This window comes from Pseudochaenichthys georgianus, chromosome 4 (genome assembly GCF_902827115.2).
Source record: "Pseudochaenichthys georgianus chromosome 4, fPseGeo1.2, whole genome shotgun sequence".
In the NCBI taxonomy this organism is placed as follows: domain Eukaryota; kingdom Metazoa; phylum Chordata; class Actinopteri; order Perciformes; family Channichthyidae; genus Pseudochaenichthys; species Pseudochaenichthys georgianus.
Genome location: NC_047506.1, coordinates 40,948,707 through 41,009,066, shown reverse-complemented (window position 1 = coordinate 41,009,066; position 60,360 = coordinate 40,948,707). Strand labels below are relative to the sequence as shown.

The following is a 60,360-nucleotide window of genomic DNA, read 5'->3' as shown; positions in this document are numbered from 1 at the left end:
GTGTTACAGCTTTTGGCATGGAATTCTGTAAGAAGTCTTCTTTTGAGTCACATTTTTGAAATCCATTGTCGTTTACTCTTACGTGTTTTGTATACCCTCGTGATGCATTTTGTACCTTCGTGGCAAAAATGTACACGCCCATAATAACTGCTATTAAATCATCATACATGAATATTTCTTTCTACTTTTTTTTACAGAAATCACTTAAACAGCTTATAACGTACTCAAAACTACCAAATATTCGATATTTTTCAGGATGTTAACCCATTAAATGCCTGTTTCATTATTTGAATTATCTCATTATTTATTAAAAAAGAACACAAAAAATTAAAAATGTTCGATATAATAATTAGTAGAGGGATGGAACTTTGGTGGTTATTAGAGTCTTGGTTGAGTCAAAGATTAGCAACAGATTTGACTGCATTATTATTTTTTACGTAATGTCAGCATTTCGGGGGCCCAACAGTGTGTGTGTGTGTGTGTGTGTGTGTGTGTGTGTGTGTGTGTGTGTGTGTGTGTGTGTGTGTGTGTGTGTGTGTGTGTGTGTGTGTGTGTGTGTGTGTGTGTGTGTGTGTGTATCTGTAAACATGCACTGATCATTTCAGGGTAAAGAAAAGGGCATCTTTTTATGGGCTCAGAACAGTCTCATAATACACACATGCACACAGAAGGATTCAAACTTGTATTTCCGGATCCATACTTGTGTTTTTCAATACACACACAAATGTATTCCGTTTCATATACATGTAAATAAAATCCAAATACAGAAAAAAGTTTTACATATGTATTTTTGATCCTCACTTATTAGTTTCCCGTTGAAATCCCCTGAACCTGCAAACACAAACAGCGTTCTGTGCACGGATCGCTTTGCTTCGCTTTGTGTGGGTTTTTTGAGACTCCCCTGACGGTCAGCCGATTCGTACTTGTAATTTTTTCTATCTATAGCCAATCAGATGTCTCCTTCATTCTAAACCAATCACACGAGCGCGACCCCACGAGGGTAAAATTACTTCATATACGCATTTTGCGCAGTCCGGTCAGCTCGCTAAACAGAGGGAGGAGCATCAGGCTCATGCAGAGCAGCGTGTCTCCATCAGACTCAGCAGCTGATCTGATCTCTCTCTCGCGTCCGGTTATACTTCACTCGCGTTTATGTCCATATCGATCAGATCCAGCTCTCCTGATCGGCCTTTATAGTGAGCACCGATCAACCTATTAAGAGTGAATATCGGCCGATAATGACCGGCGGGGCTCCCCCCGTTAACAGGTTACTGTCTAGCACTGGCTTCGTAGTGCACTGATCGATTAGGCTAAGCTAACCTGTAGCTGCTCCCTCCACACTCACAACAACTTCATACAGACATAAATAAAGCAGCTGTATTCGCCATACAGGAAACACACATTTAAAACGGTTTTGCCTGCCGTTTTTGTGTACACAAGCATTCATCAATGGTTTGGAAAGTGGCGCTGTACCTTAATAATATAAAGGCTTGTATTTTCGTGCATTTCCTGTTCGGAAAGTGGCGCTGTACTGAGAGTGGAGGTGTCCTGAGATTAGGCTCCATGGACCTGTGAGCTCCGGACTGCGCAAAATGCGTACATGACATGAAGCACTACATCATGAACGCAAGAAATCTACCCTCGTGGGGGCGCGCTCATGTGATTGGCTTAGAATTGAGGAGACATCTGATTGGCTATAGATAGAAATAATTACAAGTACGAATCGGCTGACCGTCAGGGGAGTCTCAAAAAACCCACACACGAATGCACAGCGATCCGTGCACAGAAAGCTGTTTGTGTTTGCAGGTGCAGAGGATTTAAACGGAAAACAAATATGTGAGGATCAAAAATACACATGTAAAACTTTTTTCTGTATTTGGATTTTATTTACATGTATATGAAACGGAATACATTTGTGTGTGCATTGAAAAACACAAGTGTGGATCCGGAAATACAAGTTTGAAACCTTTTGCAGATCATGAAATACAAGTGTGAATCCTTCTGTGCGCATGTGTGTATTATGAGACTGTTCTGAGCCCATATATTTTGATCTTTTGAAAAATGCATTTCATGTCTTTGAAGAGTTGCTCAAGTAATTAAAAAACAAAAAACAACTGTTAGTTTGTTTACGCACCTGGCTGCTTTCACAGCCAAATGTTAACATGCAGTTTGGCTGAGGGGTTATTTCATGAGTGAGCAGAGAAGGAGAAAGTCATGCAGCCTTCATCTGCAAGCGATGACTCTTCTTCTGAAGAAACAAGCTCCAAGTCTGACATTGAATTATCTCTGGAATCCTTCACAACTGAGAGTGCTTCTGAATGTTTGTCTGAAAGTGGGAAGGACACTGAGGATCTAGCCCATCCTAGCAGTGAGTGGACAGGGGAAAATGGGCAAGTCTGGTCTCCATCTCATGCCGAGACGCTGCGCTACATTCAGGCACCCACCGGCATGATTCCAGGGCCCACAAGATATGCCATATCAAGAATTTATGATATGGCATCCTCTTTTGACCTTTTCTTCACTCCCGACATGATTCAGCTAATTTTACAGATGACAAATCCCTATGGGAGGCGTTCAGTGTCAGGATGGAACGATGTGGATGCTGAAGAGATTCGGGCTTACATGGGACTTCTCATCCTGGCGGGTGTGTACCGGTCCAAAGGGGAATCTACCCGCAGCCTGTGGGTTGACCAGAGTGGGAGACCAATCTTCAGGGCCACCCTGTCCCACAAACGCTTTGAAATGATAAGCGCCAGCCTCCGATTCGATGACCGACTCACCCGTCCTGCTCGATACAAGAAGGACAAGCTTACAGCTTTCCGAAATATGTGGGACAAGTGGACAGAGCGCCTCCCACTCTTGTTCAATCCAGGGGAAGACATCTGTGTCGATGAGCAGCTCGTAGCCTTCAGAGGCCGCTGCAAATTCCGGCAGTACATCCCCAGCAAGCCAGCGAAGTACAGGCTGAACATCTGGATCACCGCAGATGTCGCCACATCATATGCCTGGAGGTGCCAGGTATACTGGAGAAGCCGCTGGTGAATCTCCGGAGAAGGGCCAGGGAAAGCGAGTCATCCTGGACATGACTGTAATGACACTTACATGTGACCATTTTTTCACTTCCTACTCACTTGCCCAGGAGCTTCTGAAGGAGGAAGTGGCCCTGCTAGGGACCGTCAGGGCAAACAAGCCTGAGCTTCCCCCCAAACTGAAGCAGACTAAGCAGAGAGCTCCAGGTCCCATGCTGCAGGACTTGCTGGTCTGCTGCTGGAAATGAGCTGAGCTAAACTGAACACACACACACACACACACACACACACACACACACACACACACACACACACACACACACACACACACACACACACACACACACACACACACACACACACACACACACACACACACACACACACACACACACACACACACACACACACACACACACACACACACACACACACACACACACACACGTTTTCAAAGTTGTTGCAGTTTGCCCAATAAATGTTCACATCGATGACTCAGACATTGATTTGCAAATTATTTCACATGCACAAATCACTGTTGGCCCCCCTGGTAGTCACACGGCTCGATATTATAAACATAATTTCACGGATCGGCCTACAGTGGGAAATTGGTTGAATCTTGTGGAATACAGTAAAAATGTCAAATATAACAACTTTTCTTCTAGATGAAATGCTGACATTACAAAATGCATGGTTTTATACTGCAATGGCAGTGAGATCAAAAAAGGTGCTTTGAATGGCAGTCAATGAGGCATTTTTTGCCACGAAGGTGTCCAGAGGTAGTATCTGACACTACGTAAAAATAATAATGCAGTCAAATCAATTTTGTTGCTAATATTTGACTCAACCAAGACTCTAACAACCACCAAAGTTCCATCCCTCTACTAATTATTATATCGATTTTTTTTCATTGTTTGGGTTTTTTCGTAATGAATAATGAAATAATTCAAATAATTAAACAGGCATTTAAAGGGTTAAAATCCTGATAATTATTGAATGTTTGGTAGTTTTGAGTACGTTAGAAGTTGTTTATGTGATTCATGAAAAAAAAGTAGAAAAAGATATTGATGTATGATGATTTAATAGCAGTTATTATGGGCGTGTACATTTTTGCCACAAAGGGGTCGAAAGGTTGAACATTCGAGGAGGGCACACGGGTTAAAAAAAGTAGAACATATTGCAGTTTTTCAGGTAATTTGCTGACTGTTTACCAAACTGTTTATTAAATATAGCCTATATATTTTTCATTATGCATACACATGTTCTGTGTTCCTGTTTACAGGCCGTTAATACATTTGTAGTATTGTCTAACACAAATAGGCTATCACTTCATTTTACATTTCATTTCATTTCATTTCAAACCTTTATTTATCCAGATTGGTCCCATTGAGATCATAGATCTCTTTTTCAAGGGAGACCTGCATTTGATTTATAAATGTTCATATTTTAGCCCTGTATTTGAAATTACACAAGTTTATATTTTTCTTATTTTTAATTAACTTGCATGATCTTGTTTTTAAAATGCATATAGGCATTGTTGGATTGTCTTAAAAATAAGATTTTCAAAGCACTGGGAGAGGAGGAGCAAGAGGAAGAAGAGCGCACATTTTAGTGGACTTATATTTAAGTGATGTTGTTTTATTAAATGTGCCAAGTGCTAGGACTGTCTTAGGGAAGAAAGCTTTTAGATGTGCAGCTCCACTAACTTGGAACAGTCTGCAGACCTGTTTGAAACTGAGCGCTTTGGTTCCCCTGCATCACTCTGAAACTCGGCTGAGTGCCATGCTGTCTGATACTCATGGTACCTGTCTCTGTGAATAGAGTTTTGTAAACTGTACCCTGTACATTATGTTGTATGTCATCCTTATTGTTGTTCTGTTGTTTTCATGTTACATGTGTAACTAATGTACTGCAGGTCACCCTGTAGAAGAGATCTGTTGATCTCAAGGGGCTTTCATCTGGTTAAATAAAGACTACAAACAAACAAACAAACAAATCTGCAAAGTAATTGTAACTAAAGGTTATTGTTGTAGCTTATCCAGGTGTCATATTTTTATTTTGCGAATGGACATTTGATATATTACTTCACATATGAGCTTTAGAATGTATCCCTTGGGACAACAACATCTTATTGCAAAAATATATAATACATGTTTTATTTATCTCTGTCTGTCCTACGGTTACACTGGTCAACATACACATTATGTATGCTCCAGTGAGTTTCCATCCCTCTGTACATGATGCTGAGGAACAGCGCCTCTGGTGGATAAGTAGGTCACAACACTTCGACCTCCAAGTTGTCCCCGCTGACTTGGAATCAGTTCCATCTTGCTCCACTGACGGAAAACCCCCTCAAACTGACCGGAGAGCAGCTCCATCTAACACCGACTCATCGCTGTATCTTCTACCGGCAACGTGGCAGCACTCAGCTCTGCAAAGTTTCCCTTTCCCACATGACACCTAGTACCACTACCTACTATCCGAGGATCCGTTAGTCATGTGGACATAAAGCAGAAACAAGGATGTGTTTTCTGTCTCAGTGATCCTGAACATGGATCTCCTCTCCAGCAGCCGTCAGCTGTCAGCCTGCTCAGGGCGGGATCCCGTGTTTACTGTGCGGACATGAAGCGTTCTGCACACCCTTTCTCTGAGTGCTGTGTTTGGAAAGGTACGTTTTGTATTCACGTGGTTGGGATACTTTATACTTGTTCGCACTGGCTCCTGTGTAGTAACACTCACGGCAGAGGTGACAGAAGTATTCAGATGCTTTACTTGAGTAAAAGTTCTAATACATGATGTCAAAAATATTTCCTTACAAGTAGTCTTGCGTTCAAAATAGTACTTAAAAGTACAACAGCCAGCAAAATGTACTTAAAGTATAACAAATAAAATAAATCATTGTGCAGAAAAATTGTCTTTGTGTCTCCATAGTGACATTCATATGAGATTTCTAGATGATATTGTTGCATCAGTAGCATTTTACTGTTGTAAACAAACAAAGTTCTGATTGACTTTTTGTAAAATATTTAAATAATTTGACTCTTTTTTGACTTAAAGAGCTAGTCCACTTTTTAGAGATGCATTTTGTTAAAAGTAGCTGAGGCTGTTAAATAATGTGGTGGAGTAAAATTACATTATTTCCCTTTTAAATGTAGTGGAGTATAAGTACTGTATAAAGTAGCATAAAATGGAAGAACTCAAGTAAAGTAGCTAAATATGGTACTTGAGTAAAGTATTTAGTTACTTCCCACCTCTGGCTCACGGTATGTGTGACCTTTATCCTCTTGTTATCATGCTCACGTGTTATCAGCTCATGTTGTGACTTTCAGTCAAACGATGTGGCAGTAGCTTCTGTACTTTGACTGCATCTGCGTGTGTGGGCTGAAAACATAATCTTTTGTGGATTCACCTTTCAAATTCAGGATTTCCTCCACCTCCCATTATCCCCCTCAGTTGTTAGGCTGATCCTGTGAGGAGGGGGTCATCATGGATCACAGAGGCCCCCCCCGGAATGACTCTGGCCGTCACTCCCAAACATCCAAAGACAGGGAGGACTACAGATACCCGCAGCAGGACAGGGAGCAGAGCCGCACCCCAGCCCCCCTCCCCAGAGAGAGGGACCGGCACTGGGCTCAGGACCCCCGCTACAGGGCTCAGTTCAGCAGCCCTCCTGCCAGAGCGGAGCCGCATCCTCACAACAACCAGCAGTATCCTTATGGCTACACTCTTCCGGAACACCAGAGAGCCCAGTCCAGGTGAGTGCAGTGACAGTGGACCTCTCTGAACCTGGGGGGAACGTTTTGATTGATAAAGACTTTCCCTTATTAAAGAGTGTGCAAAAGTGACTGCTACTAGGAAGACATTAAAGAAATAGTTTGGATTGTTGGAAGTTGGGTTGTATGAGGTAGCCTTCTTACCAATAGTCAGTTTTTTACTACAGTAGATAGCTGTCGGCATGTCCGAGGATGTATAAAGAGAACTGGATAGAGCGTTGGAGGCGTGGCCTGTTCATTCCTATGAAAGTGGCGCATTTTACAACTTTTAGAACCTACAGTAATGATTTAAATAAGGCTTATTCAAGTGTTAGTACAGGGAAGTTAATGCAGCTACACAAATAAATATCCACTGATTTACAGACATCTCTTTCCCAATGTAAGTCAATAGTCAAAAGTATTTTTGGGACCAATGACCTCACAACCTGACACTGAAGTTGTAGTACATTGTGTTGCCATTGGCTTAACAGCCCAGTGCAACTCCTGGGGGCTTGTGCACACCCCCGCTTTGGAGAAACAGACAGAAGTATTTTACTGCTACTTATTTTTGACAATCTAAAAAAAAATCAACATCAGTCAAAGCATACGCTCTATGTAGAACATTGCCAGCACTCTACCAGATTACCAGACAGCCCGTTCAGAACTGAAGCTGCTTACTGGGCTTTCGTTTGGGGTTAAATGGGTTTAAGATACCGAGCTTACTTTGGATTCAACCAAGTCACACAATAAAACAAACACATTGACTGACCAACATGTGTTCTGGAAGGTATTGTCAATGAAGTCTGGTATCTTTGAACAGAGCCACATATCAGCTGTCTGTAAACTTAAACAGATATTGACTTGTTTGTGTCTAGTATGTCTTGTGCTGCCCCTGCCCATAGCGGTACATTGCTTAGCTTCTGTGCTGCTGTGTGTTTCTCCAAACCGACAGCGACTGTAGGTCATACACTAAATCAGAATAACTACCTCGTACAACTTGAACGACCTCAGACAATCTGAACTATCCCTTTAATAATCAATTCATTGTATGCATGCATGCAATATAAGACAAACACATACTATAAGTATGAAGCATCAATTTGGGGACATAGATCTGGTGATAAAGGCGTTGGGGTTTGTGCCAGTGCATGCTGGGATACGCCTGTCACCCCAAGCATGGTTCAATGAAGAAGGATGCAGCTCTGAATATAATAATGTTTTCAGCACCAGATTCTTTACATGAAGAAAGTGAATGAATGCACTGACTGAACTAGAGTTCATTTTATTTTCAGGCATGGGTATGACTACCCCCCCCACGGCCACTGGGACTACAGAGATCACTATGGTTACTATGAGCAGGACTACTACAGAGGACAGCAGGGACCACAAGGTACAGAAGACGACACACTTTGATCTGCTACACTCTGTGCCCTGGTGAAAGATGATACATGTGTCTTCTCATTTAGATGCTGGACAGTGGGGGCCCCAAGACCCCTGGAGAACCGGCCCTTCTCAGGACAGAACATACAAGCAGGAACCCTCAGGGAGCACCTACAGCGAGGAGCAGAGGTGCGTCTCAGATCTGAACTCAACCCTTTATTGATGTATGCGTGTCAGTAGAAACCTGATCCGTTCGCAGTTTGGAAACAGTGCAGATGTGTTGCAGCCTTTGCTGGATTGCTTTCGCACCACAAAGACAATTATACTCAGATGATGCAATTTGTGCATTTTGTTACTTTAATGTTTTCTATAAAAATTGCTTTGTTATTAGTATAATACTGTTTTTGTGATTAAAAAAAACTAAGTATATTCTGTTTATACTTTAATTTTGAATACTGATGTTTTTGGAATACTTAACCCTCCTGTTGTCTTCGGGTCAAATCTGACCGATTTACCACTTTCATAACTTCTTTGTTTTACATTCGGTTGCATTCAGGCTTCATGATATCCTTCACAGCAGACATTTGAACACACACACACACACACACACACACACACACACACACACACACACACACACACACACACACACACACACACACACACACACACACACACACACACACACACACACACACACACACACACACACACACACACACACACACACACACACACACACACACACACACACACACACACACACACACACTCTAGATGTGTCCTCCCGCTCTTATGTGCCCAATCCCCCCATGTGAATCACATCTGGCACACACACAAAAACACACACACAGAACAATTTGACACATTTCCCGCTCTTATGTGCCCATCCCCCCACATGGATCCCACCTGGCACAGCAACACATGTCCAGTGTCTATTCTTTGTGTATTGACTGCAGTTGTTCATGTGTACCAGCACTCTGATACAATATGTACAGTTTGAAAGGGTGTGAAATGAAATGTGGTGATGATGAATGGTTTTTGTGTTAATGTGATAGCAGTTAAAACAGGACCGGTCACATTTGACCGTGAACACCAAAGTAAGGGGGGGGGGAGTGAAGACAATAGGAGGGTTAAAGGTCGTTTTCACCGCTAAATGATCATTTGTTTATGAATGACTCAACCCATGTTACCTCAAATTCTTGCAGAATTGTATTTCTCGCATGCCTTGAAGAGTCCAAAAACTGAAAAGTATCTTAATGGATTAAAGTAAATGAAGGCTGTCTAACAATAGCAACTCATATACAAATCTGTTAAAAACCATTATGGAATGCTCATTACACTTACCAAACACCTGGCTGTTCACTTAAGAGTTGTGTGAGATGTGTGGAATACAGGAGTTTCGCTCTCGTTAAATGTTCACTTCAATTCATCATAAATATTCCCAGTGTTGGGATTCTTTGTTGCCACCGTGGAGGCATGTTTCTTTTCTCAAAGAATTCAAGGTTTCAAAGAATCAGATATTTATAAACACATAATCATTTTGTGGGTGAAGTATTCCTTGGAGACATATGCTTGTTTGTGTAATGTAATCTGTAATCTTAATGTGTGCATACGAGGTTGTATCCTGGGAAGACAGAGCTGCTTTAAAGTTTAGTAAACGCGCATATCTCATGACTTGAGGCATAATAATGATGTGTTGTAGCATCAGTAGCAAGCTGAATATTTCTATATAAATAAAAGATATTGTTGCATTTATTCTCTCAGGCATGACCACGGCAGAGACAACGTCCAGCATCACCTCAATGACTACGAGGATAACAATCCCTCCAAAGACAACGAAGAGCTTTCCTCTTATTACCAGGGGACGTTGGAGAGCTCCAAACACTCCGGCCTATCCTCCAGCAGCTACGAGCTGAGTCAGTACATCAACGGAGCGGACCCCAGGGAGGCGGCCCCTCAGTCCCTCCTCACAGCTGGTCACTCAGGTGAGCATCAACCACAGCTGCTCCGTTACTTCACTCTCAGGTACGGAAGCATACTGCTGCCACAGCCAATTCAAAATGTGAATCAATATCAAGTTAAAACATCATGAGTTTATTGTTATATCATTAAACATGTTTTGTTTTGGTGTAAGAAATAATTGCTACACACAAACATATCACATTATAACTTTCATTGGTATTAAGTTGTCAAGATCAATATGGACCTTTATTGATCCCTGTAGGTCCATTCAGATGTGAAAGCAGCAACAGAGTACGAGCGAGATACAGGCAGTCGTTCACATACATACAGAGTTGGGTGTTACAAAGTAACGCGTTACTTTTATAATTCAGTAATCACACTACAGTTACTAACATTGCCCCGACACGCGTTACTTTGTTACTTTTATAAAATCAGTCATAATATAATAATCACACTGACAGACAAGAGGGGTTTCCGCCGCAGGTTTATATGTACGTAATCTCCGCGACTTGCGCGTCCACATCTCCGTGTGCAGTGCTGCATAAACATGGCTGAGTCAGAGATAACTCTCGAGCGGTGGAGGTCTGCCCATTACTTTGAGTTGGTCCGAAGAATAGACAGGAATGTGACGGGTGAGGTGCAAACTGTGTCCAGGCCAGAAGCTGTTATCCACTGCTGTGAACACCACGTCACACCTCAACACACACCTGCAAAGAACACATGCTAAGGTGAAGCTAACAGCTAAGGACCCCCGCACCCAGAGTGAGGATGTTGTGAGTGCGCCGCCGCCGACCCCGAAGCAGCAACAATTCGAATTTGGAGGACCGGTAACCAAAGCAGAGATGGACAGGCTTGTAGCATCCTTCATAGTAGAGGAAATGTTGCCCATTTGTACAGTGGAACCACCATCGTTCAGAGATATACTGCGCAACATACAGATAGCAGGAGACAGAGGACGGCCACGGTCAGATAGGAAAACATTCAGGATCTGGATCAGTCTTATGCGACAATGGAAACTGAACTAAAGAGAACATTTGAAACTTTAGCAGTCTGCGTGATCTGCCTGTAGGGAGGGGCGGGTCGGCCCTGCGAGTAAAGTAACAAGTAAAGGTCGAGTTACTTTATGTAGAGAGTAACGAAGTAGTGTAATATATTACCTTTTTTTAAAGTAATATGTAATATATTACTTTTTTTTAGTAACAACCCCATCTCTGTTCACATAACGTTGGTCAGTTGAATGAACATACAGTATATACATATTTGAGTTTACATGTAAGTATGCAGATGTGAGTGCAGGTCAGAGTCATCTGTACAAACAGTGCAGTTCTTATGTACTGTACATACAGTACGGGTCACTTTTAATGGGGACATGGTTAACCCATGATTATGCAGCCCGAGGCGCTTAGTGGTGTGCCTATAGGACGGATGACTCTGTGGCTGAACTATATAACTATAACATGTACTATAATCACTTACATTTCAAGTAACAAGTACATTTTCATGTAATAACAATATGTGTTTTATTACAACATACAGTACACACATATCACAATGTAACACACTACATTTCTTGTTGTAATGATATACTAACTGTATTTTGTTGTCATATTGTATAAAAAATGTATAGTTATGACAAGATGTTTTTCATAAAATAACAAGGTATTCAACTTTATAACACATACCTATCATGTTATATGTAAAGCAAGAAACATTTATTCTTACAGCAATATTTTATTTATCTGAATGTAACGTTAATGTTTGACTAAATTCATTATTGATTACTCAGCATGTTGTTATAACGTGAGGGGGAAATGTCAGAACAATTTGATTTAATTCTACTTCATGTCTGGAAAAATCCCGCTTTTATTGAGCAAGGTGGATGTCAATATATACATACACGACCTGTGTGTTTCTACTCTGCACCGTGACAGATGGCCGCATTGTCTTTTGGCTCCTCACCAACTTTGCCCTCTTTCGTATTTTTTTCAGTGTTTATTTACTTTTTGCCGTCTGCTTTTAACATGGTTCGCAACATGCAAGCCGACCGCACCCACTCTGCTATACAATATAGCAGAGAAGAACTTCTTCACATCAGAAACGTTGTGGACAATAGCCCACCGATAGACAATGGAGATTTGCCATGGCTACCTGTTGTCCTACCTGAGAGACGCAGGAGGAAGACCAAGCGGGGGACCGCGCCGGGCTGCTGGTCAGACTGAGGAAACGAGAAAACCGACCCCCTCTTCCGAGTATTCTTCTGGCTAACGTTCAATCCATTGAAAATAAGCTGGAAGAACTCAGAAGTCGGATTGCTTTTCAACGGGACATTAAGAACTGTAACGTGTTCATTCTCACTGAGACTTGGCTCAACCCCGATATCCCGGACTCCGCCATTGTTCCTGATGTATTCACTATTTTTCACCAGGACAGGACAGTTAACTCGGGGAAAAGTAAGGGAGGCGGTGTGTGTGTCTCTTGATAAATAAGAACTGGTGCACAGATGTGAGGATTATTTCTTCGGACTGTTCCGCTCATTTAGAGCACCTCATGATCACATGCCGGGCTTTTCACCTGCCGAGAGAATTTACATCTGTTGTGATCACAGCAGTGTATATTCCGCCGCTAGCCGACAACAACATGGCACTCGATCAGCTGTTTGGGATTATTATTGACAGTAGGGAGACTTCACGGGAAATCCTTTAAAAGGGTTAACCCACACCAGGCTCCTGGACCTGATGGCATCCCTGGCCGTGTTCTCAGAGTGTGTGCAGTTCAGCTGGCAGAGGTGTTCACAGACATCTTCAACAGGTCCCTGCTGCAGTCTGTAGTCCCATCCATCCATCTTCTCCCGCTTATCCGTGGTCGGGTCGCGGGGGTAGCAGTTCCAGCAGAGAGCCCCAAACTTTCCTTTCCCCTCATCAACCAGCTCTGACTGGGGGGTCCCAAGGCGCTCCCAGGCCAGAGAAGAGATATAATCCCTCCACCTGGTCCTAGGTCTACCCCTTGGTCTCTTCCCAGCTGGATGTGCCTGGAACACCTCCCTAGGGAGGCGCCCAGGTGGCATCCTAACTAGGTGCCCGAACCATGTTGTCCCCACATGCTTTAAACACTCCACCAGCGTTCCTGCCCCCAAAAAGACAAAAATCACCAGCCTCAACGACTACCGCCCAGTAGCACTCACCTCCATCATCATGAAGTGCTTTGAGCGGTTAGTCAAACCCTCATCACCTCCTCCCTCCCTGACTCTCTGGACCCCCTGCAGTTTGCCTACAGAGCAAACAGGTCCACAGACGACGCCATAGCCCCCCCATCCACACTGCCCTCTCACACCTGGACCAGAGGAACACATATGTGAGAATGCTGTTCATTGATTACAGTTCAGCCTTCAATACCATTGTGCCCTCCAAGCTGGTCATCAAGCTCAGAGACCTCGAGGGCTCAACAGCGCCCTCTGTGACTGGATCCTGAACTTCCTGACAGGCAGACCCCAGGCAGTGCGGGTGGGAAACATCACATCCTCCACCCTGACCCTCAATACCGGAGCCCCTCAAGGCTGCGTGCTCAGCCCTCTCCTCTACTCCCTGTTCACACACGACTGCGTGGCCACACACAGCTCCAACACCATCGGGAAGTTTGCTGACGACACAATCGTCATCGGCCTGATCACCGACGGCGACGAGACGGCGTACAGAGAGGAGGTCGAAAACCTGATATCTTGGTGCCAGGATAACAACCTCCATCTCAACGTCAGCAAAACAAAGGAGCTGCTTGTGGATTACAGGAAGCAGCAGGGAGAGGGACACGCCCCCATCACCATCAATGGGACTACGGTGGAGAGAGTCAGCAGCTTCAGGTTCCTCTGTGTCCACATCAATGAGGACCTGACATGGACTCTTCACACTACCACCATCACCAAAAAAGCTTGACAGCGGCTCTTCTTCATCCGCAGGCTGAGGAGGTTCAACATGGACTCCAGGATACTCTGCCACTTCTACAGGTGTGAGAGTATCCTGACTGGCTGCATCACGGCTTGGTACGGCAGCTGCACCGCCCTCAACCGTAAGGCTTTACAGAGGGTGGTGAAAACTGCACAGAACATCACCAGGACGGAGCTGCCATCCATGGAGGACCTTTACTCCCAGCGGCTCAGGAAGAAATCCCTCCGGATTCTAAAAGACCCCCATCACCCCAACTGTTCTGTCTGCTGCCGTCTGGCAGGCGTTACCGCAGCATCCGGACTAAAACCACCAGATTCAGGGACAGTTTCATCCCACAGGCAATAAGACTGTTAAATACCTGAACTGTTGAAGCAAAATCTATTAAACACCTGAACAGTTGAAACAACATCCCTAATATTCATCTGACTGCTACGTAAAAATTATTTTAAAAGTATTTATCTATTTACCTATATATCCTATTTCAATATAGACTCTTATTGCACTATTTCACTTTTTTAAAACTATTTTTCTTTTTGTATTACTATTTAATATTTACTTGCACTATATTTTTTCTGTTTATCTGTGTTTTGTGTTGCACTGTTGGAGAAGCCTGTGACACAAGATTTTCATCGGCATAACTACACTGTAGCTATGTTCGTATGACAAGTAAAGAACCTTGAGTCAAAAATGTGGACACACCTTCAAATTAGAATTTTTTTTTCTTTCTACAAAGATGTAGAAAGAATACTGAAGACATCAAAACTATGAAAGAACAAATGGAATTATCTAGTTAACAAAAAAGTGTTAAAAAATCCATAATATGATTCATATTTTAGATTCTTCAAAGTAGCCCCCTTTTGCCTTGATGACAGCTTTCCACACTCTGGGCATCTCTCAGTCAGCTTCACGAGGTCGTCACCTGGAATGGTTTTCAATCACGTGCACCTTGTCAAGAGTCAATGTGTGGAACGACTTGCCTTCTGGATGTGTTTGAGACCATCAGTTGTGTTGTGCAGAGGTAGGGTTAGTGCTCAGTGGAAAGCCCTATTTGACTACTGCTGTAATCTATATTATGGCAAGAACCATTCAACTCAGTAAAGAGAAACGACCGTCCATCATTGCTTTAAGAAATGAAGGCCAGTCGATCCGGAAAATGTCAGGAACTTTGAATGTATCCTCAAGTGCAGCCGCGAAAACCATCGAACGCTATGATGGAACTGGCTCTCATGAGGACCCCCCGGGAAAGGAAGAGCAAGAGTGACCTCTGCTGCAGAGGATAAATACATCAGAGTTACCAGCCTCAGAAAGCACACATGAAAGCACCTCAGATTAGAGCCCACATAAATGATCACAGAGCTCAAGTAGCAGACACATCTCAACGTCCACTGTTCAGAGGAGACTGCGTGAATCAGGCCTTCATGGTCCAATTGCTCCAAAGATCCACTCCTGAGGATGAACAACAGCAAGAAGAGAATTGTTTGGGCCAAGAAACACAAGGATTGGACATTAGACAGTGGAAATCTGTACTTTGGTCTGATTAGTCCAAATTTGAGATTTTTGGTTCCAACCTCCGTGTCTTTGTGAGACGCAGAGAAGGTGAGCGGATGGCTTCTGCATGTGTGGTCCATTGTGAAGCATGGAGGAGGACGTGTGATGGTGTGGGGGGGCTTGCTGGTGACACTGTCGGTGATTTATTCAGAATGCAGGAACCCTTAACCAGCATGGCTACCGCAGCCTTCTGCAGCCTTTTTTGTTTACTAGATAATTCCATTATGTTCTTTTATAGTTTCGATGTCTTCAGTATAAATCTACAATGTAGAACAAATTTAAATAAATAAATTCGAATTTGAAGGTGTGTCCAAACTTTTGACTGGTACTGTATATATATATATATATATATATCAGTGGCGAATTGTCAGGGCCTTCAAGGTATTCAGAGAATAACCTGGAACACTCAGATAAAACAAACAAAAAAATCGATTTAATTATATAAACAAAATGTAATCAAATGTATATAAAAGGAATAAATGAGAATCGTATCTGTGTTGTTGATCTGTAATATTACAGTGTTACGTTGATTTGTTTGTCCTTCTCTTACCATGCACTACGCATTTTAGTGGTTTTGTGTTGGAAAAGAAAGCAACCAATCAGATCTTGTTCTGGGTCTCTGGGTAGAATATCAGTAACGCGGCGGTGTGTGTGTGTGTGTGTGTCTACAGAAGGTCCAGTTGTGATAGACACGGTTCACCACTGATATATATATATAACAAAGATTTTTTAAATTGCTTGAGCAATGATTTCACATTATGATCAAATAAAGAGTTTATTGTTAAAACAAGAAAAGCTTATTTAAAATGTGAGTTTTTTGTAGTTTATTGTGTTGCATAAATGTAAAATATCTTGTTATCATCGGAAAATGATCTTGTTATAACAATACACTTTTAGTCTTTTAACTTGATACTGATTCATACAGTATTTCTATAAACTGTTGTCATCCTGACACATGCTCTGTCTCTCACATCTCCTCAGACCATGTTCTGGGGCCCCAGGTTTCGGCTCCTCTGAAGTTCTCCCTCCCTCATGTGGTGGTCAGCTTTGGGCCGGCGGGTCAGCTGATCCGGGTCACTCCGGGCCTCTCCACCCAGAAGACCGTCAGCCAGCTGGAGATACACAGTCTGGAGGTACGCTCAGCCTGTGCTGATAACATCGTCTTCTTAACATTGTACTGTAGACTGAAAGAGATTATTTTTGTGTGCATGTCTGCATAGGTCATTCTGGGTGAGACCGAGGAACAGCAGGACATGAGGAACTTCCCAGGGCCTTTATCCAGGTATTGCAATTTATTTTAGCACAAAATACAACAACAGCAGTACAGTCTTTTAATTTCACTGCCCATTTTCAACAGATATAAATGAGTAAATAAAGCATACAATTCACCTTAAAAGAGAAAATTGAACCATTTTATTGTTTTTTTTATTTTGGTGTGCAAATCTGAATCTGACGATTCTCACCATTAAATGTAACACACCCCTTCAGAATACATTGAATGTCAAACCTAAAAGCGTTATTAGTCCTGTCTGTGAGATTATGTTTAAATTCAAAATACGATATTGTATGTACTTGTTTTATTCATGTTTTTGAAGGGAAGACCTGCACAAAGTGGATGCGATGGAGTTTGCCCAGCAGAGGGCGGCTGCCTGTCTGAGTGGCGGGGGGCTGCAGGACCGGAGCTCTGCTGCCCTCCTGTGGAACCTGCTCATCCTGCTCTGCAGACAGAATGGAGTAGGTTGACCATGTCTTGTTATCGGCATATTACACATAGAATAATGTTTATTCTGATGCAATCATCACTCAATGTGCATTGTTTCAGCAAATAGTTGGCTCAGATATTGCCGAGCTGCTGGTGCAGGGCTCAAATTCAGACGGCAGCTGCAAGACTGACACCCCCACCCTCATCGACTTCAGTGAGGGCACGGGTCCAGCTGAAGCCCCTTCCCTCTCCGGAGACGACCTGCTCACCGGAGGCAGCAGCAGCCGGAGCTCTGAGGGCTGTGGGGGGGCTCTGCAGGGCTACACCCAGCTGCTGCTGGCCGGGAGGAAGAAGGTGTTAGTATAGCTCTCCATTCATCCCAGGGTTATCCTGCATTGTGTTACTTTACTATAGTTAAAGTACCAATGTCACAATGTAAAAATATTCCATTCAAATCCCATTTGTAAATGTACTTAAAGTATTAAAAGTAAAAGTACTTATTCAGCAAAAAATGTAATTCAAATTGCAGCTGTTTAAGCAGCATGCTAATGTTGTACCCTGTCAGGGTAGAACATATTAGTTTAGCATATGTTATATACACTTAGGAAGCAGGGCTGAGTGATTTGGCAAAAAAACTTTGCAATTATTCGTAACTGATATTGTATTTCTGATATGAGTATATAATATTCTCACTTTCATTGAAACATTTAATAAAATACACAGCTTAACCTGTTAAGCCCCAAGCCTGTTTTTCAGGCCTCAGACTCGAAAATGACATTCCCAGAACAAATGACCATAACTTCACTTCTAAAGGGGGAAAATTAATAATATTTTTTCTCAAAGTAATGATAAACCTGTGAGTTGGATGTAGAAAAGTCAGAATCAATATAGAATTGTTTCATTTTTAAGTAAATTCAGATTGAACATAGTAAACAAATTTAAATTATAGTGTCTGTCCAAAAAAAAACATTACTTGAAAACCGCCCTTGAATGATGGGATAGTAGACTAAAAGCTTTAGGAATCCAAACTATAACATATAATAAGTACCCTGTATCAAGATTGATGCAAAACAAGTGACATTTGATTTGACCTTTTTAGAGAGGTTTAGCAACAAAAAAACCCACCTTAGGGGTCATAGAGTGGCGAAGTCCCTCCCCTTCCGGGGGAGCTCCATGGGACCTTATTTCGAAAAAATTATGTATTGAAGTCAATGGAGAGAGAAAGATTATCTTTCGATCCCGTTTGAATTGTGCCACGAATTACACATATGATGTTTGTCAATTTAAAAGATAATTTTGCAAGTCAAAAAAAAAAAAAATGTGTCGTAAAACTGTGAAGTAACACATTTGTTTGTGTGAAACGGTCAATGAACTACATCTCTGGTCTTGCAGAACAACACGCGTCACCAAGATGGCCGTCACTACTGTCTTGTCAACAAAACGATTGACTACCCTATCACCACAATGAAACACGTCCAGAAGAATGTCATGCAAAGCTGCCTGTCTGCCTTCCTTTGATTCTCTCTGAACTGCCTGGTCTTTTTAATGTTTAATGTCAACCATTTGTGCAGATAGCATGAAGTATAAAAGATTGGCGATCGCCGATGCTAGCGTTAGCATTTCTCCCCCGGGCTTAAATTGTGTATTATAGAATGATCACACCGGTGACAGTACTCTTCAAAGGGTTCACGAAATATGACTACTACTCTTACTGTTTAACATTTTTGGCTTACTTAATGTTACTTCATATTAAGGCTAATCAAAATGACAAGGCTGTAATGCTAACTAACGTGCTAGCTACTAGCTAGGTAGCTAACTTGATCCAGCCACTCCTGGTCCTTTCATCAGACGGGAAGCGAAATGAGCAAGAACCATTGCTGGTATGATAACAACCTGGTACTAAGCACACAGGCATCTTGTTAAAGTTATCTTATCTTAGCCAACGCCATATAGATAGATTATATCTATATGGCGCTGATCTTAGCTATCTCTTAGTGGAGGAAAACAATTGTGACATCACTTACGCGACTGGGATTTGTAGTCTTTCTAGTTGCATATTTTTCATAGTCATATATTTCAACAGTTTCACGACAAACTGTGACTTTTTTGACATGGAAATTATTTTTTAAGATTGACAAACATTATGTGTAATTCATGGCACAATTCAAACGGGATCGAAAGATAAGTTTTCTCTCTCCATTGACTTCAATACATTATTTTTCCGAGATAAGGTCCCATGGACCGGAAGTAGATGGGCGTGACTTCGCCACTCTATTTGGGTGTATTTGCCATTTCTCTGGAACCCATTGGTCGATGTTGGTGATTGACACCTCTTTTGAACCATTTGGACCAATATAATCGAAGGGGAAATTCCACATACACGTTACCATTGACCATTGAGGAGTGAGAGTTACGTGCATCAAGACGAAAGCTATGTTATGCTCTGAAAACTGAAAACTGGAACCTAGGCTCAAACTAGTAAATATGAAGATGGATTATCAGTAATCATTTCAAAGTGACACAGACACATTGGATTAACCATTGTATTAACCTTCAGCAGCGTTTTTATCATTTTAATGCCATTGAACACAACTTTTGATCAGAACAACAGCTAATCTCTCCGTGTTTCCTCCCTGACACTACGTGCTGTGATGTCTGTTTTCGCTTCCCCTGTCACGAGTTCGGATCGCTCAGTGGTGATACTAATATGTCTGGAATCTGTGGAATCTCAGCTTGCTAATCGATATCTTGTTTGTGCAGATACGATAAGTAATAAGGGTATTTAAGCCGTGAGTTTGGTGCTAAGTACGATAGCATTTTTTCGCTTAGGGCTCATTTAGACGCTTCTTGTGAGACTTGTGTTTTGTTTCGGTAAAAATAGTTAGTATCATCAGTTAGCTGAGTTTCTTCCCGTTAAATGAGTATGGAACATTAATAGTTTCATAAATGTTAAGAAGCCCTGTTTAAGGTTCAAGTATCTAATTATTGTCCCATGTGTTTCCAGGAGGCCCTGGAGTCAGCTATGGGCACCGGCCTGTGGGGACACGCTCTGTTTCTGGCCAGCAAAATGGACAGCAGGTCTTACACCATGGTGCTGAACAGGTGAGGAGAGTCATCTGAGACATTACAGCTGAAGAAAACTGTCCACCTCCTCACACAAGCGTCAATTAGTGAAGAAATACTCCCTCTCACTACATTTAGATCTGCTTTACACTCAGTCACAGCTACACTATTTCTGTCACTTATTTCTCCTCAGCTTCCTGTGTCTGTGTTAGCAAAGCTGAATAAATCACTTTAGCCGAAAACAGATACTGTAATAATGCGTGTCAATCTGGTTCATTGTTGCATAGATTACATAAAAAAACTTTTCAATTGGTATCACACAATATATTTTTTATAATAAATATGGTAATGGTCTGCTGTCTGCCAATCAATACCTATAACAACTTTGGTGATTCCCTGATTTTGCATAAAGTCTCACCATTTTGTAAAAATAAAAATAATCTTGGTTTATGACCAAATTCTGAAAATGGTAAACATTACACTTGCTAGGATGTTAGCATTTTGACGATAGCAATAACCCCAAAGTTCCAAATTCCTTTGTGGAACTTAACATCTAAAAAATATATATTTTATGGGAGCGCGCCTCCATTGGACTCCTTTGTTTACTTCCAGAACATAGTGACATCACTATGTAATAATTGCACTTCTATTGGCCTTAGACTGTATATATAAATGGACGTAGGGTCCGTGACGTCACCCATAGGATTCTGCAGAGTTGCCGAGAAGCCCTTAGTAGGCGGAGTCGGCCACTAATGGCTCGACAGTGAGGTCGATTTTAACTCCCGTCTGCTCCAGCCTGCTCCAAATAAGGGCAAAGAGGCGGAGCCGAGGCGGGACAGGGCGGGACCTGCTGACAATGGATGTGAAATTACAGACCTAGCTCAGGCTAAGAAGCTAAGCTAATAAGCTCCCAGTATTAAGCTAACAACCCAGTCAACCCCGGTCATTAATGAAGGAAAAATCCGAAGCTACGAGAAGCTAGCGTCAGGCTTTCTTCAACAATGACTTGCTGCACACTACCCCCTACTTAACATATTAACAGGTTATACAGTCTATGGTTTGCACCCGTAAATAATATCTAATTAGTACACAAACATATAAGAACAATTGTGGCGTACATAATTCCTTTGGCTGCCACTACCACGTTACCTCCCTGCGAACAGCCCGCCGCAGTTATAGCTCCGAAGACCTATAGCTCTCCCGTCGGAGCTCTGTCCAACCCGTTAGCATGATTAGCAGGTGTATAACAGTGAATTAGCCGCGGTTGGTAGAGCTATGGCTCCGACAGTCGGTAGACCTACCGACCGGAGCTATAACGGCCACCGGAGCCATAGCGGCTAATTTGCTGTTTAACGAGCTAAGCTAGACACTTACACCTGCTAATCAATGCTAACGGGTTGGACATATGTATATATATATAAAATATTACAATTATACTCACCGAAAAAAGTGCAAAAGAGACTTCTTGGAATGTCGGTTAGTATAATCAACCGCACAACAAGACATTTTAATTGTCTTATACTTAACAAAAGACACAAAATCCACGGACACGTCTGTTGGGTCAAGTTCGGTAAATACAACTAGCAAAGCCTAGCCTATGATCCTACAGAGCTGACAAATTGCTGTTAGCCGACAGTGAGGCTCGTACCTGTCACTCAAAGTGACCACGCCATAATGTATGCATAACTTTAAGACTGAATATTAATTAAACAGATGAGTTGAGAAAAAATTCACTCCAGGATCCATAGACAGGAAGGGGGAATCTAACTATACTGAGAATAAAATGTTTTGAAACCACGATGTAAACATGTTTATTTCTGCTGTAAAGTTGGGCATTTTAACATTGGGGTCTATGGAAATTGCTCCCTTTTGCAGACTGCTCCTACTGGCCACTAGATGAACTGCAGTTTGAGGCACTTCCTGATTCGCATCCCGGAAGTGGCCCAGAGTTTGCCGCTTGCTATTGGCTAGCGCTCCAACACATTGTACTTGATAGGCTAAGGCGGGACATCTATTAGTGGTTGACCAATCACAAAAGAGCCGGCCAGCTAACCAATCAGAGCAGACTGGGCTCTGGTTTCAGACAGAGGGTGAAAAGAGGTGCTGCAGCACAGGCAGTATGAGAAAAATAAAGACCTTTTTGAACATTAAAGCTGTCCCAGGAGAGGCCCCTTTAATATAAACTCTACCAATGAAGCAATAATAATGTATTATTTCTGTGGGATCACAATATTTATTTCTGCCTTGTTTTTCAGAGTTCATCTCTGCCTGTTATTTATACTTTACAGAGGGGTTGGGCAGTATACACCCATAAACACCTTCCTGCAGACTGTAAATCCTCTTGCTTAACAGCCAATAGGATCATAGGAACTCCTGGGGGGGGCTGACTGTATGTTCACTACTGTCATAGGCGGCGCGTGAGGCTCAGGTTTGGGAAGGCTAAATAACTTGTTTTACCTGACGCTGCCCGCCTCCGGCATGTATAGAAAAGAGATCAACTCAGTGACCAATCAGAGCTCAGTGTGCGGAGTTTAAATCTATCAAGTCATATTACAGGATAAAGGAAATACAGTTTAAACTGCCGTATGCAGAGAAGACGCCGATGTGTCGCACTTATCATTCATATTACATCATCAATCAGATCATCGATCATATAATATCATAATATATCATATATTTCCTTATCTGAGTCAGCTTCTCGAGCCGTATCTGGCCGTGCAACACTTACATTGTCACATAGCCTACTGTATGCAGAAGTATTATTTTAAGCAACACATTAGGCTGACGGAACACTCAACTCAAATGTAGTCAGATCCACTCGTGTCTTAGATGGGGCAGTATCATAAAACTGTTATACGCTTTCAAACACGCGGTAGTTTATTTATTTTTCAACCAGTTCTGTATTCACCTTGCAGGTGCAACTATGTGGCTTGTATCCTGGATTATATGTTTAAGTCATGGATGTTTAAAGTTCATATTTGTCGAATATTAGTGAATATTAATGAAGTATGACGCTGCGCTGTCAGTACACTTGTCCCTGTTTGTGATTGGTCAAATGTTGCTAACCCCGCCCCTTTCACGTGAACACGCTCTCAGCTGGTGAGAGAAACCCTGGCTTGATTTACCGAGTTGATAACCAGCGTCGTAGGACCGCTTAGCGAGATCTCGTTTGTTAGGGTTAGTTAAGATAACTCAAACATATCCAGGGCATGTTGAACTGGCTTCGTAGTACAGGGCACAGGTAGCTGCATAGCAGCGCGAGTCAAAGACACAAACATTATTATATTTTTATTTTACCAGGATGCAGCAGTGGTGAGCCGTGACTTTTATACCGAGGCCCTCTGACCCAGCGAGAAAATCATCGATCTCTTGGTTTGATATGTTTTCTCCCCCAGACAACATGGACATGAGAACATTTTTTTCAAAGAAGAGGAAAGTAAGTCATCAGCTGGTAGCAATTAATCAGTTAACAGTGATGGCGGCGGTGGCGGCAAAAGCGTCTCACTTCTGGAGAGGAGTTTCGTCTTTATGTCATGATAGAGAGACACAAATACTGAATAGTTTAGATGAGAAAAGGCATCGAAATGCCAGGTTACTAGTATTTATCATGTAAACAGGGAACATGAATAACCCCATCTCTCTGTGCTCATGTAAACACCATGATGTCCATGTAGAGACGCAGTCAGTGTGTTTTTACTGGAGCCTCAGTTCGATAAGAGATTATTTTCTGAGTTCTTTAACTTCGGTACTCTCTCTCAAAATGGTAATGTGCATTATGTTTTAATTATACTTCTTATCATTCAGAAGCTTGTTGTGTGTGTTTATGTTTTACTGAGTGCTTATAGGCCATTTCCATCCCAGTATTCAGTTAACTATTTATTTTCTGTGCACATTACATAGACTAGCTAATATTCTACCTACTGCTTGGGACTTTGAGTCTTCAAAATGTCCAATGTCATAGACTGGGACTTACTTTAGAGTCAGTTGTATTTACATTCAGTATGACTTGTTATGATTCAATGTGAAAGAGTAGATTGCTCAATAAATAGTGGTCACTTCACCACCTCTCTTGACATCTAGGCGCTTGAGAGCGAGTCAGAGGCAGAACACAGGGACAGTGGAGAGAGGTCCGTTGCTGAGGTGAGTGATGAAAGGGAAATTACAGTGTAGAGTCAATTGTGATGTGGACTCTCATCCCAGAATGTTAAGGAAATCAGTGGGGATATTGAACAGGACATATTTCAGTCAAGGGGCATCATATGGCCAATATAGACAGAAGAGCAACCTTTATTTGAACATTTAAAGGTGGGGTAGGTAAGTTTCAGAAACCGGCTGGAGTGCACTAAAATTTGAAAGTACACAGCCGAAAAGAATCCGCCCCTTCCTTCAGACTTCCTTACAGAGCACCTTCTCCAACACACATGAACGCGCACATGACATCAGCAGACTGGTGAAAGTGGCCGCCTGTTGCTGGCGAGTCATTGAAGTACTGCTGCAATGCACGCCCAATGAGGGCACGAGATACATTTGTGCGTGCACGAGATGGAAGGCTGACAGACAGGGCGGCAATCCAATCCGTTTAGCCGGCCCGGCACTAAAAGTGTATCTCGAGCCGGTTTCTCAAACTTACCTACCCCACCTGATACCATACCACCTGATACCACCTGATACCCCACCTGATACCATTCCTAGGTGAACTTAATATCTGTATGGAGGAGTCAGATATTATTAATAAATTAATTATTAATAAATGCTCATTTATATATAAATGACTCTCCACAACAATATCACTCAATGCACTCACAAATATTTATTGTTGTATATAAATGTACAAAAAATGGGCATTTAAACTGCTTTTTATTAATTCAAAGACGGCTCTGAATTAATAATCAAATATGTTTCCTTTCTTTACTACTGGATGAAATTACAAAATGTACCCATCATTTTCCTCATGCTAGTATAGCCACATAAAAGTCAAATCAAATCAAACCACCTGTTAAAATGCACCACAATACAGGAAATCTATTTTTATTTTTTTTTAAATGTCCCCCCCCCCCACACTTCATACGCCCATGCATCTATCGATCATAAATCTATCGATTCGATTTATGATTCGAAAATGATAAAAGTAGGGTAGACATGTGGATATTATCCGGCTGAACAAAACTTGCATTTATCTAACAGGTTCGTTTTCCACAGACCTTATTTCAAGCTATTTTCCAAAATTCTATGGAGAAATCCCACTGCTTTCTGTCGAGGGAATCCGAGCGAAGCTTACTTCCGGGTTCCACTTGCATAGACCTCACAGCGGGCGGAACTTGTCATAAAGTCCGCGAAAATAAAGCCCGCCCATTTAGAGGGAAGATATGATTGGTCAATTGTACTTTCATTGGACATTACTCTCTCATTGAGTTACTCTGTGTGTAGAGAGGGACCAACAAGCTCTCCCGTCTTCACACAACTCGCAGAGACGGCATTTAACCCTTCACATTCCAACAGAAACTGAACAGGCAGATTCGAAGGATTTATTTCTTTGGAAATATTATTTTAAATACAATTAAATCAAGTTATTTTGGTAAAACTAATGAAAAATGTAACAACAAAAAAATATATATTAAAAAAAGGTTTGTTTTTTTAATGTTTAGAATATTTTAGGCCCTCACAGAGGGCCTAGAGGGCCCTGACGGCTTGCCGCTGGGATGCAGTGACAAAAATACTTTAGCCTACAGTACCCGCCGCCGCTGACTACTGTCCCTATAGACCAGTGCTTCTCAAAGTGTGGTCCGCGAGCGCTCCCTAGTGGTCCGCGAGTATATTGGTAACATTTCACATTTGAAATAAATAAATAAATGTAAGTTGTCCGCACTCTCGCGGGAATATCTCCGCAATGGAGCGCGCTAAAGTTTCACTTTCGATTGCATGATATAGCCCAACGCAACACCTTCATCCCACTTGCTGCCACTTGTTTATACCATTTTCAGGCGATTTGTAATCTGTTCTAGAAAAACGATGCGATTTTGGATATTGGTCCTTGGTGTGAAAAAGTTTGAGAAACACTGCTATAGACTCTCTCTCATGTAACACAATCCATTTTACAGACTATTTTGGCAGCAGCCCTTTCTCTCTCAGCAGCACATACTAGAGTAATGTTGGGGGGCAGGGTGATTTAATACAAATCAGCATAGTGTATCCCTTTATATATGCTCTTTATCTGTGATGGCTATTGTTTAAGTATGGAAGGGTGAAGAAACTGAAGTTAAAATGTTTGTTTCCTTTCTTCTCTGAGGCCAAAAGAAAACTTTGTGAATGTGCTGGACTGTACTGTAGCTATGTTATTGACATGCATGCATCCTCAAAATACCTACACACAATGGACACTGTTTGTTGGGCCAATTGAGATGTATCACAAATTTCAGCCGTTACTGAGCATGTGTCTCTGTATGAACATGTTGGATGGTCTGTCTTCTGACCAGTGTTTATATTCTTATTTACTGTACAAGGCTGTTCTTGGAGTGATTCTTTCTTACCTAGGGAACCCCACCATACCAAAAAGGACAGGAGGTTATTGTCCTTCCTCCCAGGACTCATTCCTACTAAAACAACATCTGCACTGGGAAAAGGCATTTGAGTACGCAGCTCACACAGCCTAGAATCATTTTAATCTTTAGGAGGTGGATGCAATTAAAGTGATTCTAATCTAATAAGAAGCAGGCCCATCAGAATCAGAAGTCCTTCATTCATCCCACGCCGGGGAAATTAACAATATTACAGCAAAGGGACAGTTACAAGGCAAAAAGGGAATAATTCAATAGAGAGGCAAGCACACGTTAATAAAGAAAATCAAATAAGAACACATCCATGGAACATAAATAAGTAGCAGCATTCTAAAAAGTAAGTGAACAAACATATAAAGTACAGCAGGTGATAACTTTAATAGTGTACAACAATAGTGTACATCTGACTGTAATGTTGAAAAATGAAACAACACTTTTGAATTTTTTGTCCTGTATAAATAAAGGTGAAATAAAGTATCTCTGCTCTTCCGGCAGGTTCACAGGCCAGCTGACGGCCAGCGACCCCCTGCAGACCCTCTTCCACCTGCTGACTGGGAGGGTCCCGGCCGCTGCCCTGGTAACACACCCAGCATGAACTCTACCCCCATCCCAGCGTTCACTTCTGTTATTATATGACTTAGAAACGTCGGTCTGTAACTATTGTGTCTTCTTGGCAAGATACATTTATAAATTGATTAAAGATTTGGTTAACTTTGAGAAAGAGACAAAAACTTCTGAGAGCAATGTGTTTTACTTTGGAGATATAACCAACATTAGCCCTTCCTTAAACTTATAAAGGCACTGATCTTACATGCATTGGTATTTCCTGTTATTTACTGCTTAGTCAGTGTATCACTTAACTTCTCAGATATTACATAAAGGTTATTTACCTGTGCTCTTTCACTATCTGCAGCTGGTATTTGATCAGGTTCTTGAATCTCTTAGAATTGAAGCCAATAAGATAGATATGATCAGCCAATAAGAGTGGTGATACTGATGCTCTGCGTGCAGTGCTGTGGAAATGAGAAATGGGGGGACTGGAGGCCCCACCTGGCTGTCCTGCTGTCCAATGAGACGGGAGATCCTGCCGTCCAGCAGAAGGCCATCGTCACTATGGGAGACACCCTCGGTACGTACATATACGCTGACTGATATACACGTTTCTGCTCAGGTATATGAGCTGGCTGTTCTGTGTTTCACTCCCCCTGCAGCCTCCAAAGGCCTGACACATGCGGCTCATGTGTGCTACTTGACTGCCGGGGTCTCCTTCGGGGCCTTCCCTCAGAAGGCGGAGAGGCTAGTGTTGCTAGGCAGCAGCCACAGGTGAGAGGGCCTTCGTGCTATTCATCAGTCTGTCAGCCAGGTAGTCATATTGCAATTTCTATAAAAATGAAGGCAATACCAACGAAGCAAGACAGGTAGATGTCATATAATCTTCTTAATTTAGTTTTAGAGTCTTTGTGGATACTACATTATGACTTTTAGTGTGACATACTAAACTATATCATTTTTTATTATATTTTGATGCCAAAGAATACGATACAAATGTTAATGTCTAATGCCATTTTTGTTAGACTTTCTTTAGTATTACTTTTTAATAATAATATTAATTGTAATACACTGCGCCATCATTCTTTTTAATTTATGTTTAATGATATATTTAATTGCATACAATACTATGATTGTTTTATGGATAACTATATTAGGACTTATTGTAACATCCTATTCTACGATTTTCTTAGAATTTTACATTGCATAATATACAATGACATATTATACAGCTCTTTCTTGCATAATATAGGTTGATCTTTTCAACTGATTACTGTTTTATGACATTTTTATGAATATGACAAATATATCCTTTTTATGACGTTTTCTTTGCATAATAAACTGAAATGTTGTCAATGGAATCATATACGATGACATCCTTTATTTAAAATATAAGATACTATTCTGTAATGTTTTTGATGATATATTTTTCTGAATAATATGCTACGACATTTTTTATGGAATACTATACAATGACATGTTTTGGGATATATGTGTATGGCTCACTATGTTATGACATTCTTAAGGCTTACTTTACTATGACATTTTATAGGACATTTGTAATGGCTTACTGTTAGTGTCTCCTGATATGATGTTACTTATTTGTGTCCTGTCTCCTCTGCTCTCCTTCAGGCAGTCCTTTGAACTATTTGCCACCGACCTGGCCATCCAGTGCACTGAACTGTACGAGTACTGCCAGACCCTGGGGGGCAAAGGCCTCTCAATAGCATCCTTTCAGGTCGCTCCTACTCACAACACACTGAGAAAAATGAAACGTTATTGTATTTTGTCAACAGATAAAACATGCAGTAATTGTATAAGATTAGTTGAAAGCAATAATATTACATTTAAATAAATGATTATTTTATTGCTTTCAGCTAACCTAATACAGTTATGTGAAGTTTGTTGACATAATACATTTAATAAAGGGGTCCCTATTTCAGTGTATTCAGTGCACATCTATAGAAAGTACCTCTAAACAGTATATTCTCTCTTATCATTGTGTTCAGGTGTATAAGTTCCTGTATGCGGCCCGCCTGCTGGACTGCGGGCTCTCCTCTCAGGCCTTCCATTACTGTGAGGTGGTGGGCCGGGCCCTGCTCAGGCAGCGGGAGTCTTACTCTGTGCTGACTGGGGAAGTTATCAAGGTATTCACACATCCTCCTATAAACAAACCTATTCAATTCGAAATAGATGTACTATCAGTATGTGTCCTCTGTCCTGCAGCTGTCCGACAGGCTGAGGCACTCTGAGGGACACTTCAACGACACAGGGGTCAGCGGGGCGGGGCAGGAACCTGATTGGCTCAAACTGCTCCGTGCTCGCCACCACAGTTTACAGGTGAGCCTCTTCAAAGCTTTCATTTCAGAAAAGCATGTATTCGTAAGTAATAGGAATGAGTTTTGGCTGCGAGGAATTAGGGGAAGGTTAAGCGGCTGGCCAATATGAGTTGGACTGCCTTCAGATCATTTGTACAATTCTTAATATATTACATTTAGCCGTACATTTATGGCAAACTTGCACATGGTTCCTGCTAGGGCTGCACGATTTGGGGAAATAATCTAATTGCGATTTTTCTGACAGATATTGCCATTGCGATTTGCGATATTTGTTTTTAAGCGACCCACGGAAGTTTATTGTAAAATGCGGCCATATCTCCGGCTAGGGAGGTCGTATCAACGTGCTCCCGTCTCTAGCACCCCCACAGCCCGAGCTACGAGTGAAAGAACTAAACTTACATGAAACTTCCGGTGCGTTCCGTTGGTCAAGCTTCAGTTTAAGATTCACTTGTTAATATATTTTCAAAAATATATAATATTAATATATTTCAGTTAGCAATATATTATAACTATATTTTACTTTATTTTAAGCTTACTGTAAACTAACTTTAAGGTACTTCATGTTACAGCTGACTTCATTTATCTATTGTTTTTTTTCCTAATAAAAAGGTTGTTTTTTTTTCAAATGAGTTGCGCAATAAGAAGGTTAAAATGTGGTTAGGTTTCTGTTGGAAAATGGATTTAGCTTTCAAATGCCTTTCTTCTATATATTATTTTAGCATTTTGTTCAAAGCACTGCTGCTTCTCATGACGTCCTCACAAAGTAGCTCTTGTGTGTCATGTTTACAATACATCTAAAATGTGATTGTCTTCATTTTCTTACTTTACTCAGACAGGGAATTTGGACTGCACTGAAACCCACCACCCACCTCCTGAGGGCAGAGCTACGGCCTACACTGGTAACAAAAACGATTCGGTCATCTCATTAAAATAATGTGTAGCCTGTTAACCCTGAATACTCTAAAGATTCTTCCGGATGTTTACAGAGCCATACTTGGAGGACCTAAACGGTGACATCCAGAGTCCGGAGCCTGAGCTGCTTTACTACGGACGAGATCCAGATCCAGATGTGGGGCAGGAACACCTCCAGCATCAGATTGAAGCAGTCACTGAGGACATGAAGGAGTTGTCGTGGGACGGCAGCGGCGCTCAGGACTGGTACGATGAAATGTGCTGACTCATGCCTCACTTATGTCTGTCAGCCACGCAGATACAACTGTGACTGCTCGTGTGATATCCTAACAGGCCATAATGTCCCTCCCTGTTCCTTGTAGGCAGCAGGCCAATTCTCCGATGACAGTTTGTGCTCCCCCAGCTTCCACAGCGGCTGCCAGCCAGGCCTTCACTTATCATAACACAGATAGTGCTGAAGTCACATCAGCCTGGCCACATTGTGCTCCGAGTGACCAGCCACCAGCAGCACAGGGTGAGAGTCACTGCTCTGCTCAGGTGTTTAATAAGGACTGCGGGGAAAGTGTAATATGTTGATTTCATATCTTCTACAGCGGCTTGGTCATACTCTGGAGCGACCACAGTGAGTCATATTTTATACTAATTAAAAGAAAAGCAAAACGATGTTCATGTTCTTGGTTTGAACACACCTTTGCCATATTTTTCTGGATTCAAACTTTTTCAGTGAAAGTATTTGCTAGAAGTCTCGATATTTATCAATGTTCTTGGCAGGGTAGTTCTGATAAAGAGAGGCTGTTTGAAGAACTTATCCATAGTCAGTGTTTAGCTACATTAGATGGGGGTCTGCACACAGCAGGAAGCTAAGCAGTGTACGACTGTGGATGGGGTAAACTCATATTAGCCACCGTAAAGAATCCATATTTGTTTAACACGCTTTGTTTATAATAGTTTTACAGCTTTAAATATACTTTAAAAAGTATATTTCTATGAGCCCCGGAATCTTCTTTCAGTTGTTTCCAGTGAGACAACCGCCGTTGCAGCCAACTGCCTTGACTGATCAGTCAGCTGTTTGTGTGGGTTCCCTCTGAGTTTTTGGAGTTGAAAACATTTACACTTTTCAAAGACCTCTGGTGACATTGCTGAAGGAAATGGAGATGTTTGTATTTGGCCGTATCCGTCTATCCTGATCGTAATTTCGAAACTATCAAAATGACAAAGACAGAAAACATAATTTGTCGGATCTGATTGGCTTGGCCGACATTAAATGTTGCTGTCAGTGAGTGTTGTACTTTATGCCACACGCAGATCTTCCTCCTTGCTTTACAGCTGTCAGGCTGAGCAGTGAATTTCATTCATAAAAGTTGTGCGCAAGAATCCTCCAGTTGGTGCTCATTGTGAAAAAAACGATTTCAAATCAATATATAGTCCCACAAATAGATAATTAAGAGCAACGTTTGTCTCTCAACAGCGGCGATACGGTGCCAACATATCGTTGTCATACAAAACATTAAATGAAACTTTAATTAAACACTGGGATGAGGCTCTTTTCTGAGAACTGATACGTGGACACACGGCTGTGTCTTGCTTTCGGAAGCCTTTTTCTGACGGGAAACTGAATCTGCTATAAAACCACCATTCTCCTTTGACAACAACAGTCCCTTTGAGCGTGTAGACGTGTAGAGCATGACTTGGTAAATGTTGCTGGTCAGCTGTAGCCTTGACCTGCTATTTTCTTTGTCTTATTGCACACTGGCAGAGGTTTCAGATTCACTAAAGTCACATACTACTGACTACTATGGAGAATTCACTCCCCATTAAACACCTCCACAAACGACCTCTGTAAGCAATGCATTGGGAACTGTTTCATACAAGTCACAGACAGTGTGTTGTCTGTCCATACTTTACTTTAAGATGGGGGTTCAGATGCAGGAAGTCCACTTCAGTCAGCAGGGGCAGCAGAGCACCCCCCAGAGTTCAGAGGCCTACGAGCAGAACAGCGAGCCTCCTAAACAGGTACCTGTTACACCACAGGGGACGCAGTGCCGCTTGTTTGGCTGGAGTCTCATTATCTCTCTTTCCTCGTTACCACCAAGGCCGGGTGGTTCAGCGGTTGGTTCAAATCCCAACCTAAAGACGTTCCAGAGCAGAGCAGCACAGCTCAGACGGTAAGAATCAAGTCAATTATAAACATTATTCATTTTCACCTTCCTAATGTCAGATATATATTGTTGTATCTCTTTTAAGGATTCCCCCCCGACGTTTGGCTTCAGCCCCCCCCCTCCGCCTGCCATTGCACCTCCTGCCATGTTTCCATCCCAGCTGGGATCAACCCCTTTTCAAGGAGAGCAGGTGAATAGGAACTGATTCTAACTGCTCACTGTCACTCAACTATGCGTTTCATTTAGATTTCTTCCAACCATTCCAAAAATGGCCGTTATTAACTTTGCAAAGGAGCTGTGTTTCTTCTGTCTCGCTGCCATACACACAGTCGTTGACCAGCGTGTACGATTTCACATTTGGCTAAAACACAGCTGTGAAATGCAGCTTACATTTCTATTGTAATTGACAACAACGCAGTGGCTCGGCATGTTACCTACATTAAGTTATGCAAAAGTAAATGCACATTTTGTCAGTTGCAATACTGGAGATATCAGCAGTAGAGATGTCTGCCTTCTCTACAATGTGACTACATCAAAACAAGCTTGTGGTGCTCAATGTGCAAATGCATTTGATTAACTCAACAGCAATGTGTTTGTACAGAAATGATGACCAGGTTACTCGAGAGAATCCACAGACCTGGTTGAGAATCATTTTATGTAGCAACTCATTCCTTTCCACTGAACCACACCCACCAACCGTATCCCCTCACAGACGAAGCATCAAGCTAACGATACATGTCTCGCTGTCCCGAACCATTGCCAATTCCTTCTGCGCAATATGTGTAGTCAATATCTGTAGTTCCTATGTTAAACTTCTCATAAGAAGTAAGTGTATTACTTTAGTAAGCAGGTCATGATTTCTGGTAAAAGTCCTTGTTGTTGAGTATACCAAATATATATATATATATATTTTTTTTTGAGTCAGGCACAATGAGTTTACATTTACACAGTCAATATTTTTATTTATTTTTCCCCTTTCCCTCCCTCCCGGTCCTAGCTAGTAAAATAAATAACTAACTAAATAAATAAGATAGATACCTGTATAGGTCAAAGTAAAGTAATATAGAAGATAATATTAAAAGAAAATGTAATAAGGGAATAAAGAATAGTAACAGTAATACTTAATAATAATAATAATACATTTTATTTTTAGGCGCCTTTCATGACACCCAAGGACACCGTACAATTTAAAAAAAAAAAAAAAAAAAACTAAATAAATAAAATAAAAGCTAATAGGCAACAGAACAAGATAAAAACACAAACAGGAAATCATGGAGGAGACAGTCAAGTGGACACAAATGAAACATATAATGGGGAGCACTACAGTGAGTAGGCAGATTTGAACAGGTGGGTTTTTAATTGGGATTTGAATAAGGTGATTGTGTCTGACTGTCGGATGTGCGGGGGGAGGGAGTTCCAGAGTCTGGGAGCAGTGCAGCTAAAAGCCCGAGCACCCATGGTGACGAGGCGTGGGGTGGGGACGGTCAGCAGACCAGCAGAGGAGGAGCGGAGGGAGCGAGAGGGGGGGTACTCCTGAAGAAGGTCAGCCAGATAGGGGGGGGGGGGTTATGTAGGGCTTTGTAAGTGAGCAGTAGGTTTTTGAAGTTGATACGGGATTGAACAGGGAGCCAGTGTACCCACAGTATACCCACATGTACACATGCACAGACATACACGTACCTACCTACATACATACATGTATACAAAGACAGAACAAATAAATAAAAATAAATAAATATATTGTTTGCTACTTTGAGCACCACAAGTCGAGTACCAAATTGATATCTCAAACACTGCAACTCGCACAAAAACAATCTTCATGGATTAAAAGCGCTAAACATAATAGGAAACATATTAATAATCCCACTTTTTTTCTTTGTTCGTAGGACCACTGACTCGACGAGAACCAAAGTGTGAATATCACGCCAGCTACCACTACCTGTGCCTTTGTGTTATTAATGAGTTTCAACTGAATTTGGGTAAACATGATAATATCAATCTTGCCCCCCCCCCCCCATATGTTTAAGCATGCCCTTTAAACCCCCACAGCCTGCTAGCCATCTTGTTTAGGATACAGAAATACTCTGGATGAAATGTCATAGTAACTGAGATTACAGCGAGCGAAACATCTGAGGAGTGTAAAAGCTGACGGCAGAGGACCAGGACATATTTAAGGGAAGGGATATCTTAAATGACCCGGGTAACCATCTATGTATCTGCGCATCCAATGACTCATTACTTAATGATATCTGCGCAATATGTAGAGAATCAGTTATAAGTTATATATAGAAGTATAAATCTATCTGTCCATCATCTTTATACAGTTATGAAAGGAGTATAAGATTGCTTATTGAGGAAAAGTAAACATACCTGACTACAAGTAAAAGTCCTGCATTTAAAACATTATGTAACTATAAGTATTATAAGCACAATACAAATAAAGTATAGAGTAAAATGTTGTGCTAATTTGAACTTTTGATATACTGCTGGCTAGAATCATCTACAGCATATTCTATAGGATCACCATATTGTGTAGCGTTGTTCCGGTGAGAACCACGTATCTTAAACTCAACTTCTCACAAGTTCCTCAGAACAACAGCCCTGTTTAGTGGCGATGGATTTACAGCTGATTCAAGATGATTATTAAACTGTTTATTAAGAATGTTTAAAGCCCATTAAGGAACACTATTTCCTTCAGTTCATCGTGAACATTCACACAAAATGTAGATACGTTGTTGAAGGTAACCACAACTAAAGCTTTCAGAAAGTTGTAGTGCAGTCAAAGACACAATATCTTACTCTAAGATGTAGTGGAGTAAAAGTATAACGTTGCATCAAATGGAATTACTTAAGGTAGAACTACCTCAAATTAGTATTGAAGTAGAGTATTTGAGTACATCTACATTCCACCACTCCTTTATTTTTACTATCGATTGTCTATAACCTTAAACAAAATTGCCCCTCGACTAAAAGCATTAAAATATAGCTCTGACTAAAAAACTAAAATAATGCCGTGGTCATTCATTAGCCTCACAGAAGCTATGTTTAATGTTACACGCCGACTAAGCAGAATTTGTAAGGCTGCTCAATTACTGCACATGTATGTATGAGCATTATGAGATCATGTTAAGGATCTGTAAAGCAGAACAGCTTGAATTATATATGACATATACAGTACAGTACAGAACAGAAATAGAGTTGTCATGCTGCCAAGATGGAGGACACCACATGTTGTTAGGAGGAGGGGGCGTGTAAACCGCTCAATCCTATAATTGTCACCAGCCAGGAGACAATTATAGGATTGAGCTGTTTACGTATTTTTAGCCGTTTTTTACCGTTTTTCAGAAGACAAAGCTTGTGTCCTTAAAATGTATATAAATCAAACAGTAATATATGCTTTGGAATATTTTAGAACAAACTTTTTATTATTGACACCATGTAAACATGTCTGGATGTAATTAATGTGTGTGTTTTACGTATTACTGAATATGTCATGCTTCTGTACAGGCCGTGGAGTATTGACCTGTTTATCCGTGCACTTCTGCCTGTCACATATTTAATAAAAACATCACTGCAATCCTGTTGTGCTTCCAGACGTGTCCTCAAACTTAATGCAGAGCAAGTGGCAACGCAGCAGGTGCCGTCTCCTTTTACCATTAGTCGTTGGAGTCAAGTGTAAGTGGGCCACAGAGGCCGGGGATCCAGGGCACACAGGCAGCCAGGATGTGACGCCATTCTTACCGCAGGTCAATAATGTGTCAGCTTATAAACACATTTATAATGGATATCTTTTAACTGATTGACCTCCTACAAACAAAGCATGCCTGCTGTGTCTGGCATTGTGATTCAAAACAGCCACAGATTTACTCCTGGCATTACCTGCATACTGAAACTAAGACAACCCATTTAACAATGATCCTTTATGGAGATCGTGCCACAGACAAACAAGGAACACGTAGCAGCATGTATTCACATAGCAGCCTGGTCTATTTATGTGGTCAGTAATGTCTCTCAGGAGTTACGGGCTGTATCCATGCCATAGCCCTTTATTCAGATATTGCTGCTTGTGTCAGCATTCAGCATTCATGGTGGCCTGAGAACATCAAGCTGTCCCTCCAGTTGTCAGGACAACATAATGTACCGGCGGCTACCATCATCAATACTGCTAATCACAGCTGCCATCTAATCTGGCTAATGTCAATGATACTTTAGTGAGTGATGTACATCTTGTGAATCACTCTTTGATTGATATTCAGTAATTCAATGCTCAGAACCATTCTTACCGTTCTAGATTCACCGCCTTGGCCACCAGATTCAGAAAGCCCAAAGCATCAAGCTGCAGCACAGGTCGTGATAAACCGCCCGCATTTCCTAAACGCAAAGTTGCGGTTTTGTGCATATTTGTAACTATTAGCCTTACATTTAATTCTCACTTTTCTAAAAGTCTGGAACTCTAGTACTTATGTTCACATCACACTATGAGGCCATCAGCTCCAGTGTCAATGTTCGTGAGAGATTGCTAGGTTCATCTCGTGGTAACCCAGCACCGTGGGGAGAGAGGGCGTGTGAGTAAAACTCTTAAGGCCCCCCGGTCCAATACATTGCTTAGCTCCTGTGCTGGAACTCCCGAGTGTTTCTCAGAACTTGGGGCCAACCGTCATCTACTTTATGTAAAACACTGACGAGTGCCTCATTTAACCTCACTTCAAACAATCCAAACTAGCCCCGACATAAAAATGGGTGCTCGGTGACAGTCACTAGTACTGGCACGGTTGTGGAGGTGTCCAAAACCTGTCGTTAAACTCATTCAGACATTCTGCTCCCTGTGGTGCAGCATATGCCGTGAGAGCTTTGCAGCACACTGGAAAGACTTGTCGCACTCCACACAGACAAAGATCCTGCCGGCACAGGTTTGCTCCTGGTGAAGCTTCAGTGAGGCTAGGTGGCTAAAGTTCTTGCTACAGCCTGTGCAGTTGTGGGGTTCCTCTTTGCTGTGGACGTACTGGTGACGGACGAGGCGAGAAGCCATGGCAAACGCCACGCCGCACTCTGGGCACTTGTGGGGCCGCGCTCCGCTGTGAATGGCCTCGTGCTCGCTCAGGTTGGAAGACTTGGTGAAGCACTTGGAGCACACGGAGCAGATGTAAGGACGGACGCCCGCGTGGATCTTCTGGTGCTCTGCCATACGGCTGGCCAGAGCGAAGGCCTTCCCACAGTCGGGGCAGGAGAAGGGCCTTTCTCCCAAGTGCTTGCGCTCATGGCGCTTCAGGGAGAGGGGTTTATTGAAGGTCTTGCCGCAGTGCGTGCAGGGGAAAGGCTTGTCGTTGGTATGCATGTTCCGCTCGTGCTTTCTCAGGTCAGAGGATCGAATGAAATCCTTCCCACAAGTGTCACAGACGTAGGGCTTTTCACCCGTGTGTGTGCGGATATGCTTGCGGTAATCTGAGGACCAGATGTAGGTCTTGACACAGAAGGGGCAGTGGTATGGTCTTTCCCCCGTGTGCAGACGCTTGTGCTGCTGCAGAGTGCCCTGGTGGGAGTAAGCCTTGCCACATGTATCGCACACGTGTGGCTTGAGGCCACTGTGAGTTTGCAGGTGACTCTGTAGGTTGCAGAGCTTTTTAAAAGCCCAGTCACAGTGTGGGCACTTGAAGGGACGGTGCTCTTTGTCAACCTCACCGTGTTTCTTCATCGCCACCAGAAGTCGAGGGATCTTGTCTCCGTCACACTTTTTGAGTAATTTCTTATTTACATTCTTCTTGTTAATCTCATTTCCAACAACATTTAGCTCTTTGAGTTTCGATGTCTTTTGTTCCTCTGCAGCACTACTTATCCTCTGGCTCCTGAGGTATTTAGAGCTTTCCTTCTGTTGGACAGGATCCAGGAGCGTTTCATGAGATCCATACATCGCATTCTTCTCAATTTGTTTAGTGCGTTGTAACAATCCTCGAGTTTGGTGGTCTGGAGCATCTGTAAATGATTCTTCTCCCTGTGAAAGCTCTGCAAACTTCTCCACCAAGGACCACGTTGGTGTTTGAGGGTTCAGATACAGAATTCCAGTGTCACTGCTCTCCGAGAGGGAGTTCACATGGTGAGTGTTAACTAAGACCTGTCCCTCTGGGAGAGAGACACAGTGCTTGTCTTGGTTACTCCTCTTTTCTACAACTGCCATGCCAGACAGTCGTGGGGAGATTTCATCAGCCGTGGTCACTTGTGGAGTGGAACACAAATTCATCTGCATGTGTTTTAAGATGACTTCTAAACACTATGCCTCCTGAAAAATAAAATGTACACAGCGAGTTATTACCATATCATTCAGGCTGAATATAATAGTTCCTTCCTCTTAATGAATATAAATGATCATATACAAATGTTCACATATATTTTATACATAAATCCCCAAACAAGCCAACAATTTGTTTGCTACATTCACAAGGACCTTGGGTTTATCCTTCACATAACCTTGCATCTGACAGCTAAATGACTTTCCAAGCATCCACATACAGTATTTTACTCCACAGGTTTTCTTAATCTCAGAATTACAAATCAAAGTTAACTTCATGAATATAAAACATTTCACTGAGCTACTCACGCACTGTCCTTCCGAGCAGCAGGTCAGGTCCAGGGGATGCCTCAGAGTTACACTGGCTCCGGGTCTAGAGTAACATGGAGATGTGCCGGGGTGTTAACGGGCGGAGTCCTGACTACAGCCGTCTCTGGGTCAGCATGATTGGCATCTATCCTACCAGTCAGCATTGCAACAGCAAAGATATTTCGACAGCCTGGCTCAGCTTACCTTTCAGTAGTTTTCCGCCCGTTGAGGGAAGGACTTCATATTGCAGTCAGCATGTCGAGACACAAAACAAGTGCTATCCAAAATAAGATAGCATATTCGAGGAACATGTATGCTACATTTGAGGTTACTTTAAGAACTATAGGGTGTGTAGTGGGGTTCTTGTATTCCTGACAACTCTTACACTTTAAAAAATATACTTACATATGAGAGTCGTTATAAAAACAATGTTTAAAACATCCACGTTGTTCCAGGTGGGCCGCGCATTGATATGTTGATGAACTATCAGGTGACAAGGCCAGACGTGGGGTAAGGAATTCAGTCTATTAAACAAATATCAGAAATATCTTGTGACAAATGTGTCAGAAAATAGTAATACAAATCAAAAGGGACAATTTAAAGTTGAACATTGCTATTAACAGTGATGGCAAACATCAAACATTGACAAACATCATATGTGTAATTCGTGGCACAATTCAAACGGGATCAAAAGATAATCTTTCTCTCTCCATTGACTTCAATACATACTTTTTCCGAAATAAGGTCCCATGGAGGTCTCCTGGAAGGGGAGGGACTTCGCCACTCTATTGTAACAACAGAATGTCCTCAATTTAATATTTGAAATGGAAATAAGTGTATCAGCCAACATGCTCCGTGTCTATTCGGGGAAACAGAGTGTCTTTGTTTTCAACTAGATATTGTAATTTTTTTAAAGGCTATTGTATGAGTCCAGAGACAGGTATTCAAACCCCAAAATGGGGAATGGTTTTAATTTGGTGTGACTGGTTTTGAGAACAAAACATGCAGCTCTTTGGATGATAAATAAGTTGCATTTGGGCTTCTTGTCAGTAGGTGGCGTCCCATCCCTTTCCTATTGGTGATATGGGACCAGTCAGACACATGTTGCATTCAGGATGCACTTACTGACCATGAACTGGTTTTATAATAAAATAGTTAAAGAATTTTACTATTTTAATATTTTACTTAAGTAAAAATAGTAAAAACCATTGTAGAAATATTGTGTTAAAATGAGTCCAAATAAAAATAGACTCAGACTAACAAAAGTAAAAGTACTTATAATGCATAATGGCCTGTTAGAAATAGTGCATATTGTATTAGAATTAGTGATGTATTTAAGTGTTCTTTATTTTATTGCAGCTAAATGCGTAGCTCATTTTAATTCCTAATATTCTGCTGTAGCTTGTGAATGTCTCCGCATGAATTAATACATTTGGATTGTAATAGTACATCATGATCTATTAGTGATATTTTTGTACTATTAATCTGAATCTGCAAGTCATTTCAGTTATCAAATTAATGTAGTGGGGTAACAAATGTGGAGAAGAAGTATAAAATAGCAGACGTCATAAAAGTATCCATGTAAATTACAAATACCTCAACATTTTAGTTACCTACAGTACTTTAGTAATTGTACTTACTATCTCTACTACAGGGTATAGTCAGTACTATTTTGTATTCTCATAACAGGCCATGTTTTCTTAAACTGTTCATCACAAATTGGAGCAAATCCAGTCAAGTCTTTTGTACAGTCTTGTTTAGACTAACAGACATGTGTAAAGTAATTGAGAGGTTCTCGTGAGACTCATGGCGTAATTAAATGGACCGTGCTCCCTGTGCATTTCCCCAGGAGAGCAGATTGAAACAGGACACCGGCCCGTCCACACTACAGCTGAAGCTTGGGGATTTTATTCGAGCACCGTGACCAACAACCAATCACATGAGTAGTAGTAATCATACCCCTTTCGTCAAATTAGTATGCATACAAAGTGACAGGTGGACACGCCCCCAATTATGCAAATGAGCTAAGTCCGTCTCCCATTGGCCAATAAGCTAAGTCCCGCCTCCCATGTCCCGCCTCCCATTCTTTGATGTCAGATTGGCGTGAAAGGCCCCCTGGCGTGATTCTTTGTTGTATTGATTAAGATAGTTAAGGTATTTGACCCCTGACCCTGAGAGTGGAGTAATTGCCCTGCAATCAGATTGGCGTGAAAGGCCCCCCGGCGTGATTCTTTGTTGTATTGATTAAGATAGTTAAGGTATTTGACCCCTGACCCTGAGAGTGGAGTAATTAGACTGCAATTAGATTAGCCCCAGGCGCCCCCTTTGTTGTATAGGTCTTTTGTTGTATTGATTAAGATAGTTAAGGTATTTGACCCCTGCCCCTGAGAGTGGAGTAATTAGACTGCAATCAGATTAGCCCCAGGCACCCCCTTTGTTGTATAGGTCTTTTTGATGTATTGATTAAGATAGTTAAGGTATTTGACCCTTGCCCCGAGAGTGGAGTAATTAGATTACCCCCAGGCAGTCCCTTTGTTGTATAGGTCTTTTGATGTATTGAATAAGATAGTCTCTTTGACCCCTGCCCCTCAGAGCCCTTTGTTGTCTAATCTAATTAGCCTTTGATGTTTGCCCTTTGATGTGATGTGTAATTTCACATTGATGAAAGCCTCTGTATAAATGAACCTCATGAGGCTATGGCCGGTGTATAGAGATATGCTCAAAACTAAATTTAAAAAAGACAGACAATTCAGCTTACCAAGTCAACCGTCTAAAGCGCCAGTCAAGAAACGAATGCAGCATCGGGGGTTCAGAGTACAGCCTCTTTCTGGTCATGTGTGTTGGAGGAGGGGCTCTGTAAGGAAGGCCTCCCCCCGTTTGTGTACTTTCAAATTATAGCTCACTCGAGATGGTTTCTCCAAAATGACAGGTTTTGCATACATAAAAAGTGTATCTTACAGTTCCTTTAGTTGTAGGATTGTGAACTAATGTATAATTACTTTTATTAACTATAGGTTTGCATCCATTAAAGTGTATCTTACAGTTCCTTTGTGAGTGAATTACACACAAATCTGCAGAGTGTCACTAAAAAAGTTTTACGCAGTGACTGACATTCTGTATGGAAGTTCACACCCGAGCTGCTGTAGGGGGTTGAGTATGTTTTGGCTCTCGGGGGATGGTGGGTTAAGAGACAGATTCTTAACTAAATCTTTACACATAAATCTGCCGAATGTCTGTAAATAAAGTCTTTAAATCAAAAAACGTGCCTTTTTAGAGTCAGAAGCCTAACGAAATCTCATCAAACAGAGTACTTTATGTTAGTGGTCCTCTTTTATACACAAAAGTGTATCTTTTCAGTAACTTTCTCAGAGAATTTAAGCATAAATCTGGCAAATGTTCAAAACAGCCTTGTTTTTCACTGAAATAGCCTCAAAATCACAAACTGACATTAAGAGTCAGGGGGTTAACGAAATCTACTAAAACAAAGCCATTTCACTCCATGAAGCCTCCAGCTTGTACAAGGGCTCCGCCTCCACTCAATATAACATGTCCCGCCCTCCTCACCAGAACATTTAAAAGTAAGGGGATGGAAATAGACGAAAATAAATACGCTCAAACCAAATAACAGGCCAGTCATTTCCAATCACCAAGGCACTTTTCAAAAAAGAAAAATGGCCAAGAGAAGCATAGATATGGGTTTAATCAGCGAGACGCCTGTGACAACGTACAGCCATCAGTCCGGAGCGCCAATCAAGAAACGAATGCTGTGAGGAAGCGCACACACTCCCTCACTAACATGTTGGTCTTAACTATTTGTTTGTTAAGAAAGGTAGTACATGTTTGTTCTGAGTTGCCTTTATTTCAGTTAAAGTTATAAAAACAGTTTACATAGACAAACTAATAAAATGCATCTAAATTCGTTTGTCAGTCTGTAAAACACACAAGCACCAAGTAATCACCATTTCCTTTGTTCAGACCTGGAGGCCATCTTGTCCCAGTGCTCAAAGGGGGAGCACGCCTCCAAAGTACTCCTTATATGTGCCACATGAGTAGGCGGAGTCTTGGACGCGATTGGTCAGGGAAATGTGTGATTTTATGAGTGTCAATTAAGTTAAAAACTATCCGTTTTAAGCAGACCTTGTTGTTGTTTAAGATATCATATTTATAGCGATGCAATAATGAATTTACTTAAGCCTTTAGGGTTTTATTAAAGGTAGACAACAGTGTTTAATTTTGTATTTAAGCCTTCACTCTGCTTTTAGAACCATGACCTGATTGGCCAGGTTGGAGTGGGAAGGCGGGCCGTCTCCTATAAATGTGGTTGGGAAGAGAGGGGAAGGGGATTCGTTTTTGTTCCTTGCTGGTGAATGCAGCACCAGGCATGCAGTTTGTGTTTCTGTGGAATAATGTGGAAGGCTAAGAATAAAACGCCTGTTTATTTTTGCAAGAAAACCCTCTCTCCACGTATCGTTCTTTCACCTGCACCTCACATCATAACAAATGCAATATCTGTGCCGGATTCAGACGCCTCCGGCCGAAGAACTTCATGAAGAATGGACTCTGAAAAATGGCGATGTTTGGGGTTATGTATTCAACTATATGGCGAATGAACTGCATTTCTACAATCTGAAGAATGGAGAAACTTATGGACCCCGCAGTGTTAAAGCGACACTGACCTCAACAGATTGGGCTGTGTTAACTCTGGTGTCTTCCAGAGATCTCCACGCAACCACTGTAGTGCATCAAGAAACCATAGTGGAACCAGCGGTGTACAAGATATTTGCAAAGAAAAGCAAAGAAACACAGAAAGCATGCAAGATCAAAGAAGAGATTTCACCGCCGCCCCTCAATGTGGAGGAAGAAAGAGTTATTTCCCCGCTGCCAGAAGTGAGAAGAGTCCTGACAAGCACCGTCTGGGAAACTAAAAGCGGACCATCGGGGCGATGGTATTACCGTGCAAGCCATTTGGAAACGCTGGGGAAGGACCCCTCTGATGATTTTGTTTTGGAGAATTTTAACTCTACATGTGGAGTTTTTCAGACATCTGTACGGGTGCCACTGACTGCTTGGCTGAAAATGATTGATGGAAAAGCTACAAAGCTTAAAGAACTTTTTAAACAGAGTCAGACATCGATGGACATCGATGGAAAAAGAATCTCACCTTTACAGAGGACTCTGCCTCCCACTCAACATAACAAGTCACACCCTCCTCACCAGATCATTTTAAACTAAGGACCCCTCAAAGAAAAACATTGTGTATTCTACCTATGTAAAAAGAATGTAGGGGTTGTCTCTGTATCAAGATGATGTGTTTACAAATGAAAAATACCAACTGTGTGAGAGACGTCATAAAGACACTCATTTTAACCACAGTGTTTGTTCTCAACAAATGTTTTAAGATTGTTACAAAATGTAAAAAATAAAAATAAAAGGTATGGAGACAAAATTAATTCAGGTGACTCTGGCTTTATTAGGAAAACAAACATATAATACAAATGGGTTAGGGGTTAAATGTAATCATCGTGGACTTAATAGTCTAACAAAATACTTTTATCTGAATACATTTGTTCTTTTTAAGAGCACTTTTTGAAATTATTTATTAATTATTTCAGTGGAACAATCCAGTTTTTGTTAACATCAACGCTTTCTTCTCTTTTTCTTGTGTTACTAAGATACTTTTAGACACACTTTGGTGTATGCAACACTTGTTCAGATAAACAAGGTTTTTTCTTTTCTGATAAACTTACATATTTTAGTTATTTTCTGTTACCAAGATACTTTGAGATACACCCTGATGTACGCAACACTTAACAAAGGGTATAATATGAAGTACTTGGTAAGGAAGGGGTTTTTCTTTAAGGGTGCACAACTTTAGAACAGGGTAAAATATTCATTAATTTGTATTGAATTGAGTTTTCTTTCTCTTGAGCAGTCGGTAAAGGCCCTGTCACACTGTCCCGAAATTGACACCCGATGGACACACGATAAAGGAAATGTTCAAATTCGGCTGTGATCGTAGCAACATCGGGCCATTCGTGAGGGCATCTAAGCCATCGTATGACCGCCGGTGGAGTTTCTTAGGCTCCGGCAGCAACTTCGTGAGCGGCAACTTCGTAAGGCACTCGTGAGGGCATCTTGTCAAATCGTGTCATCTTTGTGTTATCATCGGTGCATTCACATTCACTCTGATCGGGGCGAATGCCCGATGGCACCGAGGATAACAAGATGCCCTCACGATGGCCTTACGAAGGGCAAAATTGACACACGAATTCAACACGAAAATGAACCTTCGCAAGGTCCTTCGGCAATTTTTTGGCATGCCAACGATTTTGCCTCCGCTCACGAAGTTGCTGCCGGAGCCTGAGAAACTCCGCCAGCGGTCATACGATGGCTTAAGATTCCCTCACGAATGGCCCGATGTTGCTACGATCACAGCCGAATTTGAACATTTCCTTTATCGTGTGTCCATCGGGTTGTTTTATTGCACAACAAAATCATGTAAATATATTATGTAAATAACCCAATTTGTGTTCTGTGAAACTAAAAAGGATATAATATATTATTTTGAAGGACAGTTGACAGGAAATTGTTGTTGTTATGGAAACAACATTACGGAGAAAACGTAATATTTTCTACATATAAAGACGGATAAAGTAAAGAACAAAGTCTGAAGATATCAGTACAGTATCATAGTACTGTAACATAATTGTTTTTGGTACTTTCATTGCAGTTGTATGTCTTAAATGTAATGTAAATGTTGCCTTCGTGTGTGGTTCGGGGCCATCTTCGTGCGAAATTCACAATTCCATATTCGTGTGTCCATCGGGTGTCAATTTCGGGACAGTGTGACAGGGCCTTTAGCGGGAGATGATCTATAAGATTATTATGATCCGGTAATGGCTCTACAACACCATCCTCTAGTTTAAATTTCTTTACTTTGTTTCTTTTTCTTTTCACCTTCCTTCTATTTGTCTTTTTCGTTTTCCGTCCTCTGGCCCCTTTTCTTTTCATTCGCATTCTGCGTTTGCTTTTCATTTTTCTTCTCCTTTTCATGTTGCTTTTTCTTTTTCTTCTTTTTTCTTTACTTTTTCTATTCTTTTCTGCTAATTGTCGTTTGCGATCTTGGCGAGTGGTATGAGATATACTGTTTCTATAAAGGTTATCTATAATACCATCTTTTAAAGAAAGATATTCTTCATATGTCATGTTATCATGGTCCTCTTTTGTCCTAAAGACCTTACATGGATATGATATAGAGGAGAGCTCTTCTTCGGGGACATCCTCTCCCCTACTTTGTGACATCCAGTCATTAAGCCCATATCCGTTATCCTGGTGATAATAAGGGTAGGCTACATCAGACTTGGTTTTTCTCAGATCCATGGCTAGTTTTCAACGGTCGTCCTTAGTTTTATATGATTTGCTGAGTGGGTGGGACATATTGCGTTGAGTGGGAGGCCTCATCTGTAGAAAGTACTCTGTTTGAGGAGATTTCGTTAGGATTCTGACTCTTAATGGCAGTTTGTCATTTTGAGGGTATTTCAGTGAAACAAGGCTGTTTTGAACATTTGACAGATTTATGCTTAAATTCTCTGGGAAAGTTACTGAAAGATACACTGTGTATAAAAGCTGAAAAGTAGATAATGAAGTACTTTGTGTCAGTAGATTTCGTTAAGAATCTTTGATTAATTAATTACTCCACTCTCAGGGGCAGGGGTCAAATACCTTAACTATCTTAATTAATACAACAAAAGACCTATACAACAAAGGGGGCGCCTGGGGCTAATCTAATTGCAGTCTAATTACTCCACTCTCAGGGTCAGGGGTCAAATACCTTAACTATCTTAATCAATACAACAAAGAATCACGCCGGGGGGCCTTTCACGCCAATCTGATTGCAGGGAAATTACTCCACTCTCAGGGTCAGGGGTCAAATACCTTAACTATCTTAATCAATACAACAAAGAATCATGCCGGGGGGCCTTTCACGCCAATCTGACATTAAAGAATGGGAGGCGAGACATGGGAGGCGGGACTTAGCTCATTGGCTAATGGGAGACGGACTTAGCTCATTTGCATAATTTGGGGCGTGTCCACATGTCACTTTTTATGCATACTAATTTGACGAAAGGGGTATGATTACTACTACTCACATGAATGTCCCGCCCCGGACATACAAAGCAAAAAAAACAGGTTCTTCTCCACTATTGCTAAAATGGATGCCGGTGTTGTAGCAAGGGTAAGAAGGGCAAGAAGGGTAACACGTGTGTGTGCAAGGTTGCATAAAGTGTATACATTGTCTCGCAGGAAGCCATTTAGTGTGCGTCGCTGGGTCTGGTCATACAAAACCGGGTGATTTGCTACGGCGATAATTCGTTTCTCCTCCATCTTTTTTTTAAATATAGAAATGAACTATAGGTTACTTACGTAACCCCAGGGCTCAGAGTAACATGAAGTGAAATGTCTCACTATGGGATGCGCCTCAACGTGTATGCAAACAGAAGCATCAATCTCATTACGCCAATCCTGATTGGCTGGTGATCTTGACGTCAACGTCAGGGAATCCACCCACCCTCCCCGGGCCTGTGAATATAGAATGCCCGAGAAGTGAGGTGGGGTGACAGCGAATTGGAGCCTGTTGCCCCATGTTACTGTCTTGAAAACCCAAGCAGAATCTGTGAGCATCCTCCACTTTTCGCTTCTCAAAGCGAGCGGAGATGTCACAGCTCTGTCGTCTGCCCTCAGTCTCTTTATTTTGTTGTGTTATGGGGCCCTCTAGTGTCTGAACACGGTGGTACCCCAGGTTGACAACCCCGGCCGACACTGCGGATGCGCGTGGCGGTGGTGCCTTCACAATCCCGTCTATTGTCCGACCTTTTGAGAGAGGCCGTAGCCGCTCTCAAAAAAGGGACAGACGACAGACTGTTTATTGTTTTTATTGTTTTTCTTTTCATTTTTATTGACTGCGCCCTTGGCTTCAAGCCTGGAAACGACAGTGGAAAATGATTTATTAGGAAACAACAATGATGACATGTGTTTGTGTGACTTAAACAGGCAGCGGAACTTGCTGTCTTTGATGTTAAGTCCATTTCCCTGATGGCGCGAACTTGAGGATGACGTTCTTGCATCACTCGAGGCGGCGGGAAGATGGGGGCATGGTGGCACCCCGAAAACACATGAGCATCTAACACTGGAACGTGCTCTGGAGCTGGGGAACAGGGAACTTCCAGCTCCTTCGTCGAGGAGAGGAGAGGAGAGGAGGCTGTCAGGCCGCCCGCTCCTTCTTCCTCGCCTGGTGGCTGAAAACCTGGGTCGGCTGCGCCTGAGCGGCAGCTGCCGGAACCGGAGATTTTATTGGCCAGCTCCCCCTCACCTCGTGCCTGGGCTGGGGACCCGGGACGGGCTGTGGTCTCTGCTGCTTCGGTATCTTGAACCGGACAGGACGTGAGGCAGCTTGAGTGAAGGCCTGCCGCGGGACCATTGAAGGTGGCGGCTGGACCCTTCGGGGGAGACAGAGCTGGAGAGCCTCGTCTCCCTTCCTTTTTGATTCGCATCTCAGCTGCATCGAAGCTAGAGCGGAGCCAAATATGCCCTCGGGAACAATAGGCATGTCCAGAACATCCTCTTTTTCCCGGTCTGGAAGGTTCGTCAGGTTGAGCCACCTGGCTCTCTCCTGTACCAGCATAATTCCCAGTGCTTTGCCCGTGGCTTGGACTGCACAGCGCTGCACACGGAGGCAAATGTCCGTGATCGCTGCGATCTCGTCCCACACGGCAGGCTCAGGTTTGCTCGACATGTCTTCACAGAGCTCCGCCTGGTAGGCGGTCAGCAGCGAGGAGACGTTGAGCTACTGGCGGACAAAGCTGCGGCTTTATAGGCCTGTTCGGTCATCGCTGACTGGAACCGGTCTGCCTTTGCCGGTAGCATGGGGTTCCTGCTCGGTGTCGAAGCCAGCCTCGGTTGGAGGTGGGCTGCCACCAGCGGTTCCATGGGCGGCATGCGGAGCAGGCCGAGCCTCTCCATACCGTCACAGTCCAGGGAGGAGGCACCCTGGATTGGGGCCTTGTTGCTAAAAGGGCGGTCTCTCCACGAGTCCGACACCTCGTCCAGCATCTCCGGAAAGACTGGAAGGAGCTGCCTCTTCGTCCTCGCTGCTTGGGACAAGTTCTTCCCCTCGTAGCGAGATCTGGAGGTCTCCTTGGCCACTTCAGGCCATGGGATGTGCAGCCTGGACGCAGCGCGTTGACACACGGCCTGCAAGTCCATACTTAGGATGGGCGAAGCTGGTGTGCTGGGAGAGCGGACATCGCTCCCGGACATCGCTCCCGGACATCGCTCCCGGACATCGCTGCGGCGGATGCCACCATGTCTTGATTGCCGGCCGGCGAATCAGCGGAAATGAGGGGGTCCCGTCCCGACAAGCTAGCTTGGCATGCTAACCGTCGGCGGAGGCTCTTAATGGTGAAGCAGGTACAATGCCCGCACGAGCCGGGGTTATTGATAGCCTCCCGGGCGTGTTCCAGCCCGAGGCAGGACGAGCAGACCTGGTGTGAGTCTGTGCCTGAGATCTTAAACCCGCAGCCGCATAGCCGAGCCTCCGACTCCCTGACTCCTCTGGTGTGAGGGAGAGAAGGGTGCATCTTCGTTCTGTCTCCTCTGGTGTGAGAGAGAAAAGAGAACGTCCTCGTTACCGAGGTGTCGGTGTGGAGGGAAGAAAAAACTAGCAACAGGTATGTTACTAGCTTAAAGAAAAAAATCAACCGAATGTTAGTTTTGGGTTCAGTCTGTGGACCGTTAAGCTAGCCCGGTTACTAATAATTCGAGATGTGCTCTGAAGCGAGAAGAGGTGTTTGAATGATGCTGCATCGTAGCACAAGCTACTTAAAGGGTGGGTGGATTCCCTGACGTTGACGTCAAGATCACCAGCCAATCAGGATTGGCGTAATGAGATTGATGCTTCTGTTTGCATACGCGTTGAGGCGCATCCCATAGTGAGACATCGAACGGAGTGTTATGAATGAAAACGGCGGGATATCTCTCCCAGCTTAGACACGGTTTGATTGGCTAGGGCCAAGACGGACCGCTATGCTACCCACAATTCAGTTCGGCGAAAAGCGAGGCAACGTGACGTCACCCCATTCAAAGTGAATGGGCAGACGCGTTGGAAACCGTTTTTGAAGCTGTCGAAGCTGTAGTGTGGACGGGCCGTTACTAAATCACAACACAAAGCCCTGCTTTAAAAGCAGATGTAACTCATATCAGGGTTTCCCACACAGCGAATCAAACATACAAGTAAATATCATTATGTTACTCTCTAGAAATATGGAAAAAGTGTGCCATGCAAATAATTTAATAAATATTACCACCAAAAATACAGTTGTAGGTAAGTGCAGGGTTCTTACACCTTTTCAAAAGTCAAATTCAAGCACTTTTCAAGCATTTTCAAGGTGCATTTTCCAGCTTTTCAAGCATCTTACAGCTGTTGTAAATTACATATTTATATACACATACTCAAATGATTATTTCCCTACCTCACATTAAATCAGATGTTCTTTATGCTATAAACAACCAAATGTGTGTTTCGTGATAGCATTCTACACGAGGATGAAACATTAAAGAAAAGAAAACTAAGTTTAATATTTCAAAATTAGTGACCTGTACATAGACTAGGCCTCCCATATAACCTGGCTGAGCCAATATACAACAATCAGCCAAATAACTTTTCAATACATTATTGATTAATTGTTGGTAGTGAACGCAAGTTCAGAGGTACATGGTGTACTTTCCTCCACTACATGTATTTAATCCCTTTAGTTACTTCACAGATGAATGATGTGAAATCTAACCAAATGTTGAATCAGACTTTAGTTCCACCTGGAGTAAATCCACCAGCTACCCTGCAGTATACAAAGTCATTCAGACTCGCTGCACCTTCACCAGCTCTGAGAACACTTTCATGATCAATCATTATAAAACATATCATATATATTATTCTGAAATGGACCAATCTGCACAACGACTACTTTTACTGTCTTTCACTATATTTAGATGAGAATACTTTTCTATTTTCACTTGAGGAACATTTTGAATGCAGGACTTTTACTGTAACAGAGTATTCCTACACTCTGGTACTTCTACTTTTACTAAGTACAAGATCTGAGTACTTCTACTTTTACTCAAGTACAAGATCTGAGTACTTCTACTTTTACACAAGTACAAGATCTGAGTACTTCTACTTTTACTCAAGTACAAGACCTGAGTACTTCTACTTTTACTCAAGTACAAGACCTGAGTACTTCTACTTTTACTCAAGTACACGATCTGAGTACTTCTACTTTTACTCAAGTACAAGATCTGAGTACTTCTACTTTTACTAAGTACAATATCTGAGTACTTATAATTTCACTACAAGATCTGAGTACTTCTACTTTTACTCAAACAATATCTGAGTACTTCTACTTTTACTCAAGTACAACATCTGAGTACTTATCCACCTCTGGTAGTGTATTAGCCTGAATTGTAGCCACAAAATCACGCAGAGCTGCATACAAATAGACTCACAATGGTAACAAGTGGAAAATAATATGTACAAATGTGTACAATGATTTTAGGTAATGTTGACTACTCAAGACTCCTGACTTATACATCTCCAAAGGAAGACTGTGTTCATTCTACAATTACATGGGATTAAAGCAAAATGTAGTTTTAATTGTATAATACTTCAATTTTATATAAAAGACAGTTTGTTTTCATGTTTTCAAATAAACAAAGTCTTGGCTTTCAGAATATTAAACTTGTTTCGGCAAATTCAGATGATAAATACAACTTTGAAGCTTCGGCATGATTACAAGCGGAGAACGGACTAATGTAACGTCACAGCAAGCATAGCAACAGCCGGTGTTTCTTGTGAGTGTTTCCCCGGTACACAAACGCTCCTCTGAAATGATTGTCCCCTGCAATTATTATTATCCCTCATGGAGTTCGCTATTCAGCTCGCTAACGTTAGCTTAAACAAACGTAACATGCAACGTTAGCCTAATCTAAAATGCTCTACTACGGCGTACCTTTCATGTGGCTCGTCAGCGCAGACTCTCGCGTCGTTATTTTTGCAAACTTTGCAGGAGGCTACTCGTGGGCTTGACCCTCGTCTTAGCCATGGCTTGTATTTGTCTTCTGCTAGCCAACGCTCGTTGAAACTGCAACCTCCTGGCACACAGTCATCTATCTCTCATCAGAATGCCCAGGTCACACGTAACACAAACACTTGCAGGTCGCGCGCATAGCGCGGGAAGGCCGCAGCGGGGATGTTTTATGTAAGAGAAGCAATTCTTTTCTTTTAATCTAAAAAGCGAACTATTATACAGTCAGACAGCAATTTTTGTAAAAGTAAAGCATTTACATTTTCAAGCACTTTATCTCAATTTAAAACACCATTCCTAAAATTCAAGCACTTTCCCAACCTTGAAAACACCACGTCAAATTTCAAGCATTTTCAAGGATTTCAAGCACCATTAATGTGGGGTATTGCAATATTACTTTGTAAGGGTAAAACCCCAGTTCGGTTCAATATACCAAATCCAGTGAACAGAGATAACAGTACTCGAGTTTTCAATTTAGCTTGCTGCAAGGAGAATCGGCGAGCGACCTGCAAATGTCCACTCTCAACCAATTCTGGCCGTCTTCTCTCAATGCAGCTCTTTTATTTTCAACAATACAGAGACATGACAAACATGTGATGATGACCAACACCAATATATGTTTACTGTGTATCTTGTGACTCTGTCATGTGAATGTGTGTGTGTGTGTATGTGTGCTCTTGAACAGACTGTTCTCTGTTCCTCCCTTCCTGACTAATAATCTTCTTAAACGCATGTATGACAATACATTTATCAGAACTAGGGCTGTCAAGTTAACGCGTTAATAAAAAAAAATTAACGCCACTAATTATTTTAACGCGATTAACGCATGTGTATTCTTTTTCCTCGGCCGCCCCGTAGTTTCAGAGCGCATCGAGTTTAAAATACCATCTACAAGCTGATGCTGACAGCCCCGCTCCTGCCGCCCGCTTGTGGCAGACCACACTTCCACGCTCACCGGCAGGCACCGACTGGCCATCTGGAGGACCGGGAGGGTGTGTGTATTTGTGGCGCGAGTGAGCAAGAGAGAGACCTTACGTGCATTGTTGTTAGCATCTGGAGGTAGCTAGCTGCGCTAACGGATAGAAGGAGCTGTTTAAATGAAAACAGAGGAGCGCTCTATCCACACAACTGCGCCGAGCACTTGACTTGATGCAGGAAGCCAGACAGTGGGACATTGTACGAAAAGTCAGCACATTCATGTTGATTGCAGCAACATGATTGCAGCGTCCAGGCAGCTCCCGTTCGAGCATATGCCTTGAGTTGCACATAGCTCCAACGATCCAACACACACACACACACACACACACACACACACACACACACACACACACACACACACACACACACACACACACACACACACACACACACACACACACACACACACACACACACACACACACACACACACACACACACACACACACACACACACACACACACACACACACACACACACACACACACACACACACACACACACACACACACACACACACAATCTGGCTGACCTTCTTCAGGAGTACACCCCCTCTCGCTCCCTCCGCTCCTCCTCTGCTGGTCTGCTGACCGTCCCCACCCCACGCCTCGTCACCATGGGTGCTCGGGCTTTTAGCTGCACTGCTCCCAGACTCTGGAACTCCCTCCCCCCGCACATCCGACAGTCAGACACAATCAACTTATTCAAATCCCAATTAAAAACCCACCTGTTCAAATCTGCTTACTCACTGTAGTGCTCCCCATTATATGTTTCATTTGTGTCCACTTGACTGTCTCCTCCATGATTTCCTGTTTGTGTTTTTATCTTGTTCTGTTGCCTATTAGCTTTTATTTTATTTATTTTTTATTTAGTTATTTTTTTATTTTTATTTTAAATGTACGGTGTCCTTGGGTGTCATGAAAGGCGCCTAAAAATAAAATGTATTATTATTATTATTCTTTGTTCTGTGGTCTCTCTTCCCTGCAGTCCCTAGCCATGTGTCCCTCCTTTCCGCATCTGTGGCATAGGAATTTCCCATCTGAGTTTAGTCCTCGTCCTCTGCCTCTGCCTGTTCCTCTACCATTCCCTCGTCCTCTGTTAAACCCACCTCTTCCCTGTCCTGGTCCTACAAAGAATACCTCATTGGTTTATCCTCCTTCTCCTACAAAGAAAGCTGATGCAGATACTTTCTTTTGTCTTTTTTCTTTGATTTGGGATGTGGCGTGTTCTGCATAATTTAGGCATTCTTGTAAGTCGCATGTTCTATGGTTAACATTGTGCTTGCGGATGAAATCTGCGACTCCTGGGTGAAAACCATTCATTAAGCCTTGTTTTAGCTGTTGTACGAATGCAGTCAGCTACGTTGCTGTAGGGGATGCCGCTGTGAATACGGAAACACTCTTCCATTCTTACTCTGAAGTCCTGCACTGACTCTTTTTCCCCTTGCCTACATACCGAGACTTTTGTGAAATCACGTCTTAGGGCAAAAGTCCTCTCAATTGCTTGGTACACTGGAACCAGAGCATTGGTTAAAGCCTGGTCAGCTGGTGGCATTGGGCCTCCATCTGCTGCTGTTCCCGTGAAAATGCCTTTTACCCTTGCCCCCTCATGGCCAAGGATTACCATAAGGGTTCTTAAAACTTCATGTCCATTTAAACCATATGACGCTATTAATGCAGTATGGTCAAGGACAAACTGCGCCGGGTCCTGTTTGTATGGAGTCAGTCCCTCACAAGCCTTTTTACACTCATCCATTGTCCATGGGCGGAACACTTTTAACATTCTTTCTAGGTCTTCGCCAACTCCATAGTGCGGGTTGGCCACTTGTACTAATGGATAAGCGTCACCCTGATATTCTGTTCCGTCGAAGGATTTTTCTGCTTCTCTTAATTCTTCAACAGGATATAACTTGGTTTTCCTTTCCTCCTTGCTTCTTGTATGCGGAGGGCTTATTGTTGCTGCCCATTCTTGTTCTATGCGTTGTTTTGTCTCTTTCTCTCTTTGCTTTTTCTCTTTCTCTTGCGCTTTTCTAATACTTTGCTCTTCCCTTCTATGCTCGACTATTATCGCCGCTGTGCGTGCAGCATCAATTGATCCTGACGTCCCTGTCTCCTCGTCTGCTTTCACTGAAATAGCCGCTGCTATCATACCTTCCACTGCTCCACCTGTCCTTTTATGGGCTTGTTCAGCCCATATAACTGCAACCCGTAGTTGAGCTTCTAACTTCTTTCTTTTCTTGCCTTGCGTTGTTCCAGCTGTTGCTGCTCTCAATTTGTCGCTTAATTCTCTTACTGCTGTTTTCTCCAGCTTCCCTTGGAAGCCGTACTGTTTATACCATTTGCGACAATAAATGGTGCTGCCATGACTATATATTTCCATATATCTCATGTCCCCTGTAGCGGCAGGCTTACTCCCATCGGACCCCATGATTCTAGCTTGGTGTTCCTACTGGACAATCCCTAATTCACCACTGTGTGTACTTCAACAGGCCACAGAGTTTGTGTTAGCACCGTTAGGTTTCCACTCTGTGCGCTGATTCCACTGGTGACACTTTTACACACCGCTTTCACTCAATCACTCATAAATGTACCCAATGGCACGTCGACCCTCCTTTTAGGCGGAGTAGCCTTTCTCTATCAACGTTTTATCACCCTCCTTATAGGCGGAGTAACCTTTCTCTATCAACGTTTTATCACCCTCCTTAATGGTGGAGTAACCGTGTCTTACCCGTTATCTGTGGTCACTGGTCCGGTTGGATTCCGTCAATCGTGTCCAGGATGAGGGAGGTTGGACATATAAGCACCGGCCCGGCCACAAATTCTGCGTCCCGGGTCTTTCTCGGGGTCGGCTGATGATCCCGGCTGTCGACAGACTGCGGCGTGTCGTCTCCTTCCTCCTTCCCGTCACGATGTTGTTGGAATCCGGCTCGAAGGACCAATTAATGTGGGGTATTGCAATATTACTTTGTAAGGGTAAAACCCCAGTTCGGTTCAATATACCAGCGACCTGCAAATGTCCACTCTCAACCAATTCTGGCCGTCTTCTCTCAATGCAGCTCTTTTATTTTCAACAATACAGTAACATGACAAACATGTGATGATGACCAACACCAATATATGTTTACTGTGTATCTTGTGACTCTGTCATGTGAATGTGTGTGTGTGTGTATGTGTGCTCTTGAACAGACTGTTCTCTGTTCCTCCCTTCCTGACTAATAATCTTCTTAAACACATGTATGACAATACATTTATCAGAACACATTATGAAAACATATTTATCCTTCAATAAACTCTAACACGTACGAACCCTGTAAGTGGAATTGTAGCTGAATTCTAGAATGCAGATCAAATATAAAATAATTGTTGCCCAACATTATAAGCAATGCCATTCTCTCTGATTGTATATGTTACAGTTATATACCTGTGCTATTGAGCACATGTTTGTTGTAGGACACAGTTCTGAAGGACTTTCATCTCCAGTTCAAATCATGAAAAGAAAGTTGTTTCCAAAGGACTACTTCAAAGGTTTTTTAATCCAAATAAAAACATGGTGATAGAAAGCTGGTAGGTGGGAGTTAAAATGATCATGACTTTGTGTCTTTGTGTCTGTCACCTGGAAGCTGTCACAACAGAGCGGCGGTGGCTGTTACGCAAGTGTGTTTGGTAGTGACGCAATAAATGAACCCGGATGCTGAAGCTGTACCAACAAAGAGTTTAGGGAGCATCACCACGGAACTCCCTGTGGAGATTAAAAGTTTGTGGTTTGTTGGTTCACTGGGTGTTTGTGTGTCTTCCCTACACCCCGGCAGGAAAGGACTTTTTTTCTCATGATCGCAATAAACAAGAAGACATAAACATGCTCTATTTGAGAAGTCTGAGTTTAAACAAATGGTGTCCTTTCCTTTTAAATAGCACTTCACATCATTACAGTATTTCTATTGGGCCTGACTGAACTCTTGAATGAACAGGATACTTGTCAGCATTCAGGCCCATCAGTCACATTAGATTTAACAATATGGATATGTTTTGCTAGAAAGTTGGACATGAATGAATATCTCATTGAGATATATATGTAACCCACTGGCACACCGCACAGAAAAAGTGCTGAGTCATTTTGGGGGTGGTTCCACAATTTCATGTGAAGTAGACCGCCTTAATCAAGTCCATACCCCGATCTTGGAATTTTCCAAGGAACACTAAGTCCTCCCTCTGTGTGGATGGTTGGATTTGCTTCGCTAAGCATCCAGTTGCATAAGTTGTTACCTTCAGGCCTACATCGTATCTCTTAATGCAGACTTGATGTAGATATAAACATTGTAGTAGTTCTTTCTATAGATATGGCTTTTTTTGTGTTGCCATAGTCTAATTTAAATAAAACACATGTTGTTTGTTTTTTGTCATTGCACAAGTTATATTGCTTGTGAAATGAGTTCCTCTTTGTCTTAAGAACAACACATTGTGGCCCTTTAGAGTAGAATGCTTTATTGGTCTTGTTCTGCTAAATGTCACTCAAAGAAACACTTAGACTACTAATGCATAGCCTAAATATAGTACAAGGCACTTTTGTACCAAAACAACGTACTAGAACCCGGCAGTAAAGAAAAGTATGACATACAAGTGAGTATCAGAGTGCTGGGAGGGGTTCAGTGTGTGCGAAGTGTTGGATCTTTAACTACAGGATCCTGAAGGGCAGTCTCCTTCCTTAAAGTGCCACCTTGCTGCTGTTAGTGTCACAAATTATACCAATTCTCAATGTGCCACATTAAGAGATTTAAAAGTCACCCTATCACCAGCATATAGCTGCCAGTATAAATCATGCCTTCCTTCTTATTGAAAGCAGTTGGTCTGGGTTTGACTACAGGTACTTTCACACCTCATTATTTGCCGTGTCAACCTTTTTATTTGCAAGATTAATTTTGGGGCCTATTAAAGGCAAGACTGAACATGTCTGAGTCTAATTCGTCTTTGTGTGTTATTCCAATCTGCCATTGTTGATTGAAATGTTTCAAGTTATGGATGGTGACAGAGTAATTAAATCAGATTTAGAATCATTAGAGGCTTACAAAACAGCACTTATAGGTAATCCATCTAGAGCAGGGGTGTCCAAATGTTTTTCTCCGAGGGCCACAAACAGAAAAATATTCGAAGGGCTGGGGGGGCTGTGTTTTTTTCATATATTTATGATGCCCAATCCTAAAGCAACTGCTCCTGTATTAGATGCACTATTTCATGCCACCAATCGAGAAAGTAAACATAGAAAGTATGTCAAATAGACCGTCTTTTTATTAGTATTATTTAACTGGAATGAATTTACATTTGAAATTATTAATATATACACAAACATTTTTCACAAATTACAGACCTTAAAATTTCCATTTTAAGTCAACATTTCTCTGCACACTTACTCAAGAACATTAAAAAACAACTATGTGAGTACAGAAACATATTATCTGAATTGATTGAGGAATGAAAGTCCACATCAATATAAGCAGTTCAACAACATTACTGTATGTACGACCCGCTACTTCATCAAATCCCCGATGGGCTGATAGGGGGAAGCCTGTGTCGTCGTGCATCTTTGTCTACAGGCTAAATGGTCTGCAGACCTTCTGGTAGCTACCCACTTCCTCACATATTTTGTGGGGTCCCAAGAGGCAAGAGGAGGTCCAACCATTTGAATGAACATTAGAGCAGAGACATTTTGAGTTTTCAGTTGTGAGCGCATTGATGTTACAACTGCATTCATTTCTGAGAAACCCCTCTGACACTCTGCACTGCTCACAGCAATGGTTCACTGCATTCTTAAGCTTTAGAAGGGACATGTGCATCGGCACACTGGCATTCTCCTTAAAGTCCTTAAAGTAAATGTAGGATAATTAACAAAGGAACTTATGGTGAATAAATAAAAGATACAAATGGCTTTGACACGCTAAGTAGCAGTGATGTCTTGCATACCTTTTAAAGAAGTCTGTAAGTTTCCTCCTTTTTGCTTCACTCATTTCTGCATCATGCCTTACTTTAAACTCTGAAACTTTCAAAGAGAAAGGAAATAAATATATGCATATCTCAGCTTTATGCACTCTCATACATAGCATCAGGCTGGGGCCAGTTATTTCATGAGAGGGGTACAATAAAAGCGGGTTAAATTGACAAAGACAGTATAAAGTAATTTTGTAAAATACAATAATTGGTATTTGTTTTGGTAAATGTAAGTGAAAATTTCATTAAAAAACATAAACAGTATTTGCTTTTATAAGGTAATGAACAGTTTAATCTCCACTGTACATCCGGGTCTCTGATTTGATTTAATTCCAATAAATCGTAATATTGTAACCTTTTTTTGGAGTGGAGCCATAGGGGGGTACCTGGTCAGTGTTACGGGGGCACTTTTTATATATTATATATATTTATATATTTTTTGTGTAGACATATGATATAGGCATGCTGCATTCACTGTTAAAATATGCGAGGGGCATGACGTCAGAGCATTTTCCTATGTGCCGGTGCTTAGCCCCGGACAGCCCCGGCCCAATTTAACCCCTGCTCATAAGTGAAGTTATAAGTTAGCTAAATCAATCAAATGTAAGTGATACAACAGCCTACATGACAGCTTTCTATAGGGTTTCATTTATTTTGTTAGCAGCTCATTACTTAAAACAGAGGCCTTATATTGCTTATCATAAGCAGTGTTGGGCAAGTTACTTTCAAAATGTCATATACATATTACTTATTTCTGTCTTTTGAAAGTAATAAGTTACATTACA

At 42.1% G+C, this 60,360-nt stretch overlaps 2 protein-coding genes across 4 annotated transcripts; one reads left to right on the top strand and one right to left on the bottom strand.

Moving 5' to 3' along the window:
• The first annotated feature begins 5,386 nt into the window (after nt 1-5,386).
• Nucleotides 5,387-36,467, top strand: sec16b (SEC16 homolog B, endoplasmic reticulum export factor). 2 transcript variants are annotated; one of them, XM_034081818.1, is made up of 24 exons: nt 5,387-5,697; nt 6,483-6,784; nt 8,074-8,171; nt 8,248-8,350; nt 9,929-10,149; nt 16,594-16,745; nt 16,833-16,894; nt 17,208-17,346; nt 17,435-17,668; nt 20,319-20,416; nt 27,427-27,508; nt 27,943-28,060; nt 28,143-28,254; nt 29,113-29,218; nt 29,490-29,627; nt 29,707-29,820; nt 30,652-30,718; nt 30,806-30,977; nt 31,094-31,245; nt 31,325-31,353; nt 32,643-32,744; nt 32,825-32,896; nt 32,976-33,080; nt 34,777-36,467. In XM_034081818.1, the coding sequence occupies exons 2-24, from the start codon at nt 6,516-6,518 to the stop codon at nt 34,783-34,785; spliced, it is 2,754 nt and encodes a 917-aa protein (XP_033937709.1). In that variant the 5' UTR covers nt 5,387-5,697; nt 6,483-6,515; the 3' UTR covers nt 34,786-36,467. The 2 variants fall into 2 exon arrangements, with proteins under 2 accessions (XP_033937709.1, XP_033937710.1); XM_034081819.1 differs by having other exon boundaries at nt 6,452-6,784.
• A 100-nt stretch (nt 36,468-36,567) lies between these two features.
• LOC117445886 (zinc finger protein 501-like) lies at nt 36,568-39,534 on the bottom strand. 2 transcript variants are annotated; one of them, XM_034081820.1, is made up of 2 exons: nt 39,483-39,534; nt 36,568-39,164 (listed from the first exon to the last, which is right to left on the bottom strand). In XM_034081820.1, the coding sequence occupies exon 2, from the start codon at nt 39,129-39,131 to the stop codon at nt 37,698-37,700; it is 1,434 nt and encodes a 477-aa protein (XP_033937711.1). In that variant the 5' UTR covers nt 39,132-39,164; nt 39,483-39,534; the 3' UTR covers nt 36,568-37,697. The 2 variants fall into 2 exon arrangements, with proteins under 2 accessions (XP_033937711.1, XP_033937712.1); XM_034081821.1 differs by having other exon boundaries at nt 39,487-39,516.
• Nucleotides 39,535-60,360: the final 20,826 nt, after the last annotated feature.

What these genes read in the sequence shown, in the direction of transcription:
- sec16b (XM_034081818.1), top strand. Translation starts at nt 6,516, where the DNA reads ATGGATCACAGAGGCCCCCCCCGGAATGACTCTGGCCGTCACTCCCAA. An exon ending in TGCTGGCCGGGAGGAAGAAG is followed by an intron (nt 17,669 to 20,318) that starts GTGTTAGTATAG and finishes ATGTGTTTCCAG; the next exon opens with GAGGCCCTGGAGTCAGCTAT. An exon ending in TGACTGGGGAAGTTATCAAG is followed by an intron (nt 29,628 to 29,706) that starts GTATTCACACAT and finishes TCTGTCCTGCAG; the next exon opens with CTGTCCGACAGGCTGAGGCA.
- LOC117445886 (XM_034081820.1), bottom strand. Translation starts at nt 39,131, where the DNA reads ATGCAGATGAATTTGTGTTCCACTCCACAAGTGACCACGGCTGATGAA.